The following is a 72,089-nucleotide window of genomic DNA, read 5'->3' as shown; positions in this document are numbered from 1 at the left end:
TTTATTATTTAAATGAAATGATTTCTTATTAGAATTCTCTGTTGCAATCCCATTGGAGTTTTTGATGGTATCATTTTGGCCTTATGAAATTGGAATCTACTTGTTAGGCATGCTTTGTGTTCCTTGCTCATTCTTTCAATGTTAATTTACTATCCATTGTATGTATCACCTTAGTCTATTGTTGGGATAGTTTGGTAAGCATTTTAATAAAAGTGGAGTTTGTTGGGTTAATCTTTAGGACTAGAGATGGAAGATTTGTCGAATGTGATCCTTTATGGGTATAAGCAGTTTATTAAGATTTGATATGATTATTATTTACCGCTTTGATATTATTTGAATTGTATTAAACTGTCTTCTTACGCCTTCCTTCTGAGTCTTCTAAAATATGGTGCACACGTACGCGTGGCCCACTAAAATATAGAACGGGGTCGAGTAATCTTTTGTGTTCCCAATATATTGCTCCCACCTCGGCTCGAGCTGTCCGCTTGGGTAAGCCATGTCTAGAACACATCCCTAGGTTTAAACCTAGAATAACATAGCCTCATGCCGGACCCCTAGTAGAAATATTTATTTGCATTACGTGCATTTGACTTTGCGGACTCAACACAGAGGTTGGGTCTGTCTAGGACAAGTGTCCCTAAAAATATAAAAGACCATTCTAATACATCCCATGTGCTACATGTTGCATTATTCAAGGGTAAAAGGGGTCATTTGGTGAACCAATGATGGTTGAGGGTAAATGAGAAAGAAAAGAGGGCAAAGTATAAAAATAAAGCAAGTAATGCCCAATTATATTTTTCTTTCGCAATTTTGTTCAAGAAAAAGACAAAAAAAATGAAAATAAAAAATCCAAAAATAAAATAAAATTGCACTTTCCCATCATTTTTTTTAAAAAAGACAAAAAATATGTTTTCTCCAAATTAGTTGTTTTGTAAAATTCTCGCCCGTATCCAATTTGGCCGAACTACACGGGTCTGATTCCCGCCGGATGTGAGATACGTAGGCAAACCTCATCGGTTCCGGCCCACAATTTTAAAAAATCCAAAAATATTTTCTTTTAGTTTCTTCTCAAAATTCAAAAATATTTTCATTCTTCTTTTGAAAATTGAAAAGAAAATTCAAGATTCAAAAATAATTTTCTTTTTCTTTAGAAGTCTTTCTTTCATAAATTCAAAATAAAAGTCCAACAATCAAAAATATTTCTTTTCTTCTTTTGAAGTTTTTCTTTCGGAATTCCAAAAAAAATCGAAATCCAAAAATATTTCAAAACAAAATTTAAATCCAAAAATATGTTCTTTGTTTTTTATAAGTCTTTCTTTCAAAAATTAAAAAAATTCAAAATCCAAAGAAAAAAGAGTTAGTTTATTTACTTTATTCCCGATCTTTCCGAACTACGCAAAGATCTGATTCATGTGCGTCATGATACGTAGGCAACCTACATAGGGTTCGATCGATTCATTTTGAAATTAAAAAAGGGAAAAAATAGATGAATTTATGGGATGTGAGAAATGAGAGGAAAGAAAAGAGTGATAGTCAGAAAGAAAAAGAAAGGAAAGAAAATTAGCAAATCAAGGCGTGCATGAGAGAAAATGAAGAAGACGGGGGCAAGAGAAGTAAAATTGGGATGATGCCAAGTTGACTTTCGCATCCTCGAAGTCATTTTACAGCCGATAATTATAATTAGGTGCATTGCACATAATGTTAGATTATTGTATGTTAAATGTCCTAATACTAACGTAATGATCTCATTTTGTTCATCTTTGTTATCTTCATTAAGCAGAAGGGTGGTTGGTTTGTGGTTCTTAAGGTAACTCATCCATATAACACAAGGCCAAAGGGCAAGGTAGCAATGGCTAATAAAGACTTGGACACAAGTGTTGTTGATCCGTCCAAGGAGATTGTTCAATCAGAAACTGAGTTGAAAGAAGAGGTCCTAAGATTGAAACGACAGATGGCCGATATATACCAAGCCTGGATTAGTGGGCATCCTCCACCATTATTTCCCACTAACTACACTAAAAGCCTCCTCACCATCCTGCCATTGTCACAAACCTAGATTCTTACTACTGATGATATCTCCTTACAATCTTTTCACACTCCACCTGCCAAAACTACCTCATATCCCGCTATTCTAACCACTCATGCTTTTGTAGCTCCTTCACAAGCTACCCTTCATCGATCCTCTAGCGAGACTGTGTTCAAAGTCCTCGATGCTCAATACTATGCTCCGGAACCAACTTTCAAGGTCTCAGATCCATACTCTTACACTCCTCATTTTGAGCCTCCCAGTGAAACTGAAAATCTTGCTAAGACAGTGGAGCAAGATGAGATATCCAAGAAGGTGAAAATCTTATAGCAGTCTTTAAGAAACATGAAACATGCAAGGGATAGGGAGCCAGGTGAGCGTGTCTTGCAAAGATTTGTGCTTGTTTCCTGAAGTCCAATTGCTTGTTGGGTTTAAGATGCCAAAGTTTGATTTGTATGACGGACATGGCGAGCCCGTAGCCCATTTGAGAGATTATTGCAGTAAGATGAGAGGCGCTGGCAGGAAGGATGAGCTATTGATGGCCTATTTCAGTCAGAGTTTGAGCGGGGTAGCCCTTGAATGGTACACCCGTCAAGATGCTAGCAAGTGGTATACATGGGACGATATGGCTCAAGCCTTTGCCCGACACTTTCAGTACAACATAGATATTGTCCCAGATCGCACGTCCGTCACCAAGATGGAAAAGAAGCCTAATGAAAGCTTTAGGGAATACATGCTTAGATGGATAAATCAAGCTGCCCGAGTCAATCCCCCGATGGAAAAAGACGAGATGGTGGAGTACTTTCTTCAAGCTCAAGATCCTACTTAATTTGGGCATTTGATCTCGGCTGTGGGTAAGCCTTTTAATGATGTGGTAAAAATGGGAGAAATGGTAGAAGATGGGCTGAAGTCGAGCAAGATCATGAGTTGTTCTGCTTTAAAAGCCACAACACAAGCAATTCAGAATGACACAAGAAGCTTGCTGGGTCAGAAGGAACATGATGATGTTGCCATGGTTGTCTCAAGATCACGACATGGCCCAACAGGTCCGCCTCACCAATATACCCAACCTCGACCCCAACCCCAATCCTAAACCTATCCCCGAGCTCCACATAATCCACCTCAGTATTATACTTTGAACAATGTCTGGTCATCTGTCCAACCACTGGGTCACTCTTTATGGCAAGCTCCAATACCGCATAATACACTTTTGCCTTCACAACATTTTTGAGCATCCAAGAACCCTAAAAAACTAGGGCATGGAGGGGAACAAAGGCAAAGAAATAGTTTCACGCCAATAGGAGAATCCTACACAAGCTTTTTTGAAAAGTTAAAATATTCTGGCCTGATTGAGCCACTCCTCGGCTACACTCCGGACCCATATGCAAAAGGTTTTGATCCTACTGTGCGGTGCATGTAACACTCTAATGTCCAAGGGCATAGCATTGAAGATTGTCGTGCTTTGAAAAGGGAAATAGAAATAATGATTCAAGAAGAGATAAATGTGATCTAGGACAGTGGCACCCGAAATATCGTGCAGAATCATTTACCTGCACATGATGATGCACACTTTGTGTGGATGATGCATGGTGACAAGGAGTATGAGAATCCTCTTGGGAACTTGCCGACTGAAGTTAATGATATTGAAATTGGTAATGGTCTTGGTAATATTGATGTGGAACTCAGTGGCTAAGATGTCGAGCTTGGTAATTGGAAAGACGCTCCTTTCTTGGTTAGCCGGGGAGGAGTCCTGGTGGTTTATTTTGTTGTCATTTATGTTGTCCGGGTTATTTCAGGATTGTAATCTAGATATTGTCTGGTGACTCAAACCATTCTATCCTTTTATTTTGCCTAGTTTGTTTAGTCGTAGTAACTCGTCTAGTGTTATCTAGGTTTGTTCCAAGGTTATAACCCTAGTTTATTTTACTTGTTTTGTTGTTCAAACCTTTTCACTGTCTGTCTAATGCAATTTCCTGTTTTATGTTATTTCTAGTCATTTTTTGTTTAGTTCCCTTTTCCTTTTATAGTTCTTTTCATGCTGGCTTTAGTGATATGATATACACGTATAATTCTAGTCCTGGTCTTAAAAGTTAGTCTAATTATGAAACAATGAAGCAATTTTGAAGATGATAAGGACGTTTGAGGGAAATAAGTGCAGATTTGGACATTTTGAGATCATTTAAAGCCCGAACTATGTGAATCTGGGGTAGATAATTTAGGAAGTTAATAGGATGACAAGAATTCGTTAAAGGAGAGTGCATCCTGAACAATTTGAAGTGGGCAACTTTGAGTTCAAGTGCATGTAAAGTTATGAGATAAAGCCAAGGGAGTTTGCTCCAAACAGACAGAGGGTATCCTTCGTGAAGAAGAAATCACCCAACGAGAGTTCTATACTTGACAAGGCACTAAAAAAGTGAAAGGCATATCTGTGATATCAGTGCCGATGCTGTAGAAGGAGTGCTATACATGATCTTCATTTTTAATTTTCAAGTTGCATGTGTTGTACCTTACATTTTCAAGGATTGGAAGACCCTCTTTCAGCTACCCAAACACTTTATACCATTTGGTACCCCTTTTGAGCCTATGCTAATTTTTTTGACGTCCCCTCTTTTGGAATCAAGTAAGAGTAAAACAAAAAAGTTCATTTCCCTAAAGGTTTATTTTAGAAAGTTCATCGCAAAAGAAATTTCAAAGAAAAAAGAAAAACAAGAGAAAGAAAAGAGAAAAGAAAAAAGAAAAAAGAAAAAATAGCAACAAAAACAAAGTATCCTTTTGAACTACGTTCGACCTGATTCTTGTCACCACAAGATACGTAGGCAGCCTTAAGGTTCGGTCGCACCTAATAAAATATTCATAATCCCACGAAGTCGAGAGTGGGATAGTCTTTCTTAGAAATTCCATCTCCAAAAAAAATAAAAAAAGAATCAAATTACCTTGTTTTTGAAATTGGGGAAAAGTTTTTATAATGGATTCCAAAAGTTGTAGATAAATTAACCCTGTTGTCTTAGTTATTTTGAGCCTTTATGATACCCTTCTTTTTAACCCTGTCAAAAAGCCACATTACAGTCCAAAAGACCTTCCAGATAATCTTTGAGAGTGTTGAGTCAGACATGCCAGGAGCATATGATATTTCTATCGTGGTTAATGCCTTGTCATTTGTAGAATTAGAGGAAATAAGAAGAAAAGGAAAAAATGAGAGAGTCGTATCGGTGAAAACCTTCATAGGCACCATAAGGTGACGTGGAGTTGAGAGAAAGAAAAAATGAGAGAGGCTTGATGGTGTAAACCCTTCGGGCACTACAAGTCGAATAAGGATCGTGAATCAGATAGGATAATCGGAGCATTGAAGCCCAGTTTCACGGCGAAGAGGTACAACAAGAGTTGAATATTAGACTTGCTTGACAGATTAGACCACTTAATCCAAAAGTGTGTGTCATGGTCATTAGAGTTTGTATCCACATTGGATAAGTTTCTACTTTGTAATTTTCTAGTTAGATATCATCCCTTTTCATGTCCCTTACTCTGTTCCTTTTGCTTTGTTCACGTCCTCTTTTGAGTCCGTTTGGTCATAACAAGTGATAAATGATTTCAAAATTTTCTACTAGCTTTCCAATTGCACAAAAAGGAATCTGGCTAGCACATCAAAGCAGTATAAGTTAGGAAAGTGGCATGCGCACTGAGTTGATAACAATTGACGTGCTTTGGAACTCATGTGAAATGTAAAGGTTTGGTAAATGTCAATTCATAAGCACAATGCAATAGATAGAGGGTATTGGGCCTGAATGGATCAGATGTGTTTTTTGTGATAAGGGTTGACAAGAAAGTGGTTAGCACATAACAAGCAAGGTCTCCAAGTTGAAATCAAAGTTATCATGGCAAGTGTAGAAGCAGTCACCTTCAAGGTCAAGGCCACAAACTAACCACCATATTTTAAACTCACAAGTTTTCTTTGTCTGAAACAGTGATGAAGGCTATGTTCATATCAAAGCTTGGAAGCTTGAATTTTTCAGATGTAATGCCCCAATTCTGCTTATGCTAAGGCTATTGAGAAGATCACATATCACCCCTAGGAGATGCACTTCCTAGTCTGGGTATTTTAGGTTATATTTTATTTTAGGAGACGCACTTCCTAAATTGAGTTTATCCCTAGGAGACGTACTTCCTAGTTTGGTTCATTCAAGTTTCACTCCTAGGAGACGCACTTCCTAGTCTAGGTATTTCAGGTTATATTTTTGTTTTGGGAGATGCATTTCCTACATTGAGATATCACCCCTAGGAGATGCACTTCCTAGTTTGGGTCATTTAAGTTCATTTCTAGGAGATACACTTTCTAGTTTGAGTCATTGAAGTTTTGCCCCTAGGAGACGCACTTCCTAGTCTGGATTTTTCAGGATATACCTTTAGGAGACGCACTTCCTAAATTGAGATTTTACCCCTAGGACACACACTTCCTAGTTTGGGTCATTTAAGTTCATTCCTAGGAGATGCACTTCCTAGTTTGAGTCATTGAAGTTTCGCCCCTAGGAGATGCACTTCTTAGTCTGGGTTTTTCAGATTTTACCCCTAGGATACATACTTCCTAAATTGAGATTTTACCCCTAGGAGACGCACTTCCTAGTTTGGGTCATTTAAGTTCATTCCTTGGAGACACACTTCCTAGTTTGAGCCATTGAAGTTTCGCCCCTAGAAGACGCACTCCCTAGTCTGGTTTTTTTCAGGATATACTTTCAGGAGACACACTTCCTAAATTGAGATTTTACCCCTAGGAGACACACTTCCTAGTTTGGATCATTTAAGTTCATTCCTAGGAGACACACTTCCTAGTTTGAGTCATTGAAGTTTCACCCCTAGGAGACGCACTTCCAAGTTTGGGTCTTTCAAGTTATATTTTGTTTTAGGAGATGCACTTCCTAGTTTGAGTCATTGAAGTTTCACCCCTAGGAGACACACTTCCTAGTCTGGGTTTTTCAGGATATACTTTTAGGAGACGTACTTCCTAAATTGAGATTTCACCCCTAGGAGACGCACTTCCTAGTTTGGGTCATTTAAGTTCAGCCCTAGGAGATACACTTCCTGGTTTGGTTCATTCAAGTTTCACACCTAGGAGATACACGTCCTAGTCTGGGTCTTTCAGGATACACTTTTAGGAGACGCCCTTCCTAAATTAAGATTTCACCCCTAGGAGATGCACTTCCTAGTTTGGGTTTTTCAGGATATATTTTTAGGATACGCACTTTCTAAATTGAGATTTCACCCCAAGGAGATACACTTCCTAGCTTAGTTCATCCAAGTTTCACCCTTAGGATACGCACTTCCTAGTCTGGGTCTCTCAGGATACACTTTTAGGAGAGGCACTTCCTAAATTGAGATTTCACCCTAGGAGATGCACTTTCTAGTTTGAGTCATTGTTGTTATATTTTTTTAGGAGATGCACTTCCTAGTCAAAGTTTGTTAGTTTTACTCTTAGGAAATGCACTAGCTAGTATAAGTTTGTCAGTTTTATTCATAGGAGACACACTTCCTAGTTTGGGTCATTTAAGTTCATTCCTAGGAGACACACTTCCTAGTTTGAGTCATTGAAGTTTCGCCCCTAGGAGACGCACTTCCTAGTCTGGGTCTTTTAGGAATACTTTTAGGATACATACTTTCTAAATTGAGATTTCATCCCTAGAAAACGCACTTTCTAGTTTGGGTTATCCGGGTTTTATTTTTAGCAAACGCATTTGCTAGTCAAAGTTTCTTAGTTTTACTCACAGGAGACGCATATCCTAGCCGAGTCTTTAATTTACTCTCATCATTGCATCCTTCATCAGTAGCATATGTGATTTATAGTCCTGCTAACAACTCACAAATCTTCCTAGTGCAAACTAGGGTAGAAAAGTTTCTTTTGTTTTGCCTGTTTTGTTATAGTGTCAGGCGCCTGCCTGGAGAACGAGGGAAGTCATTTCAAAATTCAATTCAAGTTAGAAGTAGCAAAAGCTCGCCTCAAGAATGCGAGTTGACAGTCCGAGATGACCAAAAGAAGAAGTCTCAATTCAGAATAAAAGAAAAGAAAAAAAGTGCATCCAAAATGCAGAAGCAGAGACAAGATATGGATAGCTCAAGACATGACTGAGTCACGAGCTTTGCATGTCTTGTCGTGATCCGAAGAAGCCGTGGAAGAATGAATCAACACCTGCAGCTAGCAAGCATCAAGGTTCAAATCAAAGTCTGCATGAAGAATCGTTCAAGACTCAAGATCAAGCTTTAAAAGACTTATAGATAAGAATCTTGTAACTCATAGTTGACAGGCTTAGTTAGTCTTTTTCATTTTTGATTTTGATGAAGTAATAGGACCGCAGACCGGAACCTCGACGGAACCTCACTCGACTCTCTCGTCCTCTCCACACACTCTATCACTTCATTCACTTCTGAACTACACGTGGTCTGATTCCTTTATAGCCAAGGATATGTAGGCAGCTCAGATACCAGGGCTCGATTGCAATCTTTTACCCATCTTTCTTTTCTTTTGAATAAGCGTCATCAATTATGTAGCTTATTGTTCTTTGCTCCAAAAATTCTTCGTGTTTCCAAGCAAAGAGGGGCAGTTGTAAGCACGTAATTTTTGACCTGCACAACTTTTAAAAGTAGTATTTTTAAAAATATTTACTTATTTTCATTTATTTTTGATTAATTAGGCCTATTTTAAGCACAAATCTAGCCATTAAAGGCCCAAATCAGACAACCCATTACCTCAGCCCACATACCCCATCAGATATAACACCGTAGCTAACCGTAAGAACCCTAGGAAAGATAGCAGCCTTCACATCTTCTTCTTCAGCAAAAGAGACAGCAGACTTAATCCTCAAGAAAAGAAGAAGCAGCCGAACTCCCCCTCGCTGTCCAACCACCGAATTTGGCCACCAGCAGATCTGGTTGGCCACCACGATAGTCGATAGCTTCAGATCCGCTCTTCTCTTCTCTCACATCATCATACTCTTGATGATAGTATACAGGGAAGACAAAAATTCGCTGGAAATACCATGAAATCCGGCGGAACTCCATGAAGATCAGTGACCCTCTCTTTAATGTTTTCCAGTGACTCTTTCCTTCCCATTTGTGACTAAAACAATGACAAGAAATAGAGATCAGTGAGGTGTCCGGTTCAAGGTTTTTGTTTGCGGATCTGATTCGTCACGGAGGCTCGACGTCGTTGCTATATTATCTAGCTTATTGGAGGTTTTTGTTTATCAATATATTTGTTTAAAGGTCCGTTTTCTTGTTTCATTGGGTTTTTTGATTCATGAATCTTAGGATTTGCTTCTTTTTTTGGGAGGAATAATTTGGTGCTTAAATGATTGTTATTTTGAATTTTCTTTATGTGTTATCTTAACTGATTCATGAGACTAATTTGCGTAGATAAGTTAAAATCAGTAGTGACTTCTAGGATTTCGTTTAATTCCTTGAACCAAGTTATGTTGCGTTGATTGAGCTTCCTTTAAATTTTATTCCTTAATAAAATTTCAGTTTGAGTGAATTTAACTTGTATTCAAATATTAATTTCATAGAACTTTCATATTGAATCTGCAATTGGTTTTTGAGTACATTTTGGCCTTTTGCCGTTCCATGTGAACTGCTACCACTGTTTGAGTTTCCTTCATTTTTTTTCCGTTTGTTTCCTTCACCCTTGTCCTGTCTTGATTAAATATAGTATTACCACATTATTATTATTATTATTATTATTATTATTATTATTATTATTATTATTATTATTATTATTATTATTATTTTCGTTTTATTAGAGTGCAACGGTAATGCATGCGTACAATTTCTTTCGTTATCATGTTTGTGTGATTAATATTTAGTTTTTTAGATTTTAGCCTTTCGGTGGTTTTTGAGAGTTCCTGATGTTATGTTTAAGTGCTTGGGATACTTCTTTGGCCTAAGTCATGGTTAAAAGCTTCTTTTGTATGTAAATACTTTGTGAAATTAAAATGAAGTGAGAGGGTCTTATTAGTTACAATTAATTTTCATTGGATGGAAGCATTTTGAGTCATATAGGCTTATGAAGATTACTGGTTGTGCTAGTTGTTTTATTAATTAAATGACATGATTTCTTATTAGAACTCTCTGTTGCAATCCCATTGGAGTTTTTGATGGTATCATTTTGGCCATATGAAATTGGAATCTACTTGTTAGGCATGCTTTGTGTTCCTTGCTCATTCTTTCAAATGTTAATTTACTGTCCATTGTATGAATCACCTTAGTATATTGTTGGGATAGTTTGGTAAGCATTTTAATAAAAGAGAAGTTTGTTGGGTTAATCTTTAGGACTAGAGGCGGAAGATTTGTCGAATATGATCCTTTATGGGTATGAAACTATTTATCATGATTTGTGTACTCGTTTGCTTGACATGATTATGATTTTTCCCAAATAAACCAAGGTATGCGTACACGCAACTTTGGACAAAATATTCTTGTTTACTGTGAAAATGGTCATAACAATTAAATTTGATTTTGTGGTTCTAAAAATATGTGATCTATTTTTATGCTAGTTGTTAGATAATTGATGCTAAGTGAGGGATTGAAAAAATAATATAGTAGCTTGTAAATAGTGGAATAATCAAACCAAATCGCTGGAAATTGGGGCCTTGAGCTTCCGTATTCTGGGCCTCGAGGTCGAGTCGGATGTCCGACTAAGGTCAGTCGAAGAAGGATTAACAGTTATGATAAATTTGATGGTGGTTCTTTATGGACAATAATGAGTTATAACTGAAGAACAATAATTAGAACACGATTAATGCTAGCAATAAATATAAATAAAGGGGGGCGAGAGAAAATGTGTTAGAGAGCAAAGAGAAAGTTCTTGTGTATTCAATATTGTATGAATGATATCTTTTGTCCGTGCAAAAAATAGTAAATGTCCCCTTTATATAGGAGGAGGTAACCCCATCATAGTATGTATGTATTTATTACAAAGTAAAGTAGCTGGCACAACTACCTAGTAGTCTGGGACAAACTGGTAATATTCTTGTAGGTGATTGTCAGTTCGGACCACATGCCTAGGGAACTTTATGCTTACCCTTGATAACCATCGACTCATGCTTCATCGAGGTCGAGTGTGGAGAATTCTCGAGGCCAAAACTTCGAGCTGCGCCCCCGGGTCTTCGAGGCCTTTTTGAAGCTAAGGGAAAGACACAGTGATCATGAAATTGGGCCTCCCGATTTCACCCGTATACAGATAGTCCCCGCGTTTCTTAGAGTAAAACGATAAGAAACGATCTCGATTTCCTGCCCCTTCGATACTTCCATTATGACGGTAGTTACCCCCTGCCAAATGATTGGTACGACAAAATGAGGTGCCAAAAGGTCGCGTACACACAACCCTTAAAAGCCTTCGAATTGATTACATCGGTTGGCTGTCCTTTGGCCTTCTCCAACGTGCGTGTTAGGCCTCTATAAATACTTTTTCTCTCGCTCTTTATTGTTCACTACACCACCAAGCCCTCAAAAAGGTTCTTTCTACCTTTTCCTTTTGTTTTCTTTTTGAAACGCAATTTTATTTTCCCCTCTGAAATCTTTTGAGAATGGAAAAAACTTCCACCTATGTCCCTCAGGAAAGTGTATCCCCCTCTTCCTTGTTTTTGTCTAAAGGCAAAACAGTAGTGCTCCCTCGCGCTAGGGAATGTATTCCAAGGTCCTTTACAACAACTTCCGACTTCAAGATCGAAAACCATATTTAAAGCCAGGACGACACGAGCCTGCGTCTCAATATATTAGCTCAATAACAAACGTCGAAAGGGTGAAGACTGACTGCCGCTAGGGGGACGCGGTGCTTGAGGAGATCCCTTCTCAGGAGGAGGATATAACGACATACAAGGCCGATTTTTTCAGTGTGTATACTTACCCATTTACCCTTGGTCCAGTAGGGCCATCCTTGCCTCTGATAGACTCCGTGATTCTCAACTTCTGCAAATGGTATCGAGTGACCCTCGGCCAAATTCACCCTTCATTCTGGCGCATTGTCTACATGATCAGGTATTATGTGAACATGATTGAGGAGATGCCCTTCACCCTCGATCATCTGGTCAGGATGTATAGTCCCTGACTCTTCTGTGGGGGCCTGATTAAGCTCCACTATCGAGCTTCGAGGGCCCTTTTTGCTTGTATCGATGAAGTTAGGAATGGAGGGTGGATGAGCCGTTTTGTCCGAGTTAGAACTTCAGACCTGATTCCGGTAGAGAGAATGTCGTTCCTCAAAAGGTGGAACATGGAACGTAAGTAGATACATTATTTAATGTTCCCTTTCTTCTTTTTAAATACATCCCCCTACGCGCTAACTTCCTCTTCTGATGCATCCATTGCAGTTTACCCTGGCGCGGTTAAGGACCTCTCGGGCTAGGTTGACTGGCTGGATTCGATTTGCCTATATGCTGAGCGCGTGTGGCTTGATCTGCCCCAAGTTCGATGGGAAGCCAAGGACCACGGTGAGCCTTTACTCCTGCTATAGTCGTACCCTTTAATAGAACTGCTGCTGATAGCGTCCTCATTCTCTATGTTTACCTTTTGCATTTGTGTAGGTCTGGGGAAGGTCCCCTTGATGAGGGAAACTCTTCTTAGTGAAGCGGATACCTCGAAACCCGACGAAGGAAAGAAAAGACAAAGGGAATCGTCGAATGAGCCTTTGGAATCTAAGAAGACCAAAGTGGAAGAACCTACGGCTGACCCAACAGCCTTAACTCCAGAAGTAGCGGGGAGTCCCCGAGCTGAAGGTGAGGGGAAAAATGATTCGATAGCATCCGAGGGAGGGGAAAACTCGATCAACCCTTATACCGCAGAGATGGTGGCTCCCAAGTCGGAGCTTGGTGCCGTCGTTGTCCAACCTTGGGCTGAAGAGGCTACCGAGGAGGTATTGGATAATGTCCTTGAACCAGCTGATGGCCAAAATATTCCTCGAGATGAGACGCATTTGGTAGGCGGTTCGGAGGAAACCAGTTCTGAAGCCCTGCAAGGACAAGAGACGACCCTGATTGATCCCATCAGTATTACTAACGTGAGTGATTCTCCTATGGGGATGACCTTACCTCATAAGGAAACACAAGATGCCCAGAATGAAGAACTTTCCAATGTGGGGGCGCCCCTCGGAGGTAGAGATGCGTTTCAGAGGCCTTTAGCCGCACCTGAGAAAATTCTCGAGCTCGATGCCTCACTCATATTCAGCGAGATAAACAGGCATTATGAGCATGTAGTTTTTGTAAATTCTGCCTATCGTTCTGATCTTTGTCTCTCTAACTTGTCTCTTTCATGGCTCCAGGCCAGGGCACTTTATAATCAGACCTTCGCTCAGTTTCAAGTTAAGATGACCCGTCACAAGCGTTAGAAGACTCATCTTGTCGAACAAGTTACCTAGTTTCAATTTTCTTTTGTTTGAATGTTTGCCAGATCTCAGCGTTTTGATAGCTTTGATCTGATTTGTGCAGTTTGAGAAGAAAGATGCCCTACTGAGGGAGGAGCTCCGAGTTAGAGACTCTGAAATTCTCGAACTCAAATGACACGTGAGAGAGATAACTTTCGAGAGGGATATCCTCCAGGGAGAGATGGCCTTAGTCGGGCACCAAATTCATGATGCGAGTAGAGGTCTCCATACTGAGTTAGTTGCTGCGCTATCTAGGATCAAAAGTGAAGCCGAGGCGCTTATATCCTTGCATAAAGAGGATGTCGTTGTAATAAATGCTCAATCCAGGAAAGTAACCGAGGGGGCCAAGCTGAAATTGACTCGAGCCGTGGAGCATGCTCGATTAGAATCTCGGAGGTAGACTCTTGAGGATATACATGTGGGGGGCATTGACCTGTCTGCCGAGCTTGAGAGGGTGAAGACCTTAGAGAAGAAGGATGCTTCCCTGTTTGCTTCTGGAGGTGTGTCGAGCAGCTTTAGGAGATGATGAGAATGAAGGCAGAATCCCTAGAGGGAAAGAGGCCGTCGAAGGTCCTGGGGCCGTAGCCAGAACCTTTAGGACACAACCTCCGATAGAGCTGTCGAAGGTGTAGACCCGATAATAGATTAGCGTTCTGTTTAACTTCTTCCTTGTAAGGGCTTTTAAAGGCCTTGTAAACGTGCTTTTGTGAGCAATATATATAGAAGGCTTTTCATTTTTTATCACTTCTTTTTTCCTTGGTCTTTCAGGAATAATGTGTAGTGTTTTTTGATACTCGGTCTGAGGTCTTAGACCTTGGGTTAGACTCTTGGGTTTTTGCTATTGCTGAGCGATTCGTAACGGTTGAAGATTGAATATTCGGGGCCCAAGCCCCATGTCGGGACCTCGACGCTGGTTTACCGACCCTTAGGTCTAGAGACCGGTCCTGGATTTTACGCGTTGGGTCGGTGCGACCTTCGATTTTAGGCTGGCGATAGTGGCTCTTAGCGTTGGATCAGTGTGACCTTTGATTTTAGGCTGGCAACAGTGGCTCTTACGCGTTTGCCCTTAGGCTCTTTTAGTTAACTGTTTTGGGCTCGATCTCCGATTTGGGTTTTGACTTGAGCTCATTTGCCCTTAAGTTTTTGAATTTAAAGCTGGCCCTTAGGCTCTTACGCGTTAGGTCAGTACGACCTCTCATATGGGCTGGCGACAGTGGCTCTTACGCGTTGGATCGGTGCGACCTTTTTAGGCTTTGCTTTCCCTCGTCAAAGATTTTGAATTTTTGTGTTCGCCCGACTCTTCGACGGCTTGCTAAGAGCCTCGATTGTGAGTCGTTATGTAGCGATGAACGAGTACCTCGGGAGGTTTTGCTCGGTGGCTGAATGTTTCGAAGCCTATAGTTTGGAGCTGACATGGTCAAAGCTCTTTTGCCTATGTCGAGGGTAGCATGTTTAACCAGTTCTTTTGGAAGTAATTTCGAAGTATTTGAAGGCCTGTGATTTTATAGCGATGGTCAGTGATCGGAGCCAACCCTGCACCACTACAAAGTAGCGAGAGTGGATGAAGCAGCTTCTACCCGAGATGGTCTGGATCGAATCCACAGGGAGCTAAAAGTGGGAATTGGATTCTTATCTAAACTAGAGATGCGTAATGCTCTTAATTACTCTTCCAACCATCTTTTGGTTGGTTTTTACTTCTAATATTTTGTGCTAATAGTATGCTAAATTAAACTGCGAATGATTGCTTGTAAGGTGTTCTAAATAGTTAAAGAGACACTAGGGAAATGACTTTCTCCTAGGTGAATACTTGACGGGTTCTCGAATCTAAGGAAAGGTTGTCATGTTGGGGATTACGATATAACCAATGCACGAAACTTCTCACTCTATACCTCTCGATAGTTTGAGTGATTTTGCCCTAATTGACTTTCTCAAGACCAATTGGGTATGATAATTTGTGCAAGCAATTTAGGTTCAAGCCGGGTATTACTATCTCTAGGTTTAACCCTTTAATTAGGGTTATCAATCTCTTGAATACGCCCCAATTCCTTGTTGTACTAATTTTTCTAGACTCAAACTCTCTTTCTCAAGAAGAGCACAAGTCAAAAAGGCACAATTTAGTGTTTGCAACCACTAATTCAACATGAAAAACACAAATTAGTCCAAATATCAAACATCCATAGACATTCAAGCCTTAAAACTCAAGACCACCAAATACCCACACTAGGGTTGAGCCACAACCTTAGCTAATGGGTCTAGCTACTCATAATAATGAAAGAAAAAGAAGAAATAGATGAAGAACTACCCATAAGATTTAATTACAAACTAAGATAAAGAAACTTCAGTGTTAAAGTAGCTACAAATGACTCAAAATGGTCAAAAACCACCGTTCACGAGTGCAGCTCAAAGTTAGATTGCAACTGATGACCTAAAAATAGGAAAAGAAAGTATTTATACTAGGCTGAATTTTCTGTACAAAAATACCCCTGAGGGGGTAGTGCGGTCCGCACAAAATCGAGTGTGGCCGTGGTGAGGCTTCTTTCCTTTAGATCTACGCTCTCTGAACTTGACCACCGCGGGTTGCATAAAAAGCACCGTGGCCGCAGTAGATTCTTCTGCAGTCTGCACAAAAAGAATCGTAGACCGCATTGGCTATGTCCTCAAAACTCCTAACTCTCTGAACCTCATCTTTGAGGACCGCACAAACTCGATTACGGCCACGATTAGACCATTGCATTCCGCAAAAAATGCTTTGCGGCCGCAACGCTTGAGTTTCCAAAATATGCACCTCTCTGAATCTCCTCACTGCGGACCACACTAAATGGAATGCGACCACAGTGGATCTGTTGCACTGTGCTTGGACTTGTTCTTGGTACTTGTGCATGTTTCACTCCTTTTTGAGCTGGTTTTGACTAATTGTCACCTTTTTGACCAAACCCTGCAAACAAGTACAACATGTAAGCCTTTGGGACTATTTTGTATACATTTTTAATCAAAACTCAAGTAAGAAGGAGTGTAAAATGAACCATAATCCCTAGTTATCAACTCCGCCAAACTTAAGCTTTTGCTTGTCCTCAAGCAAACAAAATAAGACCCACATCCTTGAGAGTAAATCCAAGAAAATTTAGCTGACCTAAAGTGACCTCATCTAGCATCAATTGGGACTAACAATTGCCCTCAATTCAAATGAATCATTAACAACATTCACTCTTTTAAGCACCATGGTTTTAATGCGACACAAAAGCATCAAGAATTGACTAAACCCATCAAGGGAAACTCCTTCTACTACTTTGGTCATTGTGGAACCCAAACTCACACATCCTCAACTCTCTCTAAGCAAACCTCACTTTTAGATTGTAGCTCACAGAACGAGGATAGTGGAAACACACTCATCTCTCTCAAAGAAAGGTCACAAGTCCGGCTCTAAGTACCATAAGCTTGCCCCTTATGTGAGTCACAACTAATGTAAGCTTCATTCAACTCAAGATCATATAAGGCTTTTGTGGAGATATAGTGAAGCCTTTTGGTTCAGGGTAGGAAGTGTTTGGTCTAAGTAGGTTCCATCTTCCCTTTCACACTTCAATTTGCTTCATTTTGGCACATATTCTCTTGACTTTTTAACTCATTTAACTTCTTTCTAAGGGGTTAGAGTAATACACTGTCACTCTTTCTTGTTCATTTCAAACCTTTTTATCCGTTCTCAACTTTCCACACCTTTCATATATTTACTTTTATTGAATCCCTTCATTTTTTTCTACATTGATCATTCTTTTTGTCTTTTTGATTTTTTTCTTTTTCATTACCTTTCCTTTTCTTCATTTTGTACCTTTTACCATTTTGTTGCATTCCTCGTCTCTCCTCCCAAACTTATGCTTTTGCCTTGTGCTAAGGAAAGATCGGGTGCCAAGAGAGGGTATTTTTAGAACGGGTAAAGGCTTGTATCGTCGTTTTTAAAAGAAAAAGGTCTATGACTCAAAAGGGTTGACTAGGGATATTATCATTTGTAGGCTATGGAAGTTTTCAAGGCATCATTCAGATCAAGGAGACCTATAATCACATCTCGAGTTAAACTACACTTAGGATTTCGCCTAGACAAACATTCAGGGCAAGTTCTAGACTAATGGCACGGGACTTGGACTTGCAATTCAAATTCTCACCACACAAGTTATGGGATTGCTAAAGAGACAGAGTCGGGGGCCCACAATAACCTTAGCTAAGATTTGAGAATCACAATGGTCCCGAAAAACAACTTGATGATTATCGGCCAACACAAGAGTCTTAAGGTCACTACTTTCACCATCCTATACACAACAATTTGTTTTTGACCATAGGATCAAAGGTAAATGTGATAGGCCCAAGTGAAGCTTTGCCTGAGGCACCATTACTCACTAGCTACTATTTACATAAAAAGCAAAAAGAAAACAGACTCAAACCCTTAAAAAGGTTGTCATGCCATCCATCATCGGGAAGAGCCACCCGGTTCACACAAATTCCACCTTTGGAAAGAACCATGGAATTAAGAAAACCAAAGTCTTATTGCACGCAAAAACTCAAAACGAGAAGCTACGAAAATAAAATAAGAAGCTATGAAAGGAAAAATGTGGAAAGTAAAATAAATATATACAAGAGGGGATTTAGTCGAATATACATAAGGGAGAATGAGTATATACATTAGAACGTAACTTTATATACAGACCAAAAGTAAAAAGTGCGAAAGGTGCAATAAAATGATAAAATTATATATATACCAAAAGTAAAAAGAAAGCATAAAGAAAAGGGTAATGTCATATATACAGTCATCCAAATAGAGCTACCCCCTCGAATGAAAGCTAGTATTGTCCTCAATGCTAACTAACCAAAATAAGCACAAAAAATAGATAGGAAAAAGAAACTCTCTATTGGCTTTCCGTCTGCATAGGATCCTGAGTCTGGGTCCCTAGGTCCTCGGACTGCTCTGAAACCTGTGACTGGCTCCCTGAAACCTGTGTCTCCACTAGGACCTGGGCCTGTACTGGAATCTAGGGGTGGCTAGAGGAGCCTCCCTGCGGGTCCTCCAACTGTATAACAACATCATCCGTACGGGGAATCACCCTCTTCCTCTTGGATGGCCTCTCTGTCTCCTGCTCCGGCTCAGGCTGGGTAGCTGGAGCCAGGTCATGCAATATAAGGTCTAAAGGCAAGTGATCCACCTTCAACCTCTCTACCTCCACTCTCAACTCTTTCACCGACTCCTTGGATGCCCGAGTCTTCCTCAGTTTCTTTGCTTCTTTGGCCAAATCCTTCAATGCTTTTCCGTGTGAACCCACAACATCCAATATTAATTGTTGGTTCTCTAAGAGCTTCTTCTAGTTCTCGAGAAGCTCCTTGAGAGTGTCCTCCATTGATTGTGGGATCCGTGGCTGAGGAGGTGTGAACTAGGTTGCCACCGAAGTAGAAAGTACAGACAACTTAGAAGTGGTTGCCTGCATCCACTTGTTGATACTGGCAAGGGTCTAGCTTTGGCGGTAGGCAGTCAAAGGATATACTGTAGATGAGGGGATCTAGAACTGTAGAAGTAGAGGGTCCTGGGGCCATGTCTGGTATGGCTGAAAAAGGCTGAGTAGGAGCCACTACTACTACTTCTAGCTCTTCAGACTGGCCAGTTGAAGTAGTGGCTTTGCCTTTAGGGTCCTTGGGGTTGTCAGGAGAAAATGCATTGGCTTTCACTTTCACATCAAATCTTCTCTTCTCCACATCTAGATCCTCAAAATACATGGTCAGGAAATTTGGGAAGGGGTAGGATCTATCACCTTCATTCACCACCCGTGTAATCACCCTGGACATCACATTCCCGATATTGATCGGGTACCCCGCCATGATAGATACCACCAATATAGCTCGGGAGATAGGAAGAGAGTTGTCGTGAGTGGTGGGGTTTATCCTACTACAAACAAATGTCTCCCACCCTTTTGCTTCGAAGTTCAGGGTCCTTGATAAGTTAGGATTTTAACGTGTTATTGCCCCTGCTTGCCTATTCTTTTAATATAAATTGCTACAAATTAGTTCCTAAATGCTGATAAGTTATGCTTGATTTCAGGTTTGATCGACAAAGTGACAAAATGTCAAAGATCGACTCAAAAAGGAGTGAAACCTGCTGAAGTACCAAAGACCAAGAGAATTGAAGAATAAAGGGCCTAGTGCGGACCGCACAACAGTGACCGCGGCCGCACTAGGAGGTTCAAAGACTTGACATATTCAAGCTAAAAGGCATGCGACCGCGGTAGGATCTTCGCGGTCCACGGTGGAGCTTCGCGGCCGCAGTCCTGCACTGTGCGGTCCGCGTTCATAAGGTTCAGGGAAGGGCATTTTTGATCACACGGTCCGCGGTCACGACTGTGCGGACCGCGCCAGTTGCCATCGTGGCCGCGGTACACTGCCACGCGGTCCGCGTCCCCCAACTCAAGTCATCAAACAGTTGAAGTTCAAGAGCCAATGCGGCCGCGGTCTATTTTGTGCAGCCCGCACTGACCCCGTAGGGGTATTTTTTTCCAGTTTTTCTAACCTAGTATAAATAGAACATTTTACTAATTTTTTAGGCATCGATTTATCTAGGAACTAGAGACAAAAGCTGCAGTTGGTGTTGTAGCCATTTTTGGCATATTTTGCTTTCCATTAAATATAGATTACTGTAGTTTCTTCTTAGTAATTAATTAATATGTTAAGTTCTTCATCTATTTCTTCAATTTCTGTAGCTAGCATGAGTGGCTAAACCCATAATCAAGGGTTGTGGCTCAACCCTAGTGTGGGTAATTGATGGGTGTTGCCATCTAAGATTATATTGACTATGAATGTTTGTTATTTGGGTTGAATTTATGATTTAATTTAGAATTGGTGGTTGCAAACACTGATTCAAGCTTTGTGGGTTTAACTCTTCTTGAGAAAAAGAGTCTATGACCCCAAAATTGACCCAATAAGGAATTGGGATGGATTCATGAGAAATGATAGTCTCAATTAATAGGTTAAATCTCGAGAGAGTAATCACTCTACTTGAACCCCAGTTGCTTGGTCTAATTTGCCTACCCAATTGGCCTCGAGGGAGTCAATTGGGGAAAAAAATCACTCTCTCTACCGAGAGGTGTGAGAGTGGGTAAGATTGTGCAACGGTTATAGCATAAGCCCCAAATATGTCAATCGAACCTAAGTAACATCTACTCATCAATTAGCCACCTAGGTAGTGTCACGACCCTAGTGCCCTTCTTCCCATTAGATACAACTTAGCAATATTCTTGTAGTATAATTTAGTGTTAATCAATAGTCTTATAAAAATAGTTATAAATCAAAAACCCAAAAATGTTTGAAGTGACATTAGAAGCACAACCGCAACTCTAGGCTAAACAGAAAATACAACTCCACGACTAGCTCCCTGTGGAAATTCGATCCCGGACCTCTATTCGGGTAAAAGCTATTGCGACCCGCTCTTCCTACCACAGCGTAGTGTCGAGTCGGCAGCGATCAGTCCTCCTTAGAATTTTCACTCCTGTGGTCAACCAAGCTGGGGTGGTACCTGGGATTTCCAAGTACTCTGCTAACTAAGGACGAGTAGCCTCACCCAATGCCACCTTTTCTAAGTACAATGCTTCATCCTCTTCCGGGAAGCCTAGGTAGTCATTGATCGTTTTTCCATCAAATTTTACTTTCAAATTTTGCACCTTGGTCACTGTGGTGCCCTTTTTGATGTGGGCAACATTTGTGTAAAACTCCTTCACTAAGTACTCATTTGTATCCTTCACGTGGCCTATGAAATAGTCTCATCCTACTCTTTCTCTGAACTGCCTCAGCACATTGGGGTTATAAGGCAAAAGGTCCTTTGTGATGAATTTCCGCTCAGGTATTAACTTCCTATCGGGCCACCATTCTCTAAACTTGTGGTAGGCCACTTCACTCACAAACCTGTCTTGCCATGCCTCCAGGTTCCTGGTTCTATCCACCCCTCCTACTTGGGGCTCACCCCCTCCTTCTTCTTATACAGGATCCTCACCGGATAGTAAAGTTGTAGGTGAGGTAGAATATGCATTGTCACTGCCCATAGCTGAGCCCTTGGACGACTCAGAAGAAATGTGCACTAATGCTTGGGCAGTAAGGGTGCCCGGAGGTGAATCCCTCAATCTAGGCCTCTCCGGCCAGTCAGGAACATATTCTGACACGGAGTCGAATGCCTCCCGGAAGGGCATATACTCACTTCCTGAGTGGGAAGCAGCTCTATCAGCAGCCCTTATGATTCTCCTGGTGTCCTTGATAGCTTGTCGGGCTTGTGGGGTCAATCTAATCATGCCTCGTCCCCTACCCCGGGAGGACTCTCCTTTCCCTGTCTGTTTATCGCCTCTGCCTCGTGATTTCATCATTATCTGCAAGGAGAATGCATTCTGTTCTTATTAGTATCCCAGTATTAGATGAAGCAGTGCAGAATAAGATTGCAAGCAGTTGAAAATGAAAAGCAGACCACGGACCGCACAAAATGAAGTGCGGCTGCAAAGAAGCTACCGCGGACCGCACAAAATGCACCGCAGTCCATACTGAGGTGGGGGTCAGACTATCCATTCTCTGATAAAGGCCTCCAAAGACCACACAAAATGGTATTGCGGTCCGTATTGAGGCACCGCGGACCGCACAAAATCCACCGTAGCCGCGGTCCTCAACTCACCACTTTCTGAAGTTATACCATTGCGGTCCGCACAAAATGGTATTGTGGACCGCGAAGAAGCACCGCGGACCGCAAAAAATACCATCGCGGACGCGGTAAGCCAGGAATAGTAATACCAACCTAGGTTTTCAAATTTTTTCTCCATTTATGCGTAAAATCATATATCATTAATTCCCCAAGTGTTTAATCATTAGTAGTCACTAATTAACACTAATCCCAGCATGATTAAACAACCTTACGATATAAAATTGAAAGAAAATGGGAAGAAAAAGAAGAAAAACTAAGAAAAATAAAAGTTAAAAGAAAATAACAAAGTTAAACAACTAAGAAAAAATTAAAATTACTAGAAGTGGGATGCAATGTAGATTAATGAGACTTAGCAGTTGAATTCAAGCAGGTATGAGTGATGAACAGTGATTTTTTTCTATTTAGTGCACAAAAGAGTGAGAAGTTCAAAATGAAGCCCTCAGGCCCTATTTATAGAAAAAAGACATGGGGCCCACTTAATCTACCCACCGCGGACTGCACAAAATGGCACGACAGTCCGCGGTACTCAGAATCAAGAGGCACTGGGAGATGTCCACTACGGACCGCAAGAAATGCAATGCGGCCGCAATGGTCCACCACGGACCACACAAAATGCACTGCGGCTGCGGTGGCGAACTTCAGAGACTCCTCATTTTTGACTAATTAACTCTGCGGTCTGCATTGAATTGTTGCTCCTGCATTAAGGACTTTGCGGCGGCACAAAATACAATGCGTCCGCAGTACAAACTTCAGAGAGTGTGCATATTTTCCAACTTAGTCCTGCACTGCATCAAAACAATCCTACAACATCTCACAGCCAGTTAGTCCGAAAGCAAATCCAATACTACAAATAAAATAAAAGAAAAACAAAAAGAAAGACACATGGGTTGCCTCTCAAGAAGAGCCTGATTTAACGTCGCGACACAATGCAAGTTACCAACAAATCACTTTAAATGGAGCAGTGTCACCATGTGGCTGTCATCAATCTTGCCCAGGTAGTGCTTGACCCTGTGTCCATTAACTCTGAAAATCTCCCCATTTTTGTTCTTCAAGTCAAGTGCACCAAATGGATTCACAAACACCACTTCAAAAGGTCCACTCCATTTCGACTTAAGCTTTCCCGGAAATAGACGTAACCGAGAATTGAATAAGAGAACCAAATCACCCACTTTGAACTCCTTACCACAAACATATTTATCATGAAGGTACTTCATCTTGTCCTTGTACAAGGATGAACTGGAGTAGGCATGGAATCGGAATTCATCAATTTCATTATGCTGCTCCACACGAAGATTTGCTGCCACATCCCATTCAAGATTCAGGTTCCTCAAAGCCCAATGGCCTTGTTCTCTAACTCAACCGGTAGATGGCAAGCTTTACCAAACACCAACCGATACAGAGACATACCAATCAGAGTCTTGTAAGTAGTCCTATAAGCCCATAGAGCATCATCCAACATCTTTGACCAATCGGTCCTATTTGCATTGACCGTCTTTGACAATATACTCTTGATTTCCCTGTTTGAGACTTCAACTTGGCCACTCGCTTGAGGATGATAAGGAGTAGAAACTTTGTGATTGACACCATACTTTGCAAGCAAAGTGTCAAAAGCTCTATTACAAAAATGAGACCCCCATCACTTATGATTGCACGAGGAGTGCTAAACCTTGTAAAAATGCTCTTCTTAAGAAACACAACAACACTTCAGGCCTCATTGTTGGGTAAAGCCACGGCTTCAACCCACTTTGAAACATAGTCAACCGCTACAAGAATGTATGTGTTCCCACACGAGCTAACAAATGGGCCCATAAAATCAATGCCCCATACATCAAAAATATCAACTTCAAGAATGGTATTGAGAGGCATCTCATCTTTCTTCGAAATCTCACCCGCTCTTTGACATTCGTCACATCTCTTTACAAGTTCACTTGCATCTTTGTACAAAGTTGGCCAATAAAACCACAACTAAGATCTTTTGAAGCCGTCCTCACCCGCCATGATGGCCACCATAGGGCGAGGAATGACAAGCCTCAAAGATACTCAATTGCTCTTCCTTTGGGACATACCTTCGGATCATACCATCCGTGCAAATCTTGAACAAGTACGGCTCATCCTAATAGAAATCCAAACTATCACGTTTGAGCTTCTTCCTTTAGTTAGAAGAGAGCTCACACGGGATTATACCAGTCACAAGAAAATTAGCAACATCCGCAAATCATGGCATACCATACACCGACACTGAAAGGAGTTGTTTGTCGGGAAATGAATCATTGATCTCTAGGCCATCACGAGGCATCCCCTCCTCCTCCAAGCGGGACAAGTGGTTCGCCACTTGGTTTTCACTACCCTTCCGGTCCACAATCTCCAAATCAAACTCTTAAAGTAACAAGACCCATCGCATCAGTCTAGCTTTGGAATCCTTCTTCATCATCAAGTACCGGCGTGCGGTATGATCGATATGAACTATGACCTTGGCACCCATGAGATATGACCGAAATTTCTCCATCGCGAACATAATAGCCAAAAGCTCTTTCTCAGTCACCGTGTAGTTCACTTGAGTATCATTCATTGTCTTGCTCGCATAGTACACCAGATAAAACATTGTATTCACTCTTTGACCCAAAATCGCCCCAACCGCAACATCGCTCGCATCACACATGATCTCAAAAGGCAAGCTCCAATTGGGTGCGGTAATAATAGGAGTAGTGGTCAACTTGTGCTTGAGAAGTTCAAAGGCTTGCATACATCTCTCATCGAACAAGAACTTGACATCTTTTTCTAATAACTTGCATAAGGGGTTCACTACCTTCTAAGAGTCTTTGATAAATCTCTGGTAGAACCCTGCATGCCCAAGAAAACTTCTCACTCCCTTGACAGAAGTAGGGGGAGGGAGCCTTGAAATCATATCAATTTTTTCTTTGTCCACCTCTATGCCATGATTTGAAATTTTATGCCCAAGAACTATGCCCTCTTCCACCATGAAGTGGCATTTCTCCCAATTAAGAACAAGATTGGTTTCTTCACAACTGGGCAACAATCTATCAAGATTTTTCAAACATTCATCAAACGAGTCCCCACAACACTACAGTCGTCCATGAACACCTCCAAAATATCTTCCACCATATCGATGAAAATGACCATCATACACCGCTAAAATGTAGCCGGTGTATTACACAACCCAAACGACATCCTAGAAAAGGTAAAGGTGCCATATGGACAAGTGAAGGTGGTCTTCTCCTGATCTTCCGGAGCAATCAAGAATTGGTTGCACCAAGAATACCCATCCAAAAAATAGTAGAAGGTACGCCCAGCTAGTCGATCTAACATCTGATCAAGAAAAGGAAATGGAAAGTGATCCTTGCGGGTCACTTTGTTCAACTTGCGATAGTCCATGTGACAGTCCTTGTTGGAATCAACTCATTCTGTGAATTTGTAACCACGGTCATACCACCCTTCTTCGACACACATTGCACCGGCGAACTCCAAGAGCTATCAGATATGGGGTACACAACCCCGACATCCAACCACTTGATCACCTCCTTTTTTACAACTTCTTACATTGCCTCGTTCAACCTCCTTTGATGTTCCAAGAAGGGATTTGCGTCATCTTCCAGAATAATCTTGTGCATACAGAATGCGGGGATTATCCCCTGAATATCAGCTAAGGTCCATCCAACTGCCTTCTTCCGCTTTTGGAGCACCGCCAATGTGGCATCAACCTGCATGTTAGTAAGACAAGAGGAAAGAATCACTGGCAAAGTTGAACTAGGGTCTAAGAACTCATACCTGAGGTGTGGAGGCAACGACTTCAACTCCAACGCTGGAGGTTCCTCGATTGAAGGTTTTTTTGGTAGAGTCTTCCTATTCTCAAGATCCAAAGAGAGTTTCCTAGGCTCATAAGAGTAAGAGACCATTCCATGTAAAGCATTCGCACACTCCACTCGGCCTCCATCCTCATTTACATCAAGATTCAACAATACTGCCTCTAGAGGGTCCTCCACATTGATCATTGCACTAGTATCATCAACTATCACTACCGTGACAAGGTCCACAAAGGAGCACACCTCAGAACTGTTGGGCTACTTCATTGACTTGCACACATGAAAGACCACTTTCTCATCACCCACCCGAAAGATGAGTTCCCTTGCTTCCACATCAACTAAGGCCTTCCTAGTAGCAAGGAAAGGTCTTCCCAATATGATTGGAACTTCATAATCTACCTCACAATCCAAGATCACAAATCAGCTGGCAAGATAAATTTGTCCACTCGGACAAGGACATCATCAATAATACCCAATGGTCTATTCATAGTTCTATCCGCCATTTGCAATCTCATGGAAGTCAGCCTCAGTTGTCCAATACCCAAAGTCTTGAAAACTGAGTAGGGCATCAATTTGATACTTGCCCCTAAATCACATAGAGCTTTTGCAAAGTCCCCACTCCCAATGGTGCAAGGAATGGTGAAAGCACCGGGATCTTATAGCTTCGGGGCCATTGAGTGCACTATTGCACTAACTTGGTGGGTCATCTTGATAGTTTCACAATCCATGGATCTTTTCTTTGTCACCAAGTCCTTCATAAATTTAGCATAACCCGACATTTGCTCTAGAGCCTCCACCAAAGGCACATTAATGGATAAGCTTTTCATCATGTCAATAAACTTCTTAAACTGATTCTCATTTTTCTGTTTTGCGAGCCTTTGAGGATAAAGTGGAGGTGGCCTTGGCAAAGGACCCTTGGCTTTAGGCACAACCATTTCTGGCATGTCTATTACGTGTTAAGTAGACGGGTTCACATCATTTTAAGTCTCCACCTCGGCATCTTGAATATCAATCCTCACTTCCTCATTAACGTTCTCATCAATAACATTTTCAACCACCAAAGGAATCTCATCTTCTTGCAACTCAACTTCATCACTCAAAATTTCTTTTTGCTTGGGGGCATGCACATCACCGCCTTATCCACTTCTTGTAGTTACCGTCATAACATGATTGTTCTCACCTTTCGGGTTAACTACCGTATCACTTGGTAGAGTCCCTTAGGGCGAGTATTCAAGGACTGTGAGATTTGGCCTTATTGATCCTCCAAATTTCTGATTGAAGTATTGTGGGAAGCCAACTAAGCATCAGAGTCTGCATTCTTTTTCATCATCTATTCAAACATCATTTCAATTCTCCCCATTTCATTGTTAGAAGAACTAGGACTTTGGGATGGAAATGGGGGTGGATTATTCGGTTGTTGATACATCGTGGGCATTTGAAAGCCTTGCCCCCGATTTCCTTGATTGCTATTGTTCCAACCACCCTGATTGTTGTTATCACCCTAGTTGTTGTTATTGCCATTCCAATTACCCTGATTGTTCTGATTGCCCCAATTGGAATTTTTGTTGTTGTTCCCCCAATTACTATTCCCTTGTTGTTATTGATTGCCCCAATTACCTTGGGGTCTCCATTGTTGTTGGTTGGAAGAATTGCACCGTTGGCCTTGATAGTTGTTCACGTATTGCACTTCTTCATTCTACCCATCATAACCATCATCTTAGAATCCACCACAATCATTGTCAAATTGATCTGAACTCTCTTGGTTCTGTTGACCTCTTTGTCTTATTTTGTTCACTAGCATGTTGACACCCTCCATGGCATTTACTTGGCGCGAATTTTGAACTTGTTGTAACTGTGCCTTCACTAGCTGGTTCATTGTTGTTGTCAACTCTGCTATAGCATACCCAAGATCATGTAGCTCTTTGTGCTAGTGGGTGACTGTGGGGTCACCCTATGGCACATTGGCTCTACTTTGCCAAGCGAAGGACGTGTCAGCCATCTCGTCAAGAATGTCACAAGCCTCATTATAAGACAGTTTCATGAAATTACCCCCAACAAGTTGGTTCACTATGCACTAATTTGTTGTGTTAATGCCCCAGTAGAAAGTCTGTTGTATCATTTCCTCAGTCATATCATTGTTGGGACATTCCTTTACCATATTTCTATATAGCTCCCATATCTCATGTAATGGTTCGGTAGGCTCCTACTTGAAAGCTAAGATCTCATCTCTCAATCCTGTCATGTGCCCCGGTGAGAAAAAATTTGCAATGAATTTATCCGCCAACTCATCCTAAGTAGTGATGGAATGGTTGGGAAGTGGTTCAATCCAATCCAATGCCTTCTCTCTAAGTGAGAAAGGGAATAGTCTCATCCAAAGTGCATCCTCTAACATATTAGTTTGCTTGCTCCCCCAACAGGTATCCACGAAACCTTTGAGATGTTTGTAAGCATTCTGATTGGCAGCACCCGTGAAATACCCTCGCTGCTCCAGCAACGTCAGTATCACATTTGTAATTTGTAAATTGCCTGCCCGGATCCGGGGTGGGACAATTACACTAGCATATCCTTGATTGGGAAGCACTCGAGGATCCACTCTTGGAGGTGGCGGGGGAGGTTCGGGAATATTATCATTGGCCTGGCGGCCTCTCCTTTGTCCTTGAGGTACAATAGGAACCTCATCATCAATATTGTCATCTACCTCCTCCCCCGATGGAAGATCTCCAAGAGGTGTGTTGTTCGCTGCCATTTTGTACCTGAAGTTGTGACACACACAAATTAGTAACGCAGAAGCAAAGAAGAACAATACACAAAACTATTTAGATAGATAGCCAAAACCGTTAGCTCCCCGACAACAGCGCCAAAAAGTGATCGGAGCTGCCCCACTACAATGTAGCGAGAGTGGTCAAAGCAGTTTTTACCCGAGATGGTCGGGATCAAATCCACAGGGAGCTAGAAATGGGAATTGGATTCCTATCTAAACAGAGATGCGTATTGCTCTTAATTACTCTTCTAATCATCTTTTGGTTGGTTTTTACTTCTAATATTTGTTCTAATAGTATGCTAAATTAAACTACAAATGATTGCTAGTAGGGTGTTCTAAATAGTTAAAGAGGCACTAGGGAAGTGACTTTCTCCTAGGTGAATACTTGACGGGTTCTCGAATCTAAGGCAAGGTTGTCATATTGGGGATTACAATATAACCAATGCACTAAACTTCTCACTCTATACCTCTCGGTAGTTTGAGTGATTTTGCCCTAATTGACTTTCTCAAGACCAATTGGGTATGATAATTTGTGCAAGCAATTTAGATTCAAGTCGGGTATTACTATCTCTAGGTCTAACCCTTTAATTGGGGCTATCAATCTCTTGAATACGCCCCAATTCCTTGTTGGACTAATTTTCCTAGACTCAAGTTCTCTTTCTCAAGAAGAGCCCAAGTTAAAAAGGCACAAAATAGTGTTTGCAACCACTAATTCAACATGAAAAATATAAATTAGTCCAAATATCAAACACCCATAGACATTCAAGCCTTAAAACTCAAGACCCATTAAATACCCATACTAGGGTTGAGCCACAACCTTAGCTAATGGGTCTAGCTACTCATAATAATGAAAGAAAACGAAGAAATAGATGAAGAACAACCCATAAGATTTATTTACAAACTAAGATAAAGAAACTTCAGTGTTAAAGTAGTTACAAATTACTTAAAATGGTCAAAAACCACCGTTCACGAGCGCAACTCAAAGTTAGATTGCAATCGATGACCTAAAAATGGGAAAAGAAAGTATTTATACTAGGCTGAATTTTCTGGACAAAAATACCCCTGTGGGGTTAGTGTGGACCACAGAAAATCGAGTGCGGCTGTGGTGAGGCTTCTTGGCTTTAGATCTTTTCTCTATGAACTTGGCCACCACGAGCGGCACAAAATGCACTGCGGCTGCGGTGGCTTCTTCTGCGGTCCGTACAAAAAGGACCGCGGACTACATTGGCTATGTCCTCAAAACTCCCAACTCTCTGAACCTCATCTTTGCAGACCGTACAAACTCAATTGCGGCCACGATGAGACCATTGTGGTCCGCACAAAATGCTTTGCGGCTACAATGCTTGAGTTTCCAAAATATGCACCTCTCTGAATCTCCTCACTGCGGACCGCACTAAATGGAATGCGGCTGCAGTGGATCTGTTGCACTGTGCTTGGACTTGTTCTTGGTACTAGTGCATGTTTCACTCCTTTTTGAGCTGGTTTTGACTAATTGTCACCTTTTTGACCAAACCCTGCAAACAAGTACAATATGTAAGCCTTTGGGACTATTTTGTATACATTTTTAATCAAAACTCAAGTAAGGAGGAGTGTAAAAAGAACCATAACCCCTAGTTATCAGTCGAGTGTCCCTGAATCGTGTTAGTTTGGTTGGTATAGCCTTGTGACCGTAGTCATTGTGTTTGGCCGGAGCCTTTCAGTCCCCGAGTGAAGTAGTTTCGACGTCTATATCGAGGGTATGCCTTTTTAGGGGTCTTACAAGTTCGAATATATAGCCTTAACTTTAAGGTCGAGATAATATCTTTTCGTAAGGTCTTATAATTTTTACATGCCTTTGAGGTCTTACAATCTTGGTTACTTGGTACAAGTATGGTTCATGCCTTGCTTGAGGTCTTACAGTTTTAGTGTTGCCTTATAAAGGTCTTACGGGGTTGAGGTTGCCCATATGGGGTCTTATGGCCTCGGCAGTCCTTGGGACATTGAAAGTTTTGTTGGCCTTGGAGCCATTATTGTAGACTTGGCATTGCCTCATTGAGGGCTTACGAGTTTGAAGCTTCCGACCCGGGGGTCATACAGTTTTGAGTTTTTGACGTCAGTCCCCAAGTGTTCGGGACATTTTTGGATCTGGAGCCAATTTTGTAACCTTGATATTGCTTCATTGAGGGATTATGAGTTCGAAGCTTCCGACCCGATGGTCATACGACTCCAAGTTTTGACGTCAGTCCCCGAGTGTTCGGGATGTTTTTGGCTCTAGAGCCATTTTTAAAAAAATACCAAACTCCTTCGAAATGCTTTGATGGAGGGGAAAGTATTCTTTGATTACTTGGTGCAAGTATACACTTTTTTGTTGTCGAGGGCTCCTTATTCTATACGGACACGGTTCGTTCAACCGTTTGGCCCGGTACATCATTTCTCTTTCGAGACCCTATTTAGCACATCTTGGCTTCTTCGAGGAGGTTACATTCCGTATGGATGCCCCCAGTATTCGAGGTTGGTTGAAGAGAAGCCTTGAATATTTGTTGAGTCTTCCTTAGGTAGCATATGGGTGTTGCCTCATTAAAAACCTTGCCGGTAAAACCCTTTTCAGGATAAAAATCCGGTCGAAGGAAAAGAATGCAACATATGCTTTGAAACCTTAAGGTCTTCGAGCTGGAGGGTTGATCATAGGCTAAAAACTCGTGTTTTAGTCATTGTAAAAACACTTTAATTACTGCATTTTACAAAGGTTTGAGCTTAAATAATAATGAATTGTACTAAATTCATGCTTTATGCCTTGCAGGAAGCTAATCCGATTTAAGAAATAAATTTGGGATGAATTTGACTGATTTGGAGCTTTGAAGTCTGAGTAAAAGCTAAATAAATTAAGTCGAGATCGTGTTCGGGGGTCGCAAAGCAAGCCCGGATAGCAAAACAAATGAAAAAATGCAACAACACAAAAAATTGCACTGCCGCACCGCGTGGGGCGCCGCGGCAGTACAAATATTTTCGCTACATTGTTTTGATCCGTTAAAATGTATTCTGCCTCTATCCAATCCATGTACGCATCGCACGGGGCGCCACAGGTGTGTAAAATTCACAAAATTATTCTATTTCGGACTAAAAAGGGCATACTTGTCAAAAACCCTTCCTACACGATTAAAAAGGAAAAAGCAGTGCCATTATTAGGGAGACTTATTTTTGGAGAGAAAAAGAAGAAGGAGATTCATCTTGAAGAAGAGAATCAAGGAGGAACATCAACTTGGAGCAAGGATTAAAAGAGTTTTTCTAAACCTTCTCCTAGTATTTACTCATATTATGTTTAAGATTTTTATTGTTAATGTTTGTATAATTATGAGTGGCTAAAAACCCAAATATTCTAGGGTTATGTGTGTTAGATGATTATGTTGTTTGAATCTTAAATTGATGATCTTGAAATTATCGTTAAGGGTTATTTATTTGATTCTGCTGTTAATTATTTTACTGCGTAGCTAACAATGAAATACTAATTACGAATCTTGAGTTAAACTTGAAAAAGGAAATTCTTGATTGCATATAGAATCAAATAGAGCAAGATTTGGATCTTGGGCATCGGGTGAAAGATTCGCGATTAAGATAGAACTATACTTAATTGCCTTGTTTGATTGAGAAATAGGATTTGTAAATGCATTTGAGTTAATATTAATACCATAAAAATATAGGTATTAATTTACCTTGAATAGGCGCATAAGAAATCGACATATTCTTATGGGTATTATTAACCCTATAATCAATAACCCAGATAATTCAATAAATCATTTTTAAGCTAAAAACGTAGCATGATCTCTAGCAAGCCCATAACCCCGGGATTTCTCTTTTATTAATTGTTAAAAGAAAAATTCATAAGTGGCATAGTAACTTTACATTGTATTATTGTTTGTCTACTAGTTAAATTGTAAATTGGTTATTTAGGTATTTTGTGATGAATTAGCTTGAATCGATAATTGTTTGAGTTTGCATCAGTCTATAAGTTGATCACAAGTCCTTGTGGGAATGATACTTTACTTATTACTATATTACTTGAAGATCGTGTACACTTGCGTGAGTGTTTTGGTCGCAACAAGTTTTTGGCGCCATTGCCGGGGACTTAGAAATTAACTGTTTTTCTATATCAAACTTTTATTCTTATCTTTACAAGTTGTTTTTTTGTAAATATTTTATTTTTATAACTATTTGATTTTTCTCTTAGTATGTTTCTAGTTCTCTCAGGATGACATATGGGGATGAAATATACGGAGGCAAGGTTAATGATGAAGACGCTTGGTTGACGGAAGATTTTTATGGCCCGTATTTTTGGGCTAGCCATGGTCTCACCTCTTGTAGATCTGATTTGAATATGGGAGTAAGGGTTGGTATTGGGACGGATATTCTCGATTAGGGGAATCTGCGGAACGACGTTGTTTACTAACAACGTTGATGAAAGATTGGTCTAAGGAGAGACATGAGCTTGCACAAAAAATTGATAATTTTTGCTTGGTTGTGCATGACTTGGATTCAGATTTGAGTGCAAAGGTTGATGTGTGTAACGCCCAACAATTTAATGATGAGTTGTATGAAGCTGAAAAAAATCTTCTAGACCAAATTGAGGAGCTAAAACAAGAATACCAATCATTAGATCATGTTTTTCTTAATGATGACAATGTTGAAAAAAGTGCTCTAGAGTCATGTGAGGGAGTAGATAACATTACTTTAAGAGAATTGAGTGTGTGTATAAATGGGGATGTAAATTGTAGTAAAATTCATGAGTTAGGGAGCATTAGACCTCATTCCAATAATTTTTCCACATTGTGTTTAGATAGTAAGATAGTAATCGAGCCATCTGAGCCTATGGGGGAGTCAAAGAGTGAGGGTGAAAGTGCCTATATTCTTGAATTTGTTGTGCCAAAAAGCAAAAATTACATTCCTCATCTAAAGGCCGAGAAGTGCCGAGTGAAAAATTTATTACTTGGCCTGGTTATCTTTGTAGCCCCACCAAATGAGCATAGCCACAGACTGGATACCCTATTAGGAGTACAATTCATAAGTTCAAGGTAGAAGCAAAAAGTGGTTCACGTCGTGCCACGACGTTATATCAAGCACTTGTTGGGAGGCAACCCAATGACTAACATCACTAACTTTTAATTGTAATTTAGAAATATTAGATTTTAAAAGTTATGATGTTTTTAGTCAGGTACAAGCATGCATTTGTGCATTGAATATTATTGTGAAGATGTGGTGATGTTATAGTTGTGAAGTGAGGTATATTTGTGTTGTTAATATGGTGAATTTGCCTCATTTCAAGTTAAAATTTAAAGAATGCAAGACATGCTTACAATGTGTTTGTTAAAATGTCTAGTGACATGAATTGAGTAATATTGCAAATTGAGAAACAAATTGCATTGTAAGATGTTATTAGTAGTAACAACTATAACATTAGGCTAAACCATGATGTTTCTCTTGCTTTATGTAAAAATAAGATGTAAGATTCATGCTAATGTGCCTAAGTATTATATTTTGTATAATAATTTTGAATTTTGTAAAATAGACTAATTTCTTTTTATGCTTATGTTTAATATTAATCTAGCTTGTAAAATCTAGCTTAGTTTTTGGTTTTTATTTTTATTTTTAATTGTTGCAAGTCTCTTTAATGATTGGGTAGGCCGATAAGCATTATATCATTCTAATTGAAGAACAGGGTAGTCTGAATCCCTGTTATACATGCTAAGTGTCAACATGATAATAACATAAGTGTGGGGGATTTATTCCACTTGCATTTAAAATAATTTTTGTATGTTTTTAGCTAATATATCATGTTGTGTAGGTGTAATGTCTCGGCTCAGCATGGATAAATCCCAACGGATGAAGATGTGAACTCTATTCCCTCAGATGACGAAGAATATTTGCGCACTTTTGAGGATGACGATGCTTAGGCCAATGGCCTCAGGGAGTCTTTTCTGATCTATTTTTGATCTTTTCGCATTAGGGACAATGCAAATTTTTTAAGTGTGGGGTGGTTGGCCCCTATTGTAATGTACTTACTTTTATATTTTTCGTATTTTGTTTGATTGAGTTTAGTTATTTTGTTTGATATTGTTTAGTTTGTTAAAATTGCTTTTAGTTTGTTTTGTTAGATTATAGTGTTGATAGATAGTAAGTAATCCTAATTTCGGTATAGATCCCTGCTGGATTTTCTTGTTGAAAAATAAAGTCGAAATTCGAAATATATATATATATATATCCATCAGAAAAATTCAAAATTTTTGACTTTGCAGTTTTTGTTTTGTTTTACTTTCAGTTTAGTGTATGCTAGTTTTGGTTTAAATTAAAAAATTTCCCTTGGTTTTTCTTTACACTACGGTTCTTTTCCAAGGGTGTATTTGAATCGGGTATAGTGTAATTTTTTAGTTCAATTGAATAAAAAGTTCCTAACTACAGAGTTAATCTCCTCAAATGCACATGTTTTAGAAGTTGTATGTACCTTATATGTGATGCTCAATCTCAATTCTTGATTCTAAAGTAAGTACCTTAAATTGTGTATTTATAACTATGCTTAACTGCTTTGAGTAGAGAGTCGAGAAAGATCCAAGCTTGAATGAGTTGTGTGCCAATGTGTGAGTGAGGTTGTTGAAATATTCTGTGCATAACAGTTGATATCTAGAACTTGCCCTCAAGTGTTTTGCAAAGCGAAATAGTAGCATTATTCAGTTTAGGAGATGATATAGGCATTTCTTTGTTGAACCAGTTTGATAATTATCTCCACCTAATTGTATATATCTTAGTCAAACCTTTTGAGCTGTTAATCCTATTTCTTTGGCATCCGCATTATAAACCTTACCAATTGATGTAAATATATCAGTTGTTTGAACCTCTATCTCTTATGAGCACTTAGTCTTGTTTTAATATTGTTAAAGTTGAGAAGAGATTTTTGTTGGTTTATGTTTATTTAAAAAAAAGTGAAAAATAATTAATAATTCATATATGTGTATACATGTATATATATAGGGGTGAATTTTCAGTAGTAACATTCCCTAACTTATGGTGCTTAAAGAAAAAGGGATTTGTTGTTAGTATGAAAAATCTCAAAAAGGTTGGAGATGGTTTAACATAAGAGTAATGCTGAAATTGTGAAATGAAATGGTGTATGTATGAAGTTCTCAAAGAGATGTAGCTACTACATTCTATATTTATCACACCCTTCCTAAGCCTACATTACAACCAATTAAAGTCCTATTTGATCCTTGATTGAATAAGCTCAATTAGTAGAGTATTACACTAGGGGCAAGCATATGGTATGTCATCTGTTGCACATGAATTTCAATTCTGAGAGTGAGTTAATTCTTCCTATTTTGAGTTTCTAAATATTTGTGAATAATATGTTGAGAGGAACTAGTCTATATTAGTTGTAGGAGGGCACATGATTTGTGAAAGCAAGAAAACGTTTTGACTTTTGTGTTAGAGTAAGTGAGCAAGTTATGAAAATGCGTGGCACTTGTGAGTCATGTCTTGAGGTTGAACTATTATGAATTGGTACTTAAGTATCGGCATGTGTTGTTAGAGAAATTGTTTGATAAAAAGGTCGTCCTTATGTGAAATGTAGGTCAATTGATCGAGGACGAGCAATGGTCTAAGTGTGGGGTGTTGATCATAGGCTAAAAACTCGTATTTTAGTCATTATAACAACACTTTAATTATTGCATTTTACAAAAGTTTGAGCTTAAATAATAATGAATTGTACTAAATTCATGCTTTATGCCTTGCAGGAAGCTAATCCGACTTAAGAAATAAATTTGGGATGAATTTGACTGATTTAGGGCTTTGAAGTCTGAGTAAAAGCTAAATAAATCAAGTCGAGATCGTGTTCGGGGGTCGCAAAGCAAGCTTAGATAGCAAAACAAATGAAAAAATGCAACAACACAAAAAATTGCACTGCCGCGTCGGGGGGCGCGCCGCGTGGGGCGCCGCGGCAGTGCAAATATTTTCGCTGCATTGTTTTGCTCCGTTAAAATACATTTTGCCTCTGTCCAATCCATGTACGCATCGCGCGGGGCGCCGCGAGTGTGTAAAAATCACAAAATTATTCTATTTCGGACTAAAAAAGGCATACTTGTCAAGGATTAAAAGAGTTTTTCTAAATCTTCTCCTAGTATTTACTCATATTATGTTTAAGATTTTTATTGTTGATGTTTGTATAATTATTAGTGGCTAAAAACCTAAATATTCTGGGGTTATGGGTGTTAGATGATTATGTTGTTTGAAGCTTAAATTGATGATCTTGAAATTATAGTTAAGGGTTGTTTATTTGATTCTGCTGTTAGTTATTTTACTACGTAGCTAACAGTGAAATACTAATTACGAACCTTGAGTTAAACTTGAAAAAGGAAATTCTTGATTGCATATAAAATCAAATAGAGCAAGATCTGGATCTTGGGCATCAGGTGAAAGATTCGCGATTAAGATAGAACTATACTTAATTGCCTTATTTGATTGAGATATAGGATTTGTAAATGCATTTGAGTTAATATTAATACCATAAAAATATAGGTATTAATTTAACTTGAATAGGCGCATAAGAAATCGACAGATTCTTATGGGTATTATTAACCCTATAATCAATAACCCAGATAATTCAATAAATTATTTTTAAGCTAAAAACGTAGCATGATCTCTAGAAAGCCCATAACCCCGGGATATCTCTTTTATTAATTGTTAAAAGAAAAATTCATAAGTGGCGTAGTAACTTTGCGTTGTATTATTGTTTGTCTGCTAGTTAAATTGTAAATTGGTTATTTAGGTATTTTGTGATGAATTAGCTTGAATCGATAATTGTTTGAGTTTGCATCAGTCTATAAGTTGATCACAAGTCCTCGTAGGAACGATATTTTACTTATTACTATATTACTTGAAGATCGCGTACACTTGCATGAGTGTTTTGGTCGCAACAAGGGTGTTTCAGAGTCTTCCATCGGACACCTTAGCAGTAATATCGTTTGAGCATTCATATTGTCCAATTTCTTGGAAGCTGTTCCCCTTCCATGGTACCGAGCTTGTAGGACCCTTTGCCGATCACTTCGAGGACGCGGTATGGTCCTTCCCAGTTTTGGCCTAGCTTTCTCTCATTAGGGTATCGATGCGTTGTACCTCATGTCACCAACGATGACGTGGAATTTGGTGTTCTGAACTGTACTAGACATGTCAACCGGGAGGGTGATCTCCCCTTTCGTTACTTCACCGGCCATGTTGAAGCCGTTGAGGACCTGAGAGGTGAGTACGATCTAGTCAAACAACCTGAGTTGTTCTACTACCTTTGACTTGATTACGTTGGCCAAGCTACCTGGATCCACGAGTACACGCTTAATTTGAACGTTACTTAAAAGAAATGAAATTTCCAGCGCATCGTTGTATGGTTGGGTCAAGGTCTTGAAATCTTCCTCGCTGAATGCAAGGGTGTCTTCGGTCATGCAGCCCTGGATCGGCTCTTCTATTGCAGCGGACATTTTTATCCGTTTGATCACAGGTCCTTGGGAAATTTCGGTCCCCCCAATGATCATATGAACGTCATGCTGAGGAATCTCTCTTTTCTCCTGGGTAGGATTTTTCTGAGTTTTTTGCTGAATTTCATGGCATGCGGTCCCGTTAATCTGGGGACTGGTGTTAACGCGTTGGGCGTTGCATGAGGCCATACCCTTGGGAATCGATTCTAGCACGCTCTCAGGGATTTGCGGTGGCACACCTGTACCTGGAATAACCATATCATCTCCTCCATAGTCCTTAAGGCCGTTATTTTCAGGTGCGTTTACTGGGTTAGACATTTTGACCTGAAATCAAAGATTCTTGGACAAGAAAAAGCATGAAAAATACCTTGTGTTATGTAGTTAAACTAGCAAGAAAACAATCACTATTATTTTTAGCCCCACGGTGGGCACCAAACTGTTTACCGTGAAAAATGGTAATAACAATTAAATTTGATTTTGTAGCTCTAAATACATGATATGTTTTTATGCTAGTTGTTAGACAATATATGCTAAGTGGGGGATTGGAAAAATAATATAGTAGCTTGTAAATAGTGGAATAATCAAACCGAATGGCTGGAAATCGGGGCCTCGAGATTGCGTATTCTGAGCCTCGAGGTCAAGTCAGATGTCCGACTAAGGGCAGTCGAAGAAGGATTAATAGCTATGATAAAGTGATGGAGGTTCTTTATGGCCAATAATGAGCAATAACTGAAGAACAAATAATTAGAACACGATGAATGCTAGCAATAAATGTAAATAAAGGGGGGCGAGAGAGAATGTGTTAGAGAGCAAAGAGAATGTTCTTGTGTATTCAATATTGTATGAATGATATCTTCTGTCTGTGCAAAAAATAGTAAAGGTCCTCTTTATATAGTAGGAGGGAACCCCATCATAGTACTTATGTATTTATTACAAAGTAAAGTAGCTGGCACCACTACCTAGCAGTCTGGGACAAACTAGTACTATTCTTGTAGGTGATTGTCAGTTCGGACCACATGCCTAGGGAACTTTCCGCTTACCCTTGAAAATCGTCGACTCGTGATGCATCGAGGTCGAGTCTGTAGAACCCTCGAGGCCGAAACTTCGAGCTGCGCCCCCGGGTCTTCGAGGCCTTTTTGAATCTAAGGGAAAGACACAGTGATCGTGAAATCGGGCCTCCCGATTTCACCCGTATACAAATCTTAATAATAATTAACTGTTTTGAATTGTGTACATGTACGCGTGACATGATTCTTGACGCGCCAAATCAAAAGAGTACACGTACGCGTGACTCGTTTCAAGATAATTCCATAATCGCGAATAATCAAGTAGTTAAAAGCGGTAAAAGGTAAAAATGTACATAGGTTCTAAATGAGTAATTAAATAATTTATTTATGCCAGGTATGATTAAGCGACCGTGCTAAAACCACAAAATCTGGAAATGCCTAACACCTTCTCCCGGGTTAACAGAATTCCTTACCCGATCTTCTGTGTTTCGCGGATCATAAATAGAGTCAAATTTTCTTGATTTGGGATTTAAAATAAACTGGTGACTTGGGACACCATAAATTATTCCAAGTGGCAACTCTGAATATAATAAATAATCCCATTTCGATTATTGTCACTTTAATTGGAAAAACTCCTTATATTCGGAAAAAAGAGGTGTGACAGATATTTTGTTTTCTTGGAAAATTCAGACTTACACAAGTGAATTCTTTGTGAAGAACCTAGTTCATCAAGATTACATGGTATGTACTCTCCACTCCTCATATTTTGAAATAATTGTATTTGGATAATGATAAAAAGGAGAGTCCCATTTAATCCCAATTTTCCTCAAGTTTATCTGTTACAAACGAACCAGTTTCACCCAAAGAGATTCCCACGTGCCATAATTGCCTAGATTCTAGGGAATAGTCCAATGTCCATTCAAACTGACTTTCCTAGTTTGATTAGACTTCTGAACTTAAAAAGAAATTATTACCCACTCCAAATCTCCCTCTTTAAATTCATTAGGCCTTAACCATTTCTTCACTTCTAATTTTCAAGCTGCCAAAAATTCTCTCTATCTTCTCTCATCTCTTTTACACGCATATCTCCTCTACATACATCAATGACAAACCCATATAAAAACTTTTCTTCACCACCCAAAGAATCATCACCTACACATTCGACCACACCTTCAACCATACCTACCTCTAAGAAATGAGGGTTCAAGATGCTTGCTCATAAGACAGTCGCTGATAGGGAACAAATCAAGAAAATAAATGAGATATTGAAAGCAAGCCAAGCGGAAGAACCCCAAAAATCTGAAGAAACTTTTAAGTCTACAACTGAGGGGGAAGAAACTGTTTCATCTGAAACAGAACAGGTAACCTCTGGTCTAAATACTGCTTCTGAGGTCATTTCTGAAGTGGCTGAAAATTTGGAGAATAGATTTGTTTTGGTTGGTACTATTGTTGGGGTAGAGACTACTGAGTTTAATAAAATTGGTGGCAAAAATAAAAAGAAAAAAGAAAAGAAGAGTGAGGGTGTTCAAGGAGATGTAAGGGGGAAGGGAAAAGATGAAGTGGTTGAATCTTCACCTACTTCTGATGGGTTGACTAAGGAAACATGGGTGATGGTGTTATGGAGTGAGGAAGATGTTGATAAGGAAGAAAGTTAGAGAGAAGAAGGAGTTAGTGGATCATGTGATGCAAGTGAAACTGAGGGACTGGTAAGGTTGAGGAAGAGGTTCCAAGAACCTGTTCTATCTGTGAAGGAACCCCTCGAAGAATTATTGAAAAGGGTGTCTTATAGCAACAATCCAAAGAAGAAGAAAAGCTCGGGAGTTAAAATCCCTAGAACTGCTAGGGCACACAAGAAGAGAAAGGTTGTCTCTTGTATCCTTATAGAGAATCCTCCTATAAGAGGAAGAGCTACATAGAATTAGAAGAAGTAGAGGCTGAACTTGAAAGAGCCTTAGAATAGAGTAAAAGAAAAGTTGTTGCAAAGGGAAATAAGCAAGTTAACCAGTTGAGTCAATTGAGATTGAGTAGATGGACCTGGTTCTTCATGGTGAAGACGATGTCGAGGAGGTGGAGGTTGTGACTCCAAAAGTAAATAAAATAAAGACTTCCAAAAATAAGTCTCCTTCAAAGCCTGTTGATATAGAGCCTTCTGCCTTGGCAAAAAGAACCAAGTCTGCCAGGAAATCTAGGAAAGTGCAAGCTGTGGAAGAAGAAGAAGAAGAAAATGAAAAAGAAGATGAAACTGATGAGGGACAAGACAAGATGGTGAAGTTTGGTAAAAGAAAATTTTGAAGGGTAGACTCCTCAAGGACTTGGACGAGGAAGGAATGGTGATGCTGCTGAAAAAGCTAGAACTTCAGGGATGGAAGGACATGGTCCTTCAGATGGAAGGAAGACTAGCTCGAGCAGAAATTGTGGAGTTTATAGCTAACTGTGAAATCAAGAATGGCAGGGTCAGCAGTGTAGTGAAAAGGGTGACTGTGAGCTTTGATGCCATCGAACTAGGAGAAATTCTAAGGGTACCTGCTAAATGGTACAATGACTACAAGAAGCTGAAATGGCCAAGCCTAGAAAACCTACCCCCGTCCCTTGCCATTACAAGAAAATTTGTTGACAATGACTTAGAGCTATAGGCAAAGGTTGTGTACAAAAGTGAGATGAAGCCCGCCCACAAAATGCTTTTTGAATTTGTCAACAAGGTTGTTCTGCCCAGGCAGGAGAGAAGGCACATTGCAACTTTCATGGACCTAGTCCTTATGGAGTGCCTGGATAGTGGGAGGCAGATCAACTGGCCAATATTTATCATCCATCTCCTTGATAGTGTAATCATTGGCACTAAAACTCATGCCATACCCTATGGGTTCATTCTCACTTTTGTGCTTACTCACTTCAAGGTTCCCCTAAAGAAATGGGATGTTAGCACAAGCAAAGATCACATTGGGGCCTACTCTTTGACTACATGTGACTATGAAGTCCATACTGCTCCCAAAGAAACTGGTTCATCCAATATGGTGCATGTGAACAGCAAAGTGAGAGCCTTGGTGTAGGATAGTGGGGCTAAGCATGCTAAGAATGAGAGACTAAAGAAAAGGCTGGCAGAAGTAGAAACTGAGAGGGGTGCTCTCAGAACTAAGCTTGCAAAGGAAAATGAGAAGAATGAAGGCATTCTTCATGATATGCTAAAGCTGCTTTAGGCCAGGAACCAAGAACCAGGTCCTTCCCAGCTGTAAACCCTTCCTAGCCTAGTAAGAAAACTAGTTACCTGAATGACTTGTTTATTTTCTCATTATACAATACCTTTATTTCATTCTATGCTTTGTGGACGACTCTTATCAATGATAATCACTACTTTTTGCTCTAATTATTTGTTGATGCTTCTTAGATGGCTAATATCCTTAGATTGATAAGTGATACTTGACTCCATGATTTCAATTGAAGTAGCCTAAATGGCCATAAGTAAGATCTGATAAAATCTGGTTACCTAACATAATTATGCAACTTTTTGATGATGCCAAAAGAGGGAAAATAAGTTGTGCTTTTTTACTTTGGACTATGATGTTTATAACCTAATGAACCTGGTCCTTGATAATTTGTGACTTTAAAATGGAAAGTATTCTAACATTGTGTTGATGTTGAGCGGAGTTAAAACATGTTTCATGCTTATGAAAAGGACAGAGTTTGTCACATTAAAAAAGGGGGAATTTGTTAGCCTAAGTAAGTTTTGATGATTGACAAAAAAACATGCATAAACCAGATGTTTTTTACTTCGTTCCTCTTTTACATTGAATGTCCCATTGACTTATTTACCACAAGGAGGGAGTCTCACTTAGCTTCGACTACTTTGTCCCCCAAGATTTTAGCCAATTCAAGAGCTACAATCATGACCTCATATTCGGCCTCATTGTTAGTCAATTTCATAGTTCTAATAGATTGCGTAACTACGTTGCTATAGGCGGCTTCAACACAATGCCGAGTTTAGACCTTTTTGCGTTCAAGGCACCATCAATAAAGAGGGTCCAGATTCCCGAGGAAGTCCCCGAGGTTAACAAAAATTCTTTTTCATCTTCGGGTATTAAGGCCGGTGTAATGTCGACCACGAAGTCTGCCAAAATTTGAAATTTGATGGTCGTCCGGGGTCGATATTTGATATCGTACCCACTAATTTCTACGGCACATTTGGCCAACCGGCCCGAGAGCTCAGGTTTGTGCATTATGTTCCTTAGTGTGTAAGAAGTTACGACGCATATGGGGTGGCATTGAAAATACATCTTTAACTTTCTTGAGGTGTTTACCAAAGCAAGCGCCAATTTTTCTAGGTAAGGATACCTTGCTTCGGCCTCACCTAGAGTTCTACTAACATAATAGATAGGACATTGCGTACCTTCCTCTTACCGGACTAAGACTCCACTTACCGCTATCTCGGATGCCGCTAAGTACAGGTACAACTGCTTGTTTGCCTTCGGAGTGTGGAGTAAGGGTGGACTCGAATGTACCATTTGAGTTCCTCCAAAGCCTTCTGGCACTCCGGGGTCCATGAAAAGTCATTCTTCTTCTTCAATAACAAGAAGAACTGATGGATCCTATTGGAACACCTCGATATGAACCGGCCCAAGGCCTTTGAACGGCCTTGACACTGTCCACCACAGTGATATCTTCTATAGCTTTGATTTTATCAGGATTGATCTCGATCCCTCGGTTGGACACTATGAATCCAAGGAACTTTCCGGACCCAACCCCAAAAGCGTACTTCTCCGGGTTCAGCTTCATATTGTATTTCTTTAGTATGTTGAAGGTTTCCTGCAAATGTTTCAAATGGTCCTATGCTCGCAGGGACTTAACCAACATGTCGTCAATGTAAACTTATATCGATTTTCCTATTTGTTCTTTGAACATCCGATTTTCTAGGCATTGATAAGTGGCACCGCCTTTTTTAGTCCTAATGGCATTACATTATAACAACAGGTGCCGAATTTTGTGATAAAAGAAGTTTTTTCTTGATCACTTGGGTCCATCCGGATTTGATTGTACCCGGAATAGGCATCGACAAAACTGAGTATCTCGTGCCCGGACATAGCATCGATCATGTAATCGATGTTAGGCAAACGAAAAGAGACCTTGGGGCATGCCTATTTCAAATCTTTGTAATCTACGCATATTCTTAATTTATTTCCCTTTTTAGGCACCACCACAATGTTGGCTAACCAATCCGGGTACTTGACTTCCCGAATGGAACCTATTCTAAGGAGTTTGGATACCTCATCTTTGATGAATGCATGTTTGAGTTCGGATTGAGGCCTCCTCTTCTATTTATTCGGGTGAAACTTCGGATCCAAGCTTAGCCTGTGAATGGTTATTTCTGGCGGGATCCCTGTCATGTCAATATGGGACCAAGCGAAACAATCTACGTTAGATATAAGGAAATTAATGAATTTTTTCCTGAGCTCGGGGGTTAACCCCGTTCCCAAGTATACCTTCTGATTGGGCAAGTGTTCGATCAGTATGACTTGCTCCAGCTCCTCGACTGCCAATTTGGTGACATCAGAATCATTAGGGGTGATGAACGACTTAGGAACTTCATAATCATCATCCTCACCCGCTTCTTGCTTTTCCGGTTCGATCGGGGTTGCTGTCAGTGATTGCTAGTTAGTTCCTTCCTTCATAACCGGCTCCGGGTTCTTTGATGTCAAAAGTGCTGACATCGACATTGCCTCATCGACCACGAACATTTCTTTTGCTGCCGGATGCTCTTCGTAAATTGCCTTGATCCCTCATGGTGTGGGGAAATTCAGTGCCTGGTGTAGTGTCGAGGGTATTGCCCTCATGTTGTAAATCCATGGCCTTCCGAATAAAGCATTATATCTCATATCCCCTTCAATCGTATAGAACTTAGTTTCCTGAATGGTACCGACAGTGTTCACCGGCACGGTTATCTCCCCTTTAGTAGTTTCACATGCCATATTGAATTTGTTTAAAACCCAGGATTACATGTACTATTTGTTCTTGTAGACCCAGCTGCACTACGACCCTCGATCTGATGATATTGGCCGAGCTACCTGGATCAATTAACACACGCTTAACTCGAGATTTATTTATGAGTGCAGATATTACCAGTGCATCATTATACGGTTGCACGATGCCTTCAGCATCCTCATCATTGAAAGAAATGGTCCCCTCCGATATGTAATCCAGGGTTCGTTTTTCCCTTGTAATGGACACCTTAGTGCGTTTTAGCATTGGGCCCTGGGGATATCGACTCCACCAATGATCATGTTGATGACATGCTGAGGTTCCTCTTGCTGGGTCTATTTATGGGAGTCCCTATTCCTAAAGTGATTTTTGGCTCAATCACTCAGAAATTCACAGAGGTGCCCGTTATTGAGTAACCGAGCCACTTCTTCTCTTACTTGTCGGTAGTCTTCAGTCCTATGACCGTGAATGCCATGATACTTACACATCAGGTTGGGGTTCCTTTGGGTAGGATCGGATTGCAATGGCCTAGGCCACTTGGTATCTTTGATGCGTCCGATGCAGATACGATATCGGCGGCATCGACACTAAAGTTGTATTTCGATAATCTCGGTGCCTCACTAGCCTTGAATGGCCTGTTGAAACCATTTTTACTCATGAGTCCCGGACTATTGTGGCCTCGATCACTCCTTTTTTCATTCCTCGTAGGGTTACACCAGGATCTATTACCTCTTCGATCTCCACTATATGGTTGATACTGATCTTTGTTCGTTCTTGGTTCATGATCGACGACTCTTTTTGACCGGTCACTAGTTCTGATGAGATACACGGACCTGGAGGGGGCCCCAAGCTAGTCATTTTCGACTAAGATTTTCGATTAGTAACTATTATAGATGTCAGCCCAAGTTACCACCGGGTGTTCTATCAAATTCTGTTTTAGCTGTTGTGAAGCCAAAGAGCTTTTGGGGTTGAGTCCTTGAGTGAATGCCTGAACTGCCCAGTCATCCACAACCGGAGGCAGATCTATTCGTTCCATTTGAAACCTCAACACAAATTTCCTGTGCATTTCGTTATCTCTTTGTTTCACTTTGAAAAGGTCTGATTTTTTGGTCTCGACCTTGATAGCCTCGGCATGAGTTTTTACGAAGGCATCTGCAAGCATAGAAAACGAATTAATGGAATTAGAGGGTATGTTGTGATACCATATCATTGCTCTTTTCGATAGGGTCTCTCCGAACTTTTTCATCAAACCGACTCAATTTCATCATCTTCTAAGTCATTTCCCTTTATGGAACATGTGTAGGAGGTAACATATCCATTCGGATTCGTGGTTCCATTACACTTTGGAAATTTGGACATACAAAACTTCTTCAGGATTGGTTTCGTTGTTGTGCTTGGAGGGAAAGGCTTTTGGACAAATTTGTTGGAGTCCAGGCCTTTCAATATCGGGGATGCTCTTCGGATTTGATAAACCCTAGAGTTATAGGTCTCCACTTTTTTGTCGTTGGATTCGATCTTCTTTTCCCCCGATTACACCCGCTTTGTTAGTTCCTCAAGAATCTTTATTATTTCAGGGTTGGTCCCGGGTTCAGCTTTGCCTAGTCTTTTGTGGTTTGTTCATTTTTTCGGGTATTTTCCCGGGTTGGTTCAGGCTCAACTCTACTAGGGGCATGACTTTGGTTCTGTAATTGTGCTATCGCCGCATGTTGAACTTGTAACATTCCGAAGATCACCCACAAATTGATCCTATTACCTTCACCGTCGTGCGTACCCCGAGATACTGATCGAGCTCCTCCGCGAACGTTGTTCTCTAGGTCAGTAGGCAAGTTTGCATCGATGGCCACATGTGAGTTGGCATCGATTGGGTCTGCGACCGGGACTCCATTGGGGTCAACAGGGGGCACATCTTTGCTAGGCACTATATTGTTGTTCTCGCCATGGTGGCCAGACTCAGCATCAACGTTCAAGTGAGCAGATTGAGAGTTTGACATTATTAAATTTACCTAAAATTAAAATCTCAAAGAACAAGCGTAAAACAGAGTGTGTTATGGAAATTTGTATCAAATTACTACTATTATCCTTAGCCCCACAGTGGACGCCAAACTGTTTACCCTTAAAAACGAATAATAATTGAATTTATACGTGGTTTTAAGGATATATAGGTTAATTCAATACAAGTGATCAATGACGTTAGATTAAGCAAATAAAAGAAGTAATAAATGGTCAAACCAATGATAAGAGAGAGCCCTAGCTCGGTTAACAGCTTAATGAAGAACCTGCATTCGGTTCTAAACTTGCACTTATGAAGAACTTATGAAGAAAAACAAGAACTTTAAAAAAACAGAGAGAACAACAATATATTATCTTGATATGCGTGTTACAATGTGTCTAATGAATTATAAGTTTCCTCTTATATAGTAGGGGTTAAGTACAATCCTAAGAAAGGTAAAAATCCTCTATTTTGCTAATCACTGATTTTTTGCCGAAACGGGCCGAGATTCACGCCGTAATATCCGGTTGGGCATGGACATCACGGCCCTTTGTTAGTCGTGTGCAGTTGTTTGATAATGCTCCCCTAAGTCTTGGGACTCAAACCGGACCCGAAGGTCGTAGTCCCGATGTCCCCGAGGGCAGGTGTTTTGCTCGAGCCCGTTACGAAGGGCTCTTTGCTTTGACTCTGATTCCTTACGATCACGTCCCTGCTCCATTTGTCTCACCGAAAAAGGGGATGATCAGTGGGCCCGATTTTACCCGTATACAAAGTGACTGATGACCTATTGTCTTTAGTATATGAAAATTTGACTGTACGGACAATCTACAGAATCCTTGACAACTGTTATAAGTAATATAATTAGGAAAACAAAAAGGACATGCATTCAATAAAAGCCTCCTTGCCCACTTGCAAACCAACTTGCAAAGTTGTCACCTTCTTTGCATTCCGGAACACAACATAAATCTATGGAGACCCAAAATGAAAAGGTTTTTAAAGTAAATAAAGCCACCACTTGCCTTTTGTTTGAACGTCAAGTTGGTTAGAGAGAGCAAATGTTGATTCTTCTCATACAATGACCAGCTTTTTCTAAATATAAAAATTCATGTTGTGTTTATTCCTTTTTTATTTTCTCCGGTCAATTATGCAGCAGTTGAACTAGCACATGTGGGATCATCCCTACTACAGAAGATCCCCAATATATAATTTCCTACCAGAAAATAGATTTAAACTATATACAGGATAGTGTAAAGATTTTTACTCTATCAATGAACTTCTACATGTTATTACATACATTCTATTTTACAAATTGTCATATGAGGCTTACTATAAACTAGAACATGTAACTTAACCTGTTGATGGAAATAAAATATGATACTCTTAGTGCACGAAATTTATACTCTTTAGAGAATCAATAAAATCAAGAAAAGCCAGTTCCCATCTCACCAACAGCAACAGGTTCAGTACGTATTCAGTAACTAGCAATTTTGTCACAAAGAAATGCAAACAGTACTAGATAAATTAAAAACAATGTTATTCCCCGAAGCTTACAACTGGTGAGGCCTTTTACAACTATGTTTAGTTGGAAAAATTAATTAGACCATATGAAATTTAAATAATGGACATTCGTGCACAGGGGCGGATTTAGGGGGCGCAAGGGGTTCACCCGAACCCTCTTCGCCAAAAAAATACACTGTATATATAAGGCAAAATCTATTTTTTACCTCTATATATTAAGTTTTGAACCCCCTTAACACAATCAAAAAGTTTAGTTTAGTGGTCAAGGGGGTTCAAAATCTACATAAGATTATGAGTTCAATTCTCACTAGATACAAAAAAAAAAAAAAAAAAAAAATTGAACCTTTAGTGGAGATCCTGCCTCCGCCACTGTTCGTGCATTGTGTTATTTAACAAATTAAGCCTAATGATATATTAATCTACAAGTTGTAGAGATTTCCAAGCCGTGGTTGCTGCCAAGGAGGATATGTATACTATTACTGATCTTCTTTATTTTCTTGTTAGAGCTATGGAGATAAAACAACTACACTATAATATATAAGTGTGTGTTTTGCTTCTTCAGCAATGTATGATCAGTACACGAGAGCAAAAGAACATTATAGTAGAGGTGCATTCAAGATTTAAATTTTATGGGTTCAAACTTTAGGGTTCTTAGTATTGAACTCATTATATACTTAAAATTATGAGTTCATATGGACAATCATAGCAATTTCAGTAAATTTTTACACATAAATGTGTATTCCGCATCGAAAGTTATGGGTCCAATTGGAGTTGTTATAGGACTACATCCGCACCTAATTATAGTGTAATTGTTTTATCCTCCAAAACCCTAACAAGAAAATAAAGAAGATCAGTAGTATACCGTATACGTAGACCGTAGTATATACCTCCTTGGTAGCTACGGCTTGAAAACCTCTACAATTTATGTAGATTGATATCTTTGACAATGTGAAGCATTATTTTTGCAAATTAGAGCACTTCACGACAGCAATTCAGTTCTATATGGTTTCTACTATCAAAAGTGAACTAGTTCCCGCGTTTGACCTTTATTAGGCCATTCCACTGTCAAATTCATAAGCTAAAAGCTTGAAACTTTAGCACTAGCAAAGGAGATACTCCCTCTATTCCAACTGAACCTATTTCTTTTTTGAGCTTTTCCAAAAAAAATGATTTCTTTCCAAATTTAGTAATAATTTAGCTTAAACTTACAATTCTACCCTTAATGAAAAGCTTTTATAACTCTGAGCCCCTTTTTGACTTGTTTAAGACCACAAATTCCAAAAGTTTTATTTTTTCTTAAACTTGTGCCCAGTGAAACATGTTCACATAAATTAAAACGGATGAAGTACGATTTTTAATGTAGCTGGGCCTCGCTCTATCTAATATTAAGAAAAAAAATGGAGCTCAACTATGTATACACACTAACAACTAACAATTAAATAGAATCACTTAACTGAAAAATAAAGCTGCTCAAGATGTTAGCTAGTACGGTCAGTCTAAATATATGTACATTACATTCTTACAAAATGCACCCCTCTCAAAATATCATTATGAATGAAAAAACTTAAGACAGTTGCATTTGGAAAATTTCACCGCTGCAAGAGTACTGTAACGGTGTATACGGGCTACAAAAGCACCAAAGCTATTTAACTCGGAAGGCAACTTAAGTTAAAACCTCCTAAGCAAACAAAAGCAAAAATATCTATCAATATATGAACTTTCATTCTCGTCATGATCTACAACATTGAAAACTCTAACTATCATCCCAAAATTAAAAAAAAATAGAACAAAAAAAAACTTAAAAAAGATTTCTGGGAGACTAAATGAAATATACAAATTCTAAGGGGATTAATTAGTCATTTTGATTTACTTTTGCTTGTAGCGAAGTTCCCTGCGATCTGCGCTAGCGATTGCAAATTGCAACGTACAATTGTATCCACAAATACACACGTTTCTTCCTTAGTATTCCCTTGTGGAATATCCACCACGTACGATTCCACCACCACCGTCCCGATATCATCCGTCGCCGTTGACGATGGGTGCAACGTCGTCACCGACCGGTAATTATTCAACCTATGATCGCCGCCGACTACGCTGAAACTGATGACGTGCTTCTCATCGTCTAAAATCTCCAGCCTCTCCGTACTAGAAGCGGCGGGAAGGCCGGAAATTACGCGAACTTCCCTCAACGTGCCGACGTTTCCATCGCCGCCGATGACGTGGCAGCTCTTAAGGAAATGCTTGTACGCTTGCGGGTTGTCGAAACGGCGGACTAGGGACCACACGGCGTCAATCGGGGCGGAGATGGATAGCACCACGGCGGAGCAGCACTGGTTGGGATCTACAACGTGAGTGTGGTAATGTAGGAGATTTTTGGGGATATTAGAGATGGGAACGGGGATAACCCACGTGGGCTGAGGTTGTTTGTGCAAGTTTACGGCGAGTGTGGCGGCGGGGGTGGCGGTTGTAGGGCTGATCCGTTGAAGCTGGAGTGAACAAGGCATTTTTATTATCTCTACTTCTCTTCTTCTTGAAAGGAGATCAGATGAGGATGGAGTCTTTACAAGTAAAAATGGTGATACTAGTATATATATACAAATGCCTATAGAGAGAATTAGAGAAATAAAGAAAGACTTTTGATATTTATAGTAATAACACCTCATAACATTTCTTTGGTTACGAGACTTTTGAAATTTGTAACTTAAAACATTTCATAATATTTTTGGGACAATAAAAGTTTCTTATTAATGATAAAATAAGAAAATAAGTTAAATTATTTTTAAATTTAGAAAAAGTGAGTATAAAAACTGATGACACATAATAATTACAAAAGAAGTAAATACATTCCAATAAAAATATTTTTGCAATATTTTATTATTTTTATGCATTAATAATGTAAAAAATATTTTCACAATAATCATTTTGTAGTAACAAGCTAAGTAGTAATCCTTATGACATTCACTAATAGATAATAATTAAAATAATAACTAATAATGTTATCACATGTTCAATTGATACAATTTACTTATACTGTATGTATATATAACCTAAATCGTCTTTTTTAAAAATACATATTGAAAATTAAAAATATAGCGTTTTAACTATATTAAGAGTTAATAAGTTATTATTGAAAAGGAAAAATATGTCACTTTTTTGCTTTTGGTGAAAACCAAACATTAAGAAATTATTTTGATCATGCTAAACACGCCAGAAAAGAATATAAATGTGTGTCTAGGAGTCTAGTTGTGTTAGTTTAATCTTTCCTCGGAGAACAAGTGTTAAAAACCAAAATCAAAGAGACAGAAAAGTTGATGCTTCCATGCAAGTTGACGATCAACTTGCCATACAACTCATTTACTAATATTTAATTGCCCCTGTCCTTCCCTCTAATTACGTGATTTGCCTGATCTTTAGTTATCTTAAGTTTTTTTTCCCAAATGACATAATAGCCCTTGAAGTTTCTTCTGAAGACTACCAAGCACCCACGTCACCCCAAAGCGGTTCCGCGGAGTCCAGAACCCAATTATGATCTTTATGGATAAGTATGACATAAATATGTGTAAAAAAAGAGTGATCGTTCTATATATATAACGCGGTTTTATATCGCGCTATACTTTAACGGTATTTTAGCCGTTAAAGTATAGCGCGGTAAATAACCGCGCTATAGCTGATGTTAGCATTTTCATGCATAGCGCTTTAAAATACTGCGCTATACATGTTCATGTACGATTTGTATATCTATCCTTCTCTTTCTTTGGAATCTATCTATCACCAATCTTCTTTGGAATCTTACACTTCCTTTACAAAGATTATGTATTTCGTTACGTTGTTGTTTGTCTTTTAGCTTTTAACGCTAAACTTCAAAGAAGAGTGAAAAGAGAGAATGGAAAATGAACTATGTATAGCGCAATATTTTAAATCGCTATGCATGAAAATGTTAACATCAACTATAGCGCGGTTATTTATGGCGCTATACTTTAACGGCTAAAATACCGTTAAAGTATAGTGCGGTATAAAATTGTGTTATATATAGAATGATCACTCCTTTTTTTATATATATATTTATATTATACTTGTCCAAAAATACCACAATTAGGTTCCAGACTCCGATTCCGCGTCCCGCAGCCCTGCGAAATATACGCAATAGTAACGAGGCAATCGTAAGGAAAAGGGGAAAGGTGACAGTTGGATTCGACCTTTTTCTTGTCATCAAATTTTAGGAAAAATAAATGAAATATCTATCATCGATTGTCATATGATGCCACCATTATTTATATAGATGAAAGGGAAATAGGTTTAAAAAAATTAGAAAAATGAAGCAGTAACTTTTAGTGGATATTATAGTTTTGAACATAATGAACAAATTTTTAAGTCGTCCTTAAGTCCTCAATGGATAGTTCAATCTACAGGAGTTCACTATATTCGAAATACGTCATTGAATTATAGCTACACTTTGCGCTCCTAGTTAACTACTACTAATAGAAACGTAAACATTCTTGTAAAGAGATTAAGGAATTAGGAAAAGTCCTCTCATGAAAATCAAATTTGACCGTCTTCTATGAAACTGTAACATCAACGGAAGCTTAAGGAGAAAAAGATGCTTAAGAGCCCATCCACTCTTAATTGTGTAAGTGTTTACTCGATTTGACTAAATTATGTACATAATTGATTAGTGATTGGACTCACAAGAGCGTTGCATAATAAGTTTTAATTTAGTTGAACTTTTAATATTTCCCTAAAAATCATATGAACAAGTGGGGCAAGCTTATTACCAAATTGTTGTATAATAACAATAGAATGGCTCGTTGGTAAATTCAGCAATCAATCATTCGAATATGAAATTCATACTACTTGCAATTTAATTTTCTGCTACAAGTATAACTTTAACTGTGATTAATTCCAATATGCATCACGAGGTCTTCTAATTAGATGTCCTTTCTTCATATCTTTATCTCCACCCCTTTTTATCAACTTGATTTTCTTTTTGTCGCTCAACACAAAGTAATACTCCATATGTCCCAATTTAAATATAATATATATATATATATATATATATATATATATATATATATATATATATATATATATATATATATATATACATATATATAAAACAACCCAACTAAGAAGAGAAAGATTTAAAAAAAGAAAAAAAGAAAGGTAAAGTAATTAAGTACAATACAATAGACACGATTAATAATAAACACGGTTAATTTCATGCAATTTATATTTGATAAAATATCACATTTTATTTAATTCATACCATATAGGAGTATGTTTTATTATCACTATTGTATTTTAATTATCTATATAAACAAAGTGGGTAAGAAAGAATGTGGTGTGCATTCATTTACAGATTCAGCTATAAGAACTTGTGTTTTATTGGGGCATTTTACTATAGGAATGAAAAGAAGCTTTTAACCTTTCTATATATAATAAATACATATAAATAACATGACAACAGACGTGTGGTGAAAAGTCATTTTGTGTTAAAATATTTTAGTATGTATTACTATCATGTTTTATGGAGTCAAAATAAGAAGGATTTTACTTTCACATAATAATTTGACAATCGATATCCCATCTAGTTGATTGATATATTTATTTTTGTAGTTATTGTAGTAGTTGCCATAATGTATTTTGCGGAACTTACATTTTTATTTAATGATGAAAATTATTAAAAAATCTAGCACTACTATAACTGTTGGAATTGACGACCAATTATTTTGAAAGGAGACCAAATCTCTTATACGCTCTTCCAAGTTTGTCATGAGTGTTAGATTTATTCTAGCTCTTGTATATATTGTTGGTTGAATCTTTTTTATTTGATGCTAGAAGTATGTTTTTTTATCAAACCTATATCTACAGTCTTCGCTCTCGTCGATTTTGGAACTACTTGTAACACTTGATGAAAATTACTTCCAAATCTCATTACTTTTCACCATATGATTCATAAATGTTTATTATACCTCCGAAGCTCTTGTTAACTACTTTGATTGACTGACACTTAACCATTGATGCGTATGTTCCTTTTTAGAGGAATCAAATACTTAAACTTTATACCAAAATCATTAACTATTTTAGGACAAAACTAAAAACACGTGCATTTTGGAAAGATCCAAAGGACCTATAAATGATGCGAATTAGGAGTACCAATTAAATAATATAATAGTTAAGCCAAGTGGAAAACACCTAAATATAAGCAAAGTGGAAGAAATAATACCTTTTGATGCAGAATTTTGTTATGGAGTAATATACTTGTCAAAAGGTTTATGATGGAGAATAAAGAATAGTGACTTCTTTTATAGAAGTGTTTGAATCCTTTTTTCGGGAATGGATTCCTAGAGGTATTGGTATTAGTTTTGGATTCAGACAATATAATTAGACGTTGTCAAATATATGAATTTTTAGGAAATATAATGTGTTCCTAGGAGGAATTGGTATCAGGTTTAGGAACAACTGGATGTATTCATATATGTTTCCTACGACTAATAGGATTAGAGGGCCGACGTTGGAATTTCAATTATGAACTTTCCTTCGGAGTTATTATATTTAATATTTTAAGGCTGTATTGGTAAACCAACATTGTGTTCATGCTTTTATAATAATATAATAATAATATATAGATTACCAAATACTTTTCAAAAGTAATAAACATTCTAAAATGACATAATTATGCAATTATAGTTGTAAATCACTTAAAGAATACAATAATACCTAATAGTGTTTTGTGATTGGATGATTTACTTTAATTTAGTCAAGCCTTAATAATCCAGGTACATAGAAGTCATATTTCTATAGATTAAGATATATTAATAACGAAGAATACACGATAAAATTAACGTCAATAGATAATAATGCAATCTCTAAATTCAACTCCAATTCTGGTTAATTAAACTTTAGTCGTGTGTCTCATCCATAAGTGTACATGCTCGTGCTTGAAATAGTTTAGTATGTTTAAATATCAGTCATCACTCATGTACCTCGTGTTCTTTTTTTCCTCTCAAAATAATCAATGTGGTTGTTCATTATTTGCATCATATTTGAACAAATATTTTACTTGTAAGCTATTTTATTATATTATTAGTGAGTAGTTATTTTTGGTTGAATTTCGTAGTGGCTAAAGTTTTATATATGATCCATCCAACGGCAAAATTATTTTCTAGAAGAAATATATAATTTAGCTTTTAAAGGGCATAAACATCAGTTTACATAACGTATGACATAAAGTGCTACTTTTTTTATTTTTCATTTGCCATTTTCTACTCGTTTTCGGGCCTAAATTATTCATATTCTTTTTCTCTTCAAAACTTTGAAATTAATATTGAGCATGTCTTTGTCTTTGCCACGTAAATTAAGAGGAGATTACTTATAGTCGAAGCGTACAACAAAATATTAATCCGAAACTGCAAGAAAAAGAAAAAGAAGAGTGAGTAGACAGAAATTTATTAATTGATGAATTTTCTTAATTTTAAGAAAGTTAAAAAAAAATCACCAAGTTAGTTAGTTGTGTACTTTAGCGAATTATATAAACAAAAGTTTTCCTCAATGATTTATGCAAATCTATAGTACGAATCACATATTATTTAATTAAGAGTAATATAGTAAAATATAGTAAGTACACACAAAAATGTAAAAAGTAAAATAAAAAATAAGCATATTCATGAGTGAAAAATGTCTAAAATAGATGTTTTGAACATTTATCATAAATATAGAACTAAATGAAAAATAAAAAATTAAATGCTAATACATTAATATTCAAAAGACTGCGTACTGTCCAGATAAAGCTAACCATCTAAACTATTGTACAATAGTCTCGGAAGTCGAAATCAAGTTACTCAATAAAAATAAAAATAAATAAAAAAGGTTTTATAAATTACTACTACACTATTTTCGGAATACCAAAAACAATCGCAAGAGTTATTTTATACTCCTGCTTGAAAAGTTGTCGAAAAATTATTCTTTTTTTCCTTATATAATAAGTCCAATTTTTTTACTGTTGCAATTCATTAATAACAAAACATATGGGTCGGCTTTCAGAACTTTGTAAATGTTAACGAAATTTTTTATTTTACTTGTATCTATGTACCAATTTGACTTGAACTCTACCATTAATGAGTTACTTTTACGTTTTTGTACATAAATAATGTAAAAAGTCAACTGTAATATTTTAGGGTTATTTTGGTCTACCAACATTGTATTCATGCTTATATATGTGTGTATATTAGCCTGTACCAAAAAATGATACTTTTATGTATTTAAAAATAATAATTTTTTTTTAATAAAATAATTTATAGTCTATGTCTTAAGGTATTGGTAAAGTCTGCATACATATTAATCTCCCAGGACCCGACTAGTGGAATTACAGTTGACTTGTTATTGTTATTGTTGTTATAGTAATGAGATAATTTATAGTCATAAATATCTATACATTATTTTAGATGATAAGTTTAAAGTTTTTTTTTATTACTCTCTCTGTTTCAGTTTATGTGAACCTATTTTCTTTTTGGTCCGTTCTAAAAAGAATGAATCCTTTCTAAATTTGGTAACAATTTAGCTTAAACTTATAATTCTACCCTTAATGAGAAGTTTTACAACCACATAAATACTTTGGGGCACTTTTTGACTTGTTTAAGATCACAAATTTTAAAAATCTTCATTTTTTCTTAAACTACGTGATCACTCAAATAGGTTCGCGTAAATTGGAACGGAGCGATTAGTTTTTATGTCAAATAAAAGTGCATCACATAAGAAGGAAGAAAAAGTCCATCATATCTACTGCCAAAGGTCTCTTCAGATTATAACCCCAATGGTACACTTGCAGCTTCTGCAGGCCAACCACTTATCAACATTATCTAAAGCACTGGTGTTTTGTCATGCCAAATGTCTTGTAAACCGCAGTTTTATCCATGAATAATAAAAATATATTTTTCCGGTTACTAATAACAATTAGCTGGTTATTCATCATTTTTCGTGTTATCAACCATGCTTAACGACGTAAACACGTACCCTTAATTTGATTAAGCAGATTGATTGTGTATATACAGATGCTTATACATAATCAATGAATAAAACTTTGTCCTCAAAATTCTCTGGAGTAGTTGATTTGATGTAATATTAACATTTTCTCACCGTTCTTTTGTTCGTGATCACAAATTATTGGCCATACATGGGTTTAAAGAGATAATATTGTTTAACCAAAAAATTGGTTTTTGTAGTCAAAGCAAATAAAAAAATAATTCGAATTTCTAACAACCAATTTTACTTCACTTTTATTAATATAAAAGAATAATAATAATGAAAATAAGACTGAGAGAATAAGCAAATGAAAATATTATTGATGATGATTGTTGCTTTCTTCCAATAGGAAAGAACAAGATTTTCCAATGGCAAAGAATAATAAGAATATTGACAACTGATAATATTGCTTTCTAGTTTTCTCGTTGGGGATACAAGATAAGGAAAGGTGATTTATATAAGGATACAATTCATAACTGTTTGCCCTATTTAATTCTTGCTCGTTACTAGTATTTATTACATTAATTATCCTTTACGTGAGTGATTTGTAACGGCCAAAGCGATAATTGTCAATCGCTCATAATCATGAATTCAGCTGATTTCTTTTCATATTCGTGGCTATTAATGATCTTTCCATCTCTGTGGATTCTAATGTCCTTAATTATCAGCCTCGTACCTAATTTCTCTTTCTCAGCTAACAAACACGGTATCTTCATAAACGATCTCGTGGGTGTTACCATATCTTTTCCGCACATCATTATTCTTTATTGCTTCGACTCTCATGCCACATGTCATCATAGTATTGGTCCACATGGTGAGTTTATTTTCCACCAATACAGATAGTTTTTCCACTTTCTGAATATTCTCAACTGAATATTCAGGAAGTGGAGAGTTTATTTATGGTGGGAATATTTTCCCTCCGCGTGCATCTTTCTTTCGTCTCATTAAAAAAGGCTTCTAAATCTTCAAATCGTTCTAAACTTTCTAATCCTCGTCGTACTATATTAGTAGATGGCCTCCCTTCCACAGTAGCTCCAGTTAGGAGTAGAAGTAGGGGTTGTAGGCTTCGTAGCCTTGGTTCAATATCGAATAGAAACACCTCTTCTTCTAAGAAGAGTTCTTCAAAGTCTGCCTCTTCTTCCAAGGCAAAAACCTCTGCTACTCCCAGATCTTCTTCTAAAACTAGAGATTCTAATGAACCATTGTCTGAACCCCTAGTTTATGAGATTGTTCCACATAAGCTCTCTTTTATTTCTGATTGTGAGGTCTGGAACAAAGTGGTTATCTCAATAGTAGGCCACAATCATGTAATTGTTACTTATTTCTTATCAAGTCTAGTCTTCTTCCTCTTACTCGTAAAGAGTGTTATTGAAAACTTGACTTTTCAATCGTGGCTCCTGGTGTAGATGACCGTATAACCACTTATCGTGAAGGTTATTCGTCCATATGCACATATCCCTTTGCTCTTAGATTCAAACCCCCAATAGATCCAATGATTCTAAAATATTCTAGTTATTTCAATGTGTGTCTTAGGCAATAGACCCAATAGTATAGGGCCCGTAGCATGTCTTCGCTACTTGTTAGGTTTAGTTTCTATCCCTTTTTCTTTACATCATCTTCTTCACTTATATTCCCCAAAGCTCTTTCGTGCTGGTATGTTTACACTCGGCAAGGAGAAACCGAGTCTTGGTTGGCCCTAGTGATGACCATGATAGGGATTAGTATAGCCGGTCTGTGGCTGTCCCAACTCGTGAGTTGGTGAGAAACGAGAGCGTGCCTTTTTTCAAAAAATGAAATTTTGCCTATAAGTTGTTTTTTACTTACGTTATCTGTTACCTTCTTCCCTTCTCTCTTAGGATACAGATTCTCTCATATGTTTTTTTTCTCTAGCAATTATGAAAGTTTTTGGTGAACTCCCGAACTTTCGTGGATGGGTTGAGTTAATGCTATCTGCTGCCCATATAGAGCAGAGAACCTGAAAGTTTCTTTCTCATAAGTTTGAATGGAAAGTTAAAACCCATGGTATGCTGTTTATTTTATAGCGTGTATTTTTGCCGTCATTTTTTCTTTTGACATTCCTTCCTTTTGGATTTCATAATATAGAATCTGCGGTGTTCATCCCTCTCCCGTACCTATAGCTAGACTTGACGTCAGTACTACCCAAGAGAGTATCTTGAATTTGTCCTAGTCGAAGAAGAAAAATAAAGAACCTCTCGCTTCTGATGGGGAAGAAAAAGAAGAAGGTTCACTTGTGAAGAAGCCTCGAGAGGAAAGTTGTTTTAGAAGATGAACAAAGTGCCCCTCAAACCCTGCTTTCAGAATCTATACCTTTTCATTTGGTTGATGAACCCGAAGATACCCTACTGGTGAATTCAGAGAAGGAGACTGTTGAACCAACTTTGAACTTCCCCTCTAGTTGAGAAGCTTTTTGCTTAAGGAATTGAATGCGACGAGGATTTTGGTTTTGTTTCTGAAGAACAACCTCTTGCCACTCTCCCCATGAGTCTTGTTGCTCCCGTTGCTGCTTCCCAAGATGAGTAGAATAAAACAAATTACAATTGACGTTCCTAAGGGTATCAGTCTGCTAAGGAAGCCTGACCGGGTTGTTGTTTGGTTAAAACATTTGATCAATCCTCTTGAAAGGGAAAAGCTAGAATCCTATTCTTCTATCGCTCTTATGAATGATGTGATTCATTCTGCTATTAAAGTATGTTTCTCTAACTTTAATCCTTTCATTTCTCCCTCCCTCAGGTATATAACATATTTCCTCTTCCTTTCTTTTTTATAGATCAACTTAACAGACACGAAGCTGATGAGAAGGTTAGCTTGGACTGAGCAGCGGGTTGTTGACTTAGGTACGGAGGCTGACAACTGGAAGGAACAACTTGAGAGCCTTCAATTGAAAAATGATGTTTTGGCTGGTGATAAGGAAGCTTTAGAGCAATAACTCAGGCTAGCAACTACTAAACTAGCAGTGGTGAAAGCATCAGTAGATTAGGTAGAGAAGGAAAAATCCAAGATGGAGGCTACTTTTGCTGAGCAACATTCGAAGATAACCAAAGAGACTTGGAGTTTCAGAGAATATTTGAATCAAAAAGAAGTATAAGAGGGAGAACTAGTTCGAGAGTTTAACTAAGCTCAGGAAGATCTCCGTGCCTCCTCCAGCAAAATTAAGCTCCTTGAGTTTACACCGGAGCTTTTGAAGAGTTTCGTATGATGCCACTGAAGCTGAGAAAGAAAGCCTAAGGGCCGAAGTTGAGTAGTTTGAAATGGATTACGAGGCTCTTAGGGATAAGCTAACTTTGGATGTGAGTTGGGCTTATATTCACACTCGCCTTGAAATTTTGACTGAGGCTATCTAAGAAGATTTGAACCTCAAAGCTGAACTTTCCAAAGCTAAAGAAGCTGTTGAAACTACTTAGCACAGTCAAAAAAATTTCCACACCTGAGAATGAAAGTTCTAAAGGTGATCTAAGCAAGGAAGATGTGGCGGCGGATCCTCAGCTTTCAATTTCAAGTCTTCCAGTTGACCCCTCTTCAGCTGAAAACCTTCCTCCCCAAGATGCTTCTTAGTTTCTATTTTTTATATTAAAGTTTATGTTTGCCTTTTGAAGATTTATCACAAGTTATCAATATTGTCAACTTTCAGCATGTTTTTCCTTATTTTTGCTCGTTTAATTTCTTGAGCTTTTTATTGCATCATCTCAATAGAATGAATGACTTAATATGTCGTGTCTAAATACATACGATATTAGTTATAAAAGATGCCCCTTATATGAAATCGAACCTAATGAAGATGGCGTCTCATCTTCATGTTGGTGTAAATATATAAAGTAATTTGAGAAGTTTTATTTGAATTTTCAAGACAAATACTCATATACATCATTTTTTCAACGGTTTTCTTGTGGCAGAATTACAAGCAGATTTTGGGAATATTCATCCTATGACTATTTTTGTAGCTTTAATTTAATAGCTCTTGGTAGTTTTTGTTGAATATTTAATTCTTCCCTTCCCGTTTGTTCTTTGAGCTTGAAATTTTCCTTATTCAAAGTTTCGTTGAGAATTGTTCTTCAAAATTTCTTCAAATTCTTGAGATATTTATTCAATGTTTCTTCCATATAGAAGTAGTCCTAGTGTTTGAGTTTGAAATATGAAAACTTGAACACTGGATCAGCTTCTCTCCTTGGCCCTTTTCCTGAAAAGGAATTACGCGCCGGACACGGGTTTTTTTTAGATGAAGACTACTTAACTCTTCCCATCACAATTATTGTAACCCTGAACGAGAATTATTAGATATTCCACGTGTTTTTTTGGGTCTAATATTCATCTAGTTTGAGTTAGTTTTTTGCCTATCACAAAAAAGTTAGTAAACTTTATATGAACAAATAAATAATGAATTAAGAGATACCTAATCGTGAATACTTTCTCAAAAGTAATATCTTTTCAAGTATATTGCATTCTTATTGGAGGGTAATACTTTCCTGTTCTTAATCTCCAACTCGTATGCTCTTTTTCCAGCGATTCCTCAGAGTTGATATGGTCCTTCCCAGCTCGGATCTAATTTCCTTGCATTCACAGCCTGTGTTGACTGAAATACCTTCCTAAGGACGAAGTCCCCAATCTTGAAATATCGAAGATTTGCCTTTCTGTTATAATATCGTTCTATCCTTTGCTTTTGAGCTGCCATTTGTATTGAAGATGACTCCCTTTGTTCTTCTGTTCTTCTGCCAAATCCAAATTTGTACAAAGTTCCTCATAATTGGGCTTGGCTCTCTTATTTCCATCGGGATTAAGGCCTCAGTACCGTAAATAAGTGATAATGGAGTTTCTCCTATGCTTATTTTGGATGTCGTTCTGTAAGCCTATAATATCCTGGAAGCACTTCGGGCCACCTGCTTTTTGCTGCTTCTAAATGCTTCTTCATACTATTGACAATTATCTTATTTGTCGACTCTGCTTGCCATTAGATATGGAAAGATATGGTGGTGATGTTATTCTCTTTATTTTCCAACCTTTTAAAAATTTGATTGCTTTATGACACAAACTACGGTCTATTATCACATACGATCTCTTTTAGAACCTCAAATCTATAAATTATATTCTTCCAAATGATGTCTATAATTTTTTTTTCTCGTACCTGTTTGAAGGCACCTACTTCAACCCACTTAGAAAATAATCGGTTACAATTAATAATAATGCCTTTCCAGGTTCTTGCGGTAAAGGACCTACGATATTCATCCCTTACCTGTTAATGCATATTATTTGCATACCGTTGACAATTATTGCACTTTATTGCGAAGTTTTCCGCTTTATCTTTTATTTTTTGCCAATAATATCATGCTTTTATCAGCATTTTTACCAAAGATCTTCCACTTACGTGATTTTCATAGTGAGCTTCATGTACTTCTCGCATCACATATTCAGTTTGTGAGGGCCCAAGGCATCTGGCTAGAGGTCCACCGAATGTTTTTCAACACAGATTTCCTTCTATCAAACACTATCAAGATTCTTGTACTATTAACCATTAGGATTACTTTTTGTACTCAAGTAGTATTCCATACTGCAAATCATTCACGAATTCATTTTTCCAATCCCACATTAAATTATTAAAATTTACCTTGTTCTTAGTTTGATCGATTGCTGGATGAAATAAATGCACCACAATTGGATTTTTAGAATTTGTCACATCAGCTACTGATCACAGGTTTGCCAACATATATGCTTTTGCATTCTCTTCTCTTGGAATTGAAGGGCTTTCCGTGCTCGGAATTGGTGCAATATTCCTCGCACCTTTCTTAAATATTGTTGCATTCGTGTTACTCTAACTACGTAGTTCCTTTGCATTTGGTTAACTACTACCTCAGAATCACTTTTGATTTCAATTTGGTCAATTCCTATATCCTTTGCAAGCTCCATACCTACAATCAATATCTCATACTCCGCATTATTATTAGTAATAGGGTAACATTTTATTGCTTCTCTAATAATCTCCCCTGAAGGTGATATTAAGACAATACCCAAACCCGCTCCCTTTACATTTGAGGATCCATCAGTGTATAAGGTGCAAGTTAGATTCGGCAGATGCCCATACCTCATTTTTACCTTCAGAAAGTAAGCTTGAACTTGTCACGCCCCAAAACCGAGGAGCGCGATCGGCGCTCAACCGAGTAAACCCCACTGAGCAAGCCTGTTAGATTTTATTCTACCCAAATTCATCTTTAAATAAAGAGGAGATGTAATCCATTAATCATACTCTGAAAATATTTCATTAACAACTTCCATGTCATTTTCATTAGTAGCTTCAACCGCAATTTCCAAAATATTACAATTTTATAGGTATGATGAAAAACATGTTTGTCAAATACCAATATTTCTAATTCAATTTCGAATATCGAACACCACCTACAACCTATCTAAGGAGCCCTAGTACAACTGGAGAGTAATATGAAAATACCGGCTATAAGGCTTCGGCTATACCTCAAAATATAAAGTACATGAGAAACAAAAGATACAGGACCCCGAAATGGAGTGGGGCTCACCAAGTCTGCTGAAAGAGTATACCGCTATCATTAATCGATGCCACCTACTGTGGAACTACCTATATCAATTAAAGATACAACGCCCCCGACAAAAGAGATGTTAGTATAATCGAATAGCACTAGTATGTATAGCTAAAAGTCCTCTTTCAAAACAGAATGATCATATAAGAAAGGAAACCATAGAAACAGCAAGTAACAATCAACAATATCCAAATTCCCAATTGAAACATAAAAATGTCAAAATACAAAAATAATGTATATATTTTTGGTTGGGAAATCTTTAATACCGATAATACCACAGTTCATCATACCACTTTCCACAATACCACTGTTCACAATGCTACTATCAACAATGCCGCTATTCACAATACTACCGTACTCTTGATACGAAGTCCGATCACGACCCGATCGGCTAGGCCATCTCATCCGAGATATTAACCGCAATCACAATCTCAAGCACAATCACATTCTCTGTGCAATATACCACCATGAATCTAGAACGGATTCCGATCATGACCTGATCGACTAGGGCACCTTATTGAAGGAATCAACCACAATCACAATTTATATCACAGATTTATACCATAATTTCCAGTACAATCACCACCATGTGTGCGGTATAGCGTCCGATCATGGCTCGATCGGCTAGGCCGTCTCACCAGAATGTCGTGTGGTTTGACATCATCCACTTTTACCAATAATCTCATCCCAATTGAGGGGAATATTTTCATCACATCAATCTCATCCCAAATAAGGGGAGCATTCATAATTCACTCCTACACCGGCACGTGTAGTTTTGGGGTTAGGTTACTTCAACCTACCCTTCCTAGGTGACTATCGATACTCCCAAAAAATATTTTTTTTATATTGATTTGAACACAAAGGTAACATTAATACAAATGTACTCACCTCAACATCTTTCACATTGTATAAATCTTCCTTAGTATTCTCAACCGCTCATAACCATAATATTTCCTTGGCTCTTTTGGTTGTTCACAAGATTCTCTATTCATGGCACAGTGGCCGTATTTCATATTCCACATTTTCACTTTTTTTATTTCCAAGGATCGCCATCCAATATTAATATATAGAATATTTCATAAATTATTTACCTCAAGTTCATTAGTTATAGAAACTTTAAGAACAAAAGGTTTCTTCTAAAAGAATGGGGCATACCAGCCAGCAATAGAAACACACATCAAGATCATAAATAGTCAATATGCCATTTATTCTTACAATTCCCTTTCCCGGAAATGACAACGTACAATTTCAATACTTGACTGTATAATGACTCGAATCACACTGGATATATTTATAAAGCAAAGCATTTATTTAAAACAGCCACTTATGGGTATAAATTGGGTACAAAAGCTTTTAGGTGATTTTATTTTTGAAGTCATTTATGAACCGTAAAGTCGAGACTTATTTCATAATCTGTTTCATATTTCTCATTTCATTCGCATCACTAGTCAAAATTACAACTTAAGTTCTTGGCACGTTGGTCACACTCTATTTCCCCAATTCACTTAATTCATTTTCAAACATCTTTATAGATTATCAACAACAATACATTAGGTACACATATGACCAATTAGAAATCTTAAGCATATCGAGTTTTTCTCACCCAATTGGTATACTAGATTTCATTTAGACGACTTAAAGTCATCCCTTTTTAATAAGCAAACCATAGTTTAAATATCTAGCCTTCGACATAGGGCTCATTCAAAATAATCAAGTTTATAGGGGATAACCCGGAATATAGAAATTAGGGATTTTGAGCCAACCATACTTGAACTTACGAAAACATTATGGAATTCGATTCTGAGAGAGAAAATTTAGCCAACATACCTTGTTTGAGCTTTACTTAAGTTACTACAACGCACCAACACTTCTAGCAATAACAATCTATAGGAAGATAGCAAAAATCGGTTAATAATTAGAAGCATTCCCATGTTGTAACTCTCTTAGGAATTTTGTCAAACAGCTATCATAAAAAAAAAATAGACTACAAGGATCTAAAATGTGATCCCTTCCTCCCTTAATAGATTTCAACAAGAAACTACCCACAAGGGTTCATTAATCCCATATACTATAACTTAGTATCACATGCATGGCCTATTCCCAACCCCACAATATATTTGAACTCTTAACCTTTTACATGAAAGCTTAGGAGTAGGACTTACCCGGATAGCTGATAATCTAGTGGCTAGCTCCCTTAATTCTTGAAGATTTGAGCCAGATTGGATGATTGGAATACTAGGTTTCCTCATTTTCTCTCTAAATTGCTCTTACCTCTCTCTAAAAACATCAAGGAAATGTCCCAAAATAAGCCCCAAAGGCTATTTATCAAAATAGGATCGGGTTATGCAAATAGGAAAATGAAACCTCCAAAATTAGGTTTGTGGTCGCAGAATGGACCGCAGAACGGGAATGCGGGTCGTAGAATGGATCGCAAAACTGGTGATCAGAAGTGATCTACACTGGGCAAGTCTGCGACCATTTTGCGGTTCGCAGACCATTTTTGCGCTTCGCAGAATGATTCTGTGATCGCAGAATGATTCTGTGATTGCAGAATTGGTTGCAGAATCGGATTTTGCCAGCTTTTGGTAATTTGGTCATAACTTTTTGTAGGAGTGTCCAAATGACGAACGGTTTGAAGCATTAGAAACTAGACTCGAAGATATTTGATTTGATAAGTTTTCATCATATAACACAATATATATATATATATATATACGCTCGTCCAAAGTTTGGTCTTGTACGTACTCATTTAAAATTTTAGTCTATCATGTAATTTTCCAACTTGACTTAGACTTAGGCCTCTCCTTAGACTCAAATCACTTATAATATGACTTAGACACTTATTACCATATCCAATTGATATCCATCATATTAATAATCCTCGTTTGCACACAAAATAAAATAATTAGCCTACCTTGGTACCACAAAATCTTAAATTACTTAGCGAATTTTTTCGGGGCCTTACAAAAATAAAATCTACAAGTACCTTTGACTTTATGGAAGTCTATGGCTGATAAACAATATCATATTCACTAAGTTCTATTGCCCACTTTGCTAGTATTCCTGATAATTCAAGTTTATGAAAGATGTTTCATAATGGAAAAGTGGTTACGACAGATATAGGATGATATTGAAAATAAGGTTATAATTTTCTTAATTAAAGCCAACACTAATTTTTCTAAATGTGGATATCTTGTTTCAGCTTCTAGTGATGCTTTATTAACATAATAGATAAGAGACTGCGTACATTTTTCTTCCCGTACCAGTACTGCATTTACTACAACTTCAGATACAACTAAGTAAATAAGTAATTTTTCTTCATCACTTGGCTTTGATAACAAAGGCAAATTTGAAAGATACGCTTTCAAATCTCTCAATTCTTTTTGGCCTTTGTCCATTCAAACTTATTCTGCTTTTTAACAACGAGAAAAATTTAAAACATTTCTCTGAAGATCCTGATATAAATCTCCCCAAGGCTGCTACTCTCCCTGTAAGCCTCTATACTTCTTTTTTGCTTGCGAGCACATCCAATATTTCCTCAATTGCTTTAATTTGAGTTGGATTTACTTCAATGACCTTGTTAGAAATAAGGAAACCGAAAAACTTATGCCACTCTAAATGCGCATTTTTGGATGCAACTTCATATTATACTTTCGAAGAATGGCAAAAGTTTCATTCAAATGCTTGAGATGATCTACCGTTTGCATTGATTTCACCAACATGTCATAAATGTAGAATTTCATGTTTTCCCCTGTAACAACCCGACTGGTCTTTTTGTGTATTATAGTCTTGTTCCCCTATTTATTTCCTCTTCTATGTTTATTTGTGGTTACATGACTTTCCGGGATGGTTGCTTTGGCTTCGGGGACTGTGACGACCCGGCCAGTCATCTCATGGGTTACCGCTCTATTTTCTCTATTTCTGCTTCTTATTACTTTATGTATCGGTTCTATATGTGATCAGGTTGGTTGGCTCGGGTTCGGAAAGGATTTGTTAAGGTTTGAGACACTTAGTCTCTTTTGAGGAAGCTTAAGTTGGAAAAGTCAACCGGATGTTGACTTATGTGTTAGAGGGCTCGGATGTAAATTGATGGTTCGTATAGCTTTGGGGGGTGATTTGGGACATAGGAGCGTGATCGGAATGTGTTTTGGAGGTCCGAAGTAGATTTAGGCTTGAATTGGCGAAAGTGGATTTTTGGCGTTTTCCGATTGATAGGTGAGATTTTGGTATAGGGCTTGGAATGGAATTTTGAGAGCTGCAGTAGTTCCGTTGTGTCATTTGGGATGTGTGTGTAAAATTTCAGGTCATTCAGACGTGGTTTGGTTGGGTTTTTGATCAAAAGCGGAATTCAGAAGATTTTGGAAACTTAGGCTTGAATCCGATGTGTTTTGGTTGATTCGATGTTGTTTGAGGTGTTTTGAAGATTGGTATAAGTTTGAATGAGGTTATGGGATATGTATGTATTTTTGATTGAGGTTCAGGGGGGCTCGGGGTGATTTCGGATGGTTGACGGAAGGAACGGAAGTTTGAATGGCAGCTGAAGTTGGAAATCTACCGTCGAAACCGCATCTGCGGTTGGGAGGCCGCAGGTGCGACCCCCACAGATGCGGAAAAGAGTCTCAAAAGCAAAAGCTGGTGAAGTTGGCAGGAACCGCATAAGCGGCAGAAGAACCGCACATGCGATGACGCAGGTGTGGGCTAGGCATCGCAGATGCGGAGCTGTGCGACTTAAGTGAGGACCGCAAATGCGGTACCACAGAAGTGGGAATTTGGCCGCGGATGTGAAATCCTTGGGCCAGAGGTTATAAATTGTTTCCTTCACGATTTTTGAGCTATTCCACCATTTCTAAGTCGGTTTTGGAGCCTTTCGGGCGATTTTGAAGAGGGAATTCAAGGGGACTTCATTAAGGTAAGGATTGGACTTAAAACACGTTCCTATGGTATTATTTCACGGATTAGAGCTGTAATTAATGGAATTTAAGGGTTAAAATTGGGGAAACTAGGGCTTGGTATTGGAGACCTAGACTTGAGGATTTGAGGGACCATTTGTGGTCGGATTTTGGTACTTTATATATGTATGAACTCGTGGGGAGATGAGGAATCTATTGATGTGAATCTTATCAAATTCTGAGACGTGGCATCGACGGCCGGGTTTTGGTAATTTCGGAATTTGTGCTGTGAATTGATTATTTTAGCTTGAGCTTCGTACCCTTAGCATATTTTGACGTCGTAATTCTGATTTTAGATAGATTCGACGTGAGTGGAGGCCGATTCGAGGGGCAAAGGCGTCGCGGGCTAGAGTTTGGACCGGATTGAGGTGAGTAATGATTGTAAACGATGTCCTGAGGGTATGAAACCCCGCATTGCACATCGTGGTGCTATATTGAGGTGACGTACACGCTAGATGACGAGCGTGGGGTCGTGCATTGTTAGGGATTGTGACTTAGTCTGTCCCGAATGATTGTTTTACTGCGTATTTGACTGAAAACTATTTGCTATTATCATGTTTTGGGCTGAATGCCATATTTGAGCCTCATACCAACTATTTGAACCCTTAGGGGATTTTTATTGATATTTCCTCATTGTTTTGACTTTATACTTGAACTCAGTCATGCTCTATTCTACTGTTTTCATAACTCAGCCATGTTTACTCTGCTTTAACACTTAAATGAGATTTTAAATGATATTTTGGGCCGAGCATTATGTTTTACTGTTGCCCCAGTGGCTCGTGAGAACTTTGACTGAGTAAGGCTGAGGGCCTATGTTGTGAGGAAATACCTGATTATGATTATGAGGTCGAGGGCCTGAGATTTGTACGCCACGAGGTGGCATGTTGATCTGAGGCCAAGGGCCTCATGATGATGCCACGGGATGTCTTGATATTGCGCTTGGGCCGTAAGGGGCCCCTCCAGGAGTTTGCACACCCCCAGTGAGCGCATGTACCCATTGTGATGTGAGATATGGCCCGAGGGGCTGGTGTTGTTCTATGATCTTGCCCTAGGGGCGATCCTTTATGTGTTTATCTTTCCTAGTTGCCTATCATTTACCTGCTTAATTGTTAAAAAGGCATTTCATGAAGTTTAAACTAAATTAAAATGACTTTACATATCTTCATTGATTCACTGTTTTTACTGGTTTTTACTGCTTCATTATAGCCTGTAATGTGCCTTATATGATTTCATATTTCTCAGTCTTTATTTATGATTATTACTCACTGAGTTGGAGTACTCACTTTACTCCCTGCACCCCATGTGCAGATTCAGGCGCTGTTGATCCTGCTTGCGAGGGTTGAGAGCTCCCAACAGATTTCGGAGTTCACGAGGTAGCTGCTCGGCGTCCGCAGCCCCATGCTTCTCCCCCTTTTATCTCATTTCCTTTCCCTTATTAGTGATTCTGTAGTAGCTTTGTATACTCTTTAGACTTGTATTAAATTGATAGATGCTCATGACTGGTGACACCCCGGTATAGGGCTATGTTGGGCTTATTTTCTGCAACTTTACTATTTCATCTTATCTATCTGGGATATTTAATGTGTTTAAGACATATTGGCATTATCTTAACTGTTTAAAAATGAATTGGGAATGTGTCGACTAGCCTTGTCTTCACGAGAGGCGCTATCACAACCCGGTTCAGGTTTAAGGTCGTGATAGGGATATTTCAGAGTGAATTGGGACACTTAGTTCCAAGGTTGGAAGCTCCAGTTGGAAGAGTTGAGCGGAGTTTGACTTTTATGTAAATTACTATGGAATGGCGTTTTGATGGTTGCGATAGCTTCGTATGGTGATTTTAGACTTAGGTGTACTTCCAGATCTAGATTTGGAGGTCCGTATATATTTTGGCTTGAATTGGCGAAAGTTGGAAAGTTGAAAGTTTGGAAGATTGATAGGTTTGACCGAGAATTGACTTTATTGATATCAGGTTTGGATTTTGGTTCCTAGAGTTGGTATAAGTTAGTTGTTTCATTTAGGACTTGCATGCAAAATTTGAGGAATTTAGAGTGGATTTGATATTGTTTGGCATTAGTTTTAGAAGTTGGAAGTTCATTAGTTCATTAGGCTTGAATTAATGTTCGATTCGTGGTTTTGGTGTTATTTGATGTAATTTGAGGCTTCGAGTAAGTTCTTACTGTGTTTTAGGACTTGTTGATGTTATTAGATGGGGTCACACTCTTGCTTGACTCATACTGATTCTGCACTTGCCGAGTGAGCATAACTTGCAATCACTCTGAGTCTCGCTAATTGCTCTGATCCATTTGCTTATTCTTCTCTCCTTTTGCGCTAGACCAAGTTCATTCATGCTTATTCATAGTAGGGGGCTTCGCTGATAGAGTGCTATATATTGTCTAGCCTTCGTCAACTTTCAACAGTCTTCTACTTACGCTGCTAAATAAGCCTTCAAACCAATCAAGAATGAGGCAGACTAGCGACCGGCTGCCAACTAATAAAGGAGAATCGAGGTCGGAATTTGATAAAATTGGTATGGTTGAACTCGTAATTAAATGGGTGTTCAGAATTTATGATTTTGATCAGGTTCTAGGGTGCAAGCTTGGGGTCGACTTTTGGGTTGACTTTTTTTTCCCGATAAATATTGAAGCTTTATTGTTTGAAGTTATTTTTCACGACATTATTTGTTGATATTAATTTGTTTGTGACTAGATTCGAGTCGTTCAGAAGCCAATTCGCGGAGGAAGGGCTTTTTGGAGTATTGATTCATGCATTTTAAGGTACATAACACAACTAAACTTGAATTTGGGGGTCTTTAACCTGGAGACTATATTACATAAAGGGAATTAGGGTGAGGTACGCACTAGGTGATGGGTATGTGTATGTGCACCGGT

At 38.4% G+C, this 72,089-nt stretch overlaps 1 protein-coding gene and 1 long non-coding RNA gene across 2 annotated transcripts; one reads left to right on the top strand and one right to left on the bottom strand.

Annotated features, from left to right (window-relative positions):
- Window positions 1-8,722: 8,722 nt before the first annotated feature.
- LOC107762561 (uncharacterized) lies at window positions 8,723-15,385 on the top strand. The gene is made up of 3 exons (XR_012696650.1): window positions 8,723-12,282; window positions 12,373-12,492; window positions 12,586-15,385. It is a non-coding gene; the product is annotated as an uncharacterized LOC107762561 (long non-coding RNA).
- Window positions 15,386-50,353: 34,968 nt separating this feature from the next.
- Window positions 50,354-51,291, bottom strand: LOC107762416 (abscisic acid receptor PYL4-like). The gene has a single exon (XM_016580806.2). It carries the CDS (start codon window positions 51,176-51,178, stop codon window positions 50,531-50,533), a length of 648 nt encoding a protein of 215 aa, XP_016436292.1. The 5' UTR covers window positions 51,179-51,291; the 3' UTR covers window positions 50,354-50,530.
- Window positions 51,292-72,089: the final 20,798 nt, after the last annotated feature.

The sequence above is a fragment of the Nicotiana tabacum genome, chromosome 11 (assembly GCF_000715075.1).
Source record: "Nicotiana tabacum cultivar K326 chromosome 11, ASM71507v2, whole genome shotgun sequence".
Taxonomy (NCBI): Eukaryota; Viridiplantae; Streptophyta; class Magnoliopsida; order Solanales; family Solanaceae; genus Nicotiana; species Nicotiana tabacum.
The sequence above is the reverse complement of the archived record's forward strand: the minus strand, read 5'-3'. Positions and strand labels throughout refer to the sequence as shown.

Coding starts and splice junctions, on each gene's coding strand:
- LOC107762416 (XM_016580806.2), bottom strand. CDS start 51,178: ATGCCTTGTTCACTCCAGCTTCAACGGATCAGCCCTACAACCGCCACC.